This window comes from Vulpes lagopus, chromosome 6 (assembly GCF_018345385.1).
Source record: "Vulpes lagopus strain Blue_001 chromosome 6, ASM1834538v1, whole genome shotgun sequence".
Taxonomy (NCBI): domain Eukaryota; kingdom Metazoa; phylum Chordata; class Mammalia; order Carnivora; family Canidae; genus Vulpes; species Vulpes lagopus.
The window spans coordinates 8,661,363-8,732,489 of record NC_054829.1 but is presented as its reverse complement, the minus strand read 5'-3'; the positions used below and the strand labels follow the sequence as shown (position 1 = coordinate 8,732,489).

Here is a 71,127-nt window from a genome sequence, read left to right as displayed (position 1 = left end):
TTGCTCTTTTAAAAAAATAAAAACAGAACCAAAACCACCTCTCTCTTCTGTTATCCCTTTAAGGAAGTAAGCCCCTTACCAGACTTGCAAAGTGCTTCCATGTAGATTTATTTAATTACTGTAAAAAGCCTCTGAGGCAAGCCTATGGTCCCCGTTTTACAGATGAAAGAACTGAGACTTACATAAATCTCTTTCTCAAGGTCACACTGCAAGTCAAAGCCACTGAATCTCATGGCTTTTTTTTTTTTTTTAGATTTTATTTATTTATTCATGAGAGACATAGAGAGAGGTAGAGAGAGAAATAGGTTCCTTGTAGGGAGCCTGACGTGGGCCTTGATCCCAGGACCTCATAAGCCAAAGGCAGATGCTCAGCCACTGATTCAGGTGTCCCTGAATCTTATGGCTTTCTTGAGGTTACATTCTACAGAGCTGACAACATGATGGGAAAGAGAAATCATAAAGCCCCAAGATAAGCCCTGTGCAGACCCTTTCTCTCCTCCAGAACAAAGTGAGGTGAACCTGTCTTATTGGGTAACAGCAATATGAGTCAACAATTTCAATTTACTGAAGTTCAAAGGAAATGGCTAGCAGTGGCTCTCTGCTTTTTCAAGAAATAGTTCCATTAAAAGCATTTAACTTAATGCCACATGGCATACTAAAATACTCATTTTGCAAATTCCTTTATAATGGTTCGTCTTCACTGCTCCCATTTTAAAGAATTTTTTCTGCGAGTTATGTTAGCTTCTAATTAGCACCCTTTTGGAGTTTTACAACTTTGGATATTTCCCAGAAAGCCAAAAAGAAAGGGAAAGAAAGACTCAAGATATAATTTGGTACGTAACACAAATTCAGTTTTTATCCAACACACGTAAGTGCTTGGTTTGAGTGACTTGGCTTAGAAAGGCATTTATTTCAAAGCAAGGAGCATTTGTTGAGAGTCTGGCACTTGGCATGGGGAAGGGGCTGACAGAAAGATGGATGCCATGGTCCTTTGCTTCAAGGAGCTCGACATCTGCCAGGGACATGGGCCCAGCCACTGCTAACTTGACTGTGAGCCTCACCAAGCAGCTTCTCCAACAGTTCCCTCCCAGCCTCTTCTTAGACTCAAGTCCAAATTTTTTGCCCTATTTGTAACTGCCTTTTTGTGTGTGTCAAAGAGAAAAGATATCTCTTCCCTCTACCTGTCTTAATAATAAATCCCATCGCAATAATACTGTTATTTATAACAAAGGCAACAAACACTTGTATGGTGCTTTGAAATTTATAAAACACTTTCCCACTCAGTGTGCCTTAAAAACCACAGAATCAGAAGTACCTTAAGTCAGGCAATATTTTTCAGTTGAAAGTATTTATGTTCAATTTTCTATAACTAGCAAATCTGAGAGATTACCTTTTGCAAATATTGTAAAGAAAATCCCTAGCGGGCCATTTCCAGCTATGCCAAAATGCATGCTGACACCCTTCAAGTATTAAAAAGAGCAAGCAAAACATTTCAACTATTTTAACTATGTGAAACAAACCAGTGGGGAATGCACATGACTTTGCAGAAACAAAGAACATTATTCAGCAAAAAGGACATGCATTCTGCATAAGGCTATAAAATAATTTTTTTCTTAGAGCATATTTTTAGATCATTGAACTGCAAGAATGCTGATTTCCTTCTGAAACAAATTGATTATCAAGAATTACTGAAACTGTTAAAAAATAGCAACTAATCTAAATTCCTTGTCTGACAAGCATCAAGGAAAATTATGCACTCATAGCCACAAGAGGGATGTGCTAGATGATTCTCATATATATTGAAACTGTAAATCACATAAAAACTAATAATTTCACTCAGCTAAGTTTTTTCTTGGTACATCAGGCATTTTAATATCACTCCTTAATTCATGGATTCAAAAAACCATTGGCCAGTCAAGACGGAACTACAGAGGGGCCAGTACACGTGAGCCACTGTCCGTGGTTCTGAATCACCCATCTACTCACCTTAGGGTCTGGTTGGTTTCCCTCACCCTAGGAGAGCCAAATTCAGAGTCAGGATTTAGAACCTGTTCTCATTCTAAACTCTGTGACTAATTGCACAATATGGAGCACATGACTCCCTTGTTCTCTTTCAATCTTGATTTCTTCAGATGTAAAGTGAACAGTTTGAGCAAGAGGGTTCTAAGCACCAACATCCTGTCATTTGGTGACTTCAAATATTTTGTCAAATATTGCCGATATATTTGAACAAGCTGCAGGGCTCTTGATGATTCAGTAAAATGTTACTAAGGGTCATGTTTCACATTCCAAATACTATGCTAAGCACTAAATATACAAGGGTATATTAGTTAGAACCTTTTTTATTGAAGTAGAAATAAATTTTGATTGAAATAGAAATAAAACACACTGCCTTCTGGGAGGAGTGGGGCAACTTGTAGGATTACAGGAACAATCAGAATGAGGGTCTGTGACACTCTCAGTTCATCTTTCTTTATTCTTTTTGCCTTATTCCAAAATGAGTTCTTCTCTTCAGAATGTGTGTGGCAGATGGAGTCCAAGATGTCCGTCAGTTATCTCAGCTCCCAAGCCTTTATAACCTTGTGTAAACCCCCCTCTTCCTCTTGAAAGTGGGCAAGATTTGTGACTTGCTTCTAAATCAGCAGAAGATGGCAAAGGTGATGGGATGTCCCTTCTGTGTTACATTACATAAGACTGTAGCACCTTTCTTCCTAGCACATTTTCCCTTGCTGTATTGGATGACACCAAGGGACATGCTGGGAAGGCTCATGTGGCAAGGAATTGAAGGCAGCCTCCAGGCAATAACCAGGTGGGAACTGAAGGTGGCCTCTGCCCCACAATATCCAATGAAGACCCTCAGTCCTACTTGGCTACAATGATCTGGGTTCTGCACAATCATGTAAACATGGAAGAGGATCCTTCCCATTTGGACTTGGAGATGAGACTGGAGCATCAGCCGACACCTCAGTTATAGCTTTCAGGTGAGATCCTGCAAAGTAGTGCTCAGATTCATGACCCATAGGAATGGTGAGATAATGCATGTGTGTTGTTTTAAGCCACCAGGTTAGCCATTTTGTTATGCAATAGGCTAATAATACAAGGAGCATGACCCCTAAAATTCCTAGACCCATATCTCAAACTCTGGAACCTGGATGGATCTGAAGATCACTTTTTTTTCCTTTCATGTTCAAAAATCCTCTGATCGGCCCACCTTGTGTCAGGCTTCCATCTTTCTAATCACTGTGGCCAAGGAGATTGAAATAGGCAGAAAGATAGTAGCCACATTTTAAATAACTGAATTAGATAGATATTTTCCACAATAAAAGCAAGTGCAATGATGCATAGGCAGAACAGTAGTTATCCACAGCAAAAGGTGAACAAAGTAAACATGTTCTTTCCCCATAATCTAAAGGCAGGTGTAGATGAATAAATAGCCTATGCCCTTGCAATAATTTGTATGCTGCAGTAAAGGAAGTACAGGTCAAAAAGGGACCTTTAACACAGATGTTGAGAGTCAGGAAAGAATTTCCAGGGAAAGTAACACCTATGAAAGAATCTGAAAACAAGAATAGGAGTAATGCAAGTAATTAAAGGACAGGTAAAAATGTCTCAGGCACAAGGAGTATCATGTGGAAAAGCCCAGGAACTAGAGAAAGAGTGAAGTATTTGGTGGACTCCAAGTATTTTTAATGCACTCACATCATAGCATGGAGGGTGTGAGAAAAAAATGCCAAGAGGGAGGCTGAGGAAATTTGTCAGAATTGGCACATAATGGCTTTGTATTCATCAGGATTCTTATTGACAAACCATAGACTCCACTTGATTAGCTAAACCCACAGGATTAAGACACATGCAGTCAGAAACTATGCAGCTATGGCTAACAGTGAGCACATCAGAGCACCATGGTTGCCAATACCCACCACTAGGCAGCAACCATCCCAGACAGGACGCCCCAGATTCCTCCACTGTTGTGCCTGACAAAAACCATCTCCTGGGTTATGATTGATCTTGCTGCTTCGTAGAACATTTCCACATCCAATTCTCTGAGAAGGGATCAGATTGGAAGAACCAAGGTCACATGCTTAATTGCAAGGTGACTCGGAAATGTTGCTATTAATGTTATTTTTCACTCAGCCATGGGAATGTGGGAATCATGTGCAGGAACTATGAAAGTGTAGTCAGGTTTTTCAAAAGATATTAGATGTCCATGAATGACAGTGATTCAGGACAGGCCTCATGAGCCAATCAAGACATTTTGCCATTGTCCTGAGGCATGTCATTAAAGGGGTTTCCATAGGAGAATGACATGGTTGCTATTGTTTAGGAGGTTCACTTGGCCTATAGGGTGGAGGTTGGATTGGAGGCAGGGAGGCTAGGTGGGAGCCTGCTGTAGGCATTCAGGTGAGAAAGTCTGAGTGCCTGAACTGAAGTTAGTGCAATAGTAATGGAGAGAAGGACATCTTTGAGTGGATCCTAGAAGGCCAACAGAGAAGTACTTTCTCTTATGTAGATAAAAATACTCAATAAGTTACCTTGGCCCTCCTGGCCTCCATCTTAGCAACTCTTAGGGGATCTTCTTCTGTACATAGGGTCAAATTTGGATTTTTTAATGGGTAGATCAAATGAGTGAGGGTTTGAGGCAGAGAGGAAGGGAGAGAGAATCCCAAGCAAACTCCACACCCAATGGAGAGTCTACATAAGGCTCAGGCTCAATCTCATGACCCTGAGATCATGACCTGAGCTGAAATCAAGAGTTGGATGCTCAACTGACGAACCATCCAAGTGCCCCACAAATTTGGATTTTTAAAACATATTTTCCCAAAGAAACAATATTACAAGTGCCGAGCTATCTGGGAATTAAGCTATCATTTTTAACACTGCTTCTCTGAAAAATGGCTTCTAAATATCTATTCAGCATGGAATCTTTCTTCCAATGAAATCTAATTTAAGGTGGAGGACAGTAGCTATTCAGCTCTGTGGAAGGGGGCTTTGGGTTCAGAATTTTGCCCCACATGTGTCCCCAAAACATCAGCCCTGAGGAAACTCCACAGAACTCTGGGTTGCATGGTTCACATTTTAAGGCTATATGCACCTTAAGAGTCCACCAAACAACTTACACAGAAAAATGGTATGCATCAGAACACTATGTCTGCTGCTAGCAACTGTAGAGGAATTCACTGGTGGGGAGAAAGCATATGGAAAGGTGGAGCTTCCAGAGATGGTTTCTTGGAGGAAGATGTGGCTGGAACAGAACCTCCAAGGACAAGAAAGACCTGGTGAGGAGAAGAAAGGGACAAGAGAAAATTCTTGGAGACTGGATTCCAGTCTAGCAGCAACTATAACTGGATGGTTGGTGTGATGGGAGACACAAAAATGTCCCTGGTAAACTTGCCCCTGGTATTCACACCCTAGAATAATCTCCTCTTCTTCAGTGTGGGCAGGATCTCTGACCTGCCTTTAACCAGCAGAATACAGCAATAGGGTGTCACTTCTACAATTAGGTTACATAAATTGTGGCTTCCATCTTTCTGGCAGACTCTCTCTAATGCTTTCTCCACCTGTACATGTTGATGAAGCAAGTTGCAGTGTTGGAGAGGCCCCAGGGGCAAGAAACTGAGAGTGGTCTCTGGCCATTAGGCAGGTTGGAAGTGGGGCTTTCAGTCCAGCTTCCTTCAAGGAACTAAATTCTGCCAACAACAATGCGTGGAAATGCCTAGTGCAGATATTTCCCCAGCTGAGCCTTCAGATGAGTCCTCAGCCCTGGCTGATGCATCAACTGCAGCTTTGTGAGACACTATGATGCAGGGGGTCCACCTAAGTCATACCCATACTTCTGACCCACAATAACTATCAAGTAATAAATATGTGCTGTTTTAAGTCCTTGAGTGATATCATTTGTTATGAAGCAGTGGATAACTGATGGCCTGAGGTATGTTCTTGATATCTCTGACCCTTGGTTTTCTTCTCTTCAAGGGCAGATAATGCATGAACCACCTCTCAGGCTTGGTAGAAGGACTAAATAAGATGTGGCATGCCAGCATTCTGCAAGGCTCATGGTAGGTGTCCAGTAAACATCAACCATGCATAAAGGAGAAATAACCCCCAATACACTTTTCCAAGCTGTGTATATTTGTATTTGTCATGTAGCAGAAGAATCAATATGCATGGCCTTATGAACTGCTCCCAGAAATTTACCTCTAGAGTAAAGGCAAAAAAAGTAAAATAAAATAAAAAGTAAAAAAAAAAAAATCTCTAGATGCCTTAAACCCCTCCATTCCTTGGGTTGGCCTTGACTGGACATCTCAAAAACACTGCACCAAAAAAATTCCTGGTCTAGGACTATGGATGGATTTACAATACTTATTAACGAGTTTATCTTGTGTCAGGGGCAGTGGGGGTAGAAGGGCAACATTGTGCTAGTTTTCCGAGGCAGCCTTTTCCCAAGTTGCTGTAAAAAACATAAGTTTGCATTTTCTTTACCACTCCTCCCTCATACTTAACCCCCAGTGCAGGCTATAACCTTTGGCCATTAGTCATTCTCTAGTTGTAATACTTAAAATTAACAGGGTAAACATATACTCCGTACAGCTTTGCCAGAAAAGCTTGGCTGATCCGACAGATTTTAACTCCATAGGACAGATTTTGCTGTATTAGTGCTTTCTCTTTTTTGTCGCTCTGTCTTCCCCGGGAGGAGTATTAGCTCAAAGTCATCACGAAAGACTCATCACTGCCTGCTGCTTTCTGCATGACCACTTACATCTCTCTTCTCCTGTAACTTCTCCGCCCGTTTGAGTAAGCACATCCACACTCACGCACGCAGAGGATGCCACTCACTTCTAAGGTGGCAGCAGTGTGATTGGGGAATGGGGACATCGTAATCCTTTGTACTGACTACACTTCCATCTACCTTTTCCATCCTACCCAAGCCAGCGGCAGGGCTTGCTCTATTCACCTAAGAGCTGCTAGGAACCGCAGTTAGAGTGCTCCTTGAGAGGACCCGAGAAGACCGAAGTGGGTTGGAAGCTAACGGAGAGGTACCCTCTGGACTTATATATTCCATGATCTCTAAAACCGTAATAGATTACAATGATGTTTTAACAAGACTGGTCCTGATACCTAAACCTTAATGGCTTAGAGAAAACAAACAGGAGGTAGAAGAACGTTTCTTCCTTTGTTCCAAAGTGTGAGCAGTCACTAGGTGTTTTGAGTGGGTAAAGTGTGAAAATAACGGTAGTTTAAAATAATGACTGTTTAGAAGGCAACAAGGTAAGTCTTTCAGCCATTGCTTGTTACTCTGAAAGGGGAGAAACCAGTTCTTGAAAGTTCTGCATTTATGGTCTCTGATGTGATAGGACACGATGCATTTTCTAAGTTATAGCCTCTGGCTGGTCAGATAGAAATATATTTCATGGCTACGCTTAAATTAATGACTTCTAATAGTTTCAAATACTCATCAGCTAAGTTTAGATTTTTGGAGATGAAAAAGAGCCTTGGGGTTTTGGGGGATGCTGCTTCTTCATCTGTAAAATGGGGATAATGATAAGGACTTGCACTTTTTCTGTGAATTTTAGGTAGAATAACACACGTGAAAGTGCCTGGTACGGGGTAAGGTCCAATAAATGCTGGCAGGATTGATGGTGATGACTATAATGAAGGCATTATCACAGAGACATGTATATCCTTATATCCCTATTTAAAGTTTTCTTAACTCAATGAAACATCTTTGGAATGCAACATCCACATTACCTTTTCATAAGCAACCCAAAGCTTCTCCCTCTTTATTCATGTATTCACTTAGAGGACTCAAGTGCAAGGAAACCAGCTTTCTCAATCCGGACTTGATTCTATACAGAGTCTCAGGAGGCACATCAGGCTGTGGCTGATTTGTTGGAACAAATGAAAGTCTTAGCAAGGTCCTTGTTTGGAAAGACAGGGTAGTGAAACTTTTGTCTTCTTTCCAGTCAAAAGCCTCCTTCCTGACACATGATTGAAGTGACATTGTGACAGTCTGTTTAGCATTAGCAGATGACATAGTCAACTGGCTGTGCGTGATGGGGGCCAGGTTCAAGAAACAGTCTCTGATCATAGATTGGTGGCATGGCATGTTATCTCTTAATTACCGTGGCTTCCCTGTCATCGGAGATTATTTGTCAGTTTTGAGAGCAATTGACATCATAGATAGTTGAAACTAAGACAGAATGATTGACTTCCAAAGCCTCCACCATTTTAGTAATTTTAAGGAAATGTCTATTTTATGGGAAGTTCTCCTTGGCAGCACTGAATTACTATCTTAATATTAATCCTTGGAATAAGGTAACATGTACTCGAATGTACACCGAGTGATTAATTTAACAATACTTTCCAAGATTTACCTTGGGAGCTGAAACCAAGCATGCTGACACCAGTTAATTATCACTAAGGTATCTAGGAATCATTTCATTTGTAATGACTGGGGACTGGGCTATTATTCTTTTGCGTGGTGAGTTGTTAAAACACCCCCATCACCCCCCCACAAGAACTAACTCTCATTTAAGAATTCAACACTGTCCAAGCTATGGCTGAGAGAGAGTATTTAAAACTATTAGAAGTCGGGATCCCTGGGTGGCGCAGCGGTTTGGCGCCTGCCTTTGGCTCAGGGCGCGATCCTGGAGACCCGGGATCGAATCCCACGTCGGGCTCCCGGTGCATGGAGCCTGCTTCTCCCTCTGCCTGCGTCTCTGCCTCTCTCTCTCTCTCTGTGACTATCGTAAATAAATAATTAAAAAATAAATAAATAAAACTATTAGAAGTCATTAATTTAAGAGTAGCCATGAAATATATTTCTATCTGACCAGCCAGAGAAAAAGTAAACCACAGAGAAGGATCAGGTGTTCTGTGGTCTGGAAGAGAGGCTTAAATAGGAGGTGTCATTACAGACATTAGAGGATCTGTATCACACAACACAAATGGGAAGGGAAAACCATGGAGTAACCAGTCACCAGCTTCGGGGATCCCTCTGAGGGCATGGACCATTTAGGACATTTTGCATGATGCTGCTTCATCTCCCTGGCATTCTGTATGGTCTTCTTAAATTCTGCGTAAGCACAGAGCAACACCAAGATTTCCCCCTAGCTGGAGAGCTAGCATAACTTCGGTCAAAATAGGTTTTGAGCAAGATTAAGTGTCTGAGAAGGGATGTGTCAGGGTCTGAATAATATCCGAATGCTTCTCAGGAGAAAAGCTCTTAGGGGTGCCTGTCAGCTGGGGAATCCTGCCAACGGCAACCTGCAACCAAATACCTTGATTATCTGTCACCTGGAAACAAAAGCAGCAACAAGAAAAATAGGAAATGTAAAAATATAAAAAGAGCTTGTCGCTGCTGTCATTATCCTCTGATAGGGAAAAGGAAGACAGACTCAAAACAATGATGGCTTTAGGGAAAGCAGTGCCTGGAATCACCATGCTGTGAGCTGGGCCAGGCCACTTAGGATCAGGGACGCAGCTCTCTGTGCAGGTAGCAGCAAAGCATTTAATCGATTTGGCCTTGCTGGTGCTGTTCATAACGGGACATTCTCATTTTCTGGCTGGAAAATCTCTGCACGAACGCTGTAGATTACTGCATGGGAAAATTTCGCTTTGTTTCCATCAGGGTGTTTGCAAGACAATCTGGGCTGGGCTGGGGAAACTAAAACTGTTTGCATCCAGCCTGGCTGAGAAAAGAAGATTGGAGAAATGGCCACCGACTTTCATTTTTCTTTAAAGAAACCATTTTCCTTTTCCTTGCAATCCCCCTTGGAAAAAAAGCAAATTTCTGTTAATAGCGTTGAGCTGCAATGTTGCTCTGCTGGATAAATGCACCTGGCTGAGTCTCTCCCTGCCTTTGGGATCTACCAGATTCTCATCACATTCCGGCCGAGCTAGCTGGGGCTTAGGTGACTAGCTCTTCAAGGGCAGGTGCTCTGCCCGGTTCAAGGTCTGGCACTGAGTTTGCTGAATGACATCCCCAGAGACCCCAACAGAAGGCGAATGCAGCTAAGTTAGCTTATATGGTAGCTAACCCCTCCTAAACACGTGGTAATGTGTGAGCCTCGTGGCATATTGGTGGCCTGGAAACGATCCTCACAGTTATTCATCAATGAATTGCCACGTGAGTGCATCTTTCCCAGTGGGAGAAGCTTGGGTGTAAAAAGATCTCCAGCAGGTGTTCACCCTTGGGATCACCTGAATTTGCACTTCATCTGTCTCAGATGAAACAGGCAGAGAAAGCTATTGCTCTCTCATCATCAGTCGGTGATGAAAACCTTACCCCGTGTGGTCCTACTGAGGCTGCCTGATAGATGGATGACTCATCCAAGGTTGCAACTATTGGGATTGGCAGGTAACAAATAAGTCTGAATAATTAATTGAGTCATTTGAGTCATTAACTGCTGAACTCTTACCATCACAAAGGGACTTTAAAGGTCACTTGGGCACTTTGCAACATCACTCTTAACAGGACTTCAGCTTTTGCTTGAAGGCTACAAGAGATGGGGAGCTCACCACCTAATGAGGCAGCCCATTGGGTATTGGAGTTGCTCTCACATAGGGGTTGGCAAATTGTTCTGCACTAAACCCGCTTGGCTTACTTAGTAGGCCCTATAGTCTCTGTAGTAAATACTCGACTCCGTTCTTCTAGCTCATAGTCTCTGTAGTAAATACTCGACTCCGTTCTTCTAGCTCGAGAGCACCATAGACAACACGTGAGGAAATGGCCAGGAAATGTTCCGGCAAAACTTTGTTCACAGAAGTAGTGAGAGGGGCTGGATTTCACCCATCATTGCCCTGCTGTCATTCTCCTTCATCCCGAAAAAAGCCACTGTCTCCAAGGTGGTATAGATTGACCCTCTGGAGCCTAAAACTGACTCTCATGGGGGACGCCCTCAGCTTCTGGAAGTTGACGATGCCCTCTTTCCAAGTTATCTGTTTCCTTGTCTCCAGATGTTTCCTCTATTCTCAACTATCCTGGTCAAGTCTCTCACACCCTCTTGAGCTTAGTCGCTTGGATGATCTCAGTTTGATAACCACTTTAGTATGGGTGTCGCAAAGGAAGATTTCAGACCCCAAAGCCTCCTTTCCTACACAAAAACGGTTCTGGATCCTCCTCTGGTTCTTCTTACTTGTTCTTTCTGCTCCCTCCCAGGCCGTCCTGCGAGCAGAATGCAGAGGGTTCACCCTACTGCTCAGCCCAGGGTCCACAGCCTCACTGCATGAGCCCAGCAAGCCCCGCTTTAGGCCCCTTCCTGACCAGGAAGGCTGGAGATGCTAACACAGTCAGGCGACATGGACTGTGGGAGGCAGGGGTGTTGGGTGAACCCTAGGAAGTCAGATAGAATTATTAGGGGTTATCAGGACCGGACCACCCAGGGAGGAAGCCCCAGTTTCAAGTCGTGGGGTCACCCAGGTATCAGTGCTGAGGCTGAGGGACCATCTTGATGCAACTCCCTTGTACATGATGAGGGCCAGTGAAACAGGGGATGTGGAAGGTTCTGGAAAACCGCAAAGCACTGTAAATAACCAAGATGTCGTTAACAAGCAGAGGTATCCATTTTTATTTTATTTTATTTTATTTTATTTTATTTTATTTTATTTATTTATTTTATTTTATTTTATTTTATTTTATTTTATTTTATTTTATTTTATTTTATTTTATTTTATTTTATTTTATTTTATTTTTAAAGATATTTATTTCTTTGGGAGAGAGAGAGCCTGGGCAGCGGGGACTGTCAGAGTGAGAGAGAAGCAGACTCCTCGCTGAGCAGGGACGCCACCCCACCCCCACCCCCCAACGTGGGTCTAGATCCCAGGACCCTGAGATCATGACCTGAGCTGAAGGCAGACGCCTAATCCCCTGAGCTCCCCAGATGCCCTGATACTCATTTTTAAAGAGGAGTTATGTTTCGAACTTTTCCTGAACCTTTTTTTTTTTCCTGAACCATTTCTAAGGAATTCCTTCCTTCTTCCCTCCCAGACCCGGTTCCCGCGCTCCCACATCGATGCTTATCTGGCTGGACTACACATGGTTGCTCTCTACGAGTTACGGCTAGATTTGACATTTCTCAGCAGGCCTTAGTTTTTAGTATTTGGAGTGCCCCACAGTTGCCCTGCAGGTCCCTGCCAGGTTCCCATCCCTGTGCATGGAACATTCCCCGCTTTCTCAGTTCTCTCTCCCCTACCACTCCGTTTCACTTAGCTGACTCCCTCCCATCTCAGAAAATTCTCCACCAGGAAGTCCTCCCCAACCCCTGAAATACAGGGAAGGGCGCCTCTTACAACCACGCAGTCTGAAGGCCCCACAGCACTGACCCCAGGTCCTGCCACACATCCTGCTGACAGGTCTCTGTCCCCTTTAGACTGTCAGGTCTAACAGGAGGGCAGGGGCCTCAGCGTGTTCCTGGCTGAAGCCTGGAGGCTGCAGAGGGCGGGCTACATAGTAAGTGCTCAATACGCGTTTATCAAATGAATGAATGCACAAAGGAATGAATGAGTGGTAGGAAAAAACCTGAGTATGGGTGAACCAATCAGGCCTCCCACGCGTGCCATGTACCCAGTACAGGTGGCCAAGCCCTGTGTCACACACAGTGACCCTCATGGTAGACTCTGGCCCTACAATGGCCCTGCAAAGTGCTGAGGCTGGCAGGGATCATGACCCAATTGTCCCTAGGAGTGATAGGACACCAAGCATAGCTGGTTGTCTGGCGGCCTGCAGGCTGGGATCTGTCCTCTGGCTCCTTGTCTGCTGTGTCTCCCCACTTGCCACCCCAGGGATCCAGCCCAGTGGGTGGCCTTGCCTGCAGCTCCCCGGCACTTGCAGAGGCCATGGCCTCCTCTAGTTCCTGTCCAACCTCTTGTGTTCCTGTCCTGGGTCTCTCTCAGCCCCAGCCCAAGTGGGCTGCTGTTCACAACGCTGTGCTTCTCACACCTACAAGCCTCCTGATCCTGCTCTCTCCACTACCCAACACCTACTCATGCCTAGAGCCCCCCGCCCCCAATGAGAGGCCACCCGCTTGTGTGTAGCCAGCTGAGTCCCTGCAGGTAGATATAGTCACTTTTGTCTATGCCTCCAAACGTAGCACTCCGTCATACTCATGTGACCACGCTTCTCAGGGCTCCTGGGTGCCTCAGGCAGTTAAGCATCTGCCTTCAACTCCGTTCAGGATCTCAGGGTCCTGGGATCGAGCCCCCCGCCCCACATTGTGGCCTCTGCTCCCCAGGGTGTCTGCTTCTCCCTCTCCCCTACCTCCACTTGTGTTTTTTCTCACTATCTCTTTCTCTCTCAAATAAATAAAATCTTTAAAAAAAAAAAATATGGAGCTTATCACTTCAAAGCAGAATTGAGGGTCTAACGACAACGACAGTTACCTTTGTTGAGAGCTTAGTCTGTTCTAGGAACTACCCTGGGGGCTTGACACACACATCTCATTTGTAATCCTAAATGTCAAGTAGCCACTTTCTATATTTTTATTGTCCCCATTTTCCTTTAGCCTGGCAGATAAAATAAGGTAATGGCTAGGGACGTGGGCTTTGGGGTCAGGGAGACCAAGCTGGAACTCCCAAGTCCATTGTTTGCCATCTGTGTAACTCTAGGGAATTTATGTAAGCCTTTAAAGCTTCCCTCAAAGAAGGGAGAATGGACCTACCTGATATGCTTCAGTGAGGTTAAAATGAGCTTTTGTCAATAAAGCCGTTGGTGCCTGGAGCATCTGTACGGGTTCAGCGCTCCATAAATGCCCCGGGGAGGACCCAGGGGACAGAGGGCTCATTTGGCTCATCTTAGCATCCCTAGTGCCTAGCACTGTGCTGACTTCAGTGGATGCTGCTTACAAATCTGGGGAGATGTTCCTCCACTGCATTGCTGATGGACATCTCGGAAAGATGTGGCCCTAGGGATTTGTGGGCCTCCTTAAAATCAGCCTCTATGGAGAAAAACATGCACCACAAGGATTCAATGTTGCCCCTCCCCCACACCCCATACACAGCCCACAGAGAACCGAACGTGTTCACTTTGGCTACACCATCAGCTGGCGTTTCTCAAATCTTTGTGTCCTGTGCATGAGGTGCTCATGCCATCAAATCCCATTCCCCACAGGCTGTCTGCTTTCCGGAATAGTGGAGGCCCAGATACTGGTTGCACGTGGAATACAAGCTCTGAGGTCTCATTTGGCGTTGGGAGCACTGGGTTCTGTGACCCATTAGGTATCAGTTACACTGGCACGTTGGGAAGTGTGTGTGAGGAAGGAACCTGGTGCCACCATGGCACTGGGATACCGTCCTTCTAGAGTCCAGTGGGCCAGCTATCTGGCTGTCGTCAACCATAATAAAAATCTAATTGGGGATTTAGAGGTGTTGCTTCCAACTTCACTAGAAAATGTTGACTCTCACTCCTAACTCTGGGAAACAAACAAGGGGTGGTGGAAAGGGAGGTGGGCGAGGGGTGGGGGTGGCTGGGTGACGGGCATTGAGGGGGGCACTTGATGGGATGAGCACTGGGTGTTATGCTATATGTTGGCAAATTGAACTCCAATAAAAAATTTTAAAAAAAGAAGAAGAAAAAAAAAGAAAATGTTGAATCTCAACCATTGCACACGGCTCAGATGCAAAGTGGTTTTCTCAGGAGAGCGTTGCCTTTGACCCTGGTTTCTTAAGATACAGGCTTCTGTTTGGATGGGGTTGCAGGGTTTTTCAACATGAGTTACGGCATCTCAATGATGATGATCATGATGATGATGATGACGATGATCGGAGGAAGTATCCTGTCACTGGGCCATCAAAACCCACTCAGGCCTGATATTACCCGAAGCCCCTAAGGGAGGGATCTGCCCTGTGGAGATTCAGAGCTGGGGTATGGGTTGTTCTTGGGTAGGTAGGATCCCCCTCATCCTCTGTAGGGTCCATCTTCTGCTCCTTTACCCCCACATCCATATCAGACAGGAAGAAAGGACAGCAGGGTGGGGAACAGGCATGAGCTTGGTCCTGTGGATGAGGTGGCAAGTGGTTCCTATTCTGTAGCAGGAATGGGAGGAATTCTGAGGAGCAGAGAAGTGAATCTCCCTGCACCCAACTGTTGAAGAGGGGGCAGTGGGAGGGTATGAGAGTCTGGAAACCAGGAGGCCTACGTTTGGGCCCAGCTCTACTTGGAAGCATCCAGTGGACTTGGGCAAGTTACCTTGTAAAAGCAGCAGTCCCCGCCTGCTATGTCACAGCACCACATCCTGGGTGCTGGGGTGTACTTTCATGAGGTCCCATATGATCAAGAGATGGGCTGTACGTGCCTTACAGCAGACACATGTTCACATTCTTGGAGCACCTTAGATGCTAATACTTAGGTAGGAGTTTTGGGGACTCCCAGTTTATTTATTTTTGGTTTTTAAATTTTTATTTAAATTCAGTATTTTTATTTTAATTCAGTATTATTGGTTTCAGAAATAATTCAAGGATTCATCAATTGTATATAACACCCTTTGCTCATTCCGTCACGTGTCCTCCTTAATGTGCATCACTCAGTTACCCCCTCCCCTCACTCCCTTCCCCTCCAGCAACCCTCAGTTTGTTTCCTATGATTAAGGGTCTCTTATGGTTTGTCTCCCTCTCTGATTTTGTCTTGTTTAATTTTCCCTCCCTTCCCCTATGCTCCTCTGTTTTGTTTCTTAAATTCCACCTATGAGTGAGATCATACCATGGTTGTCTTTCTCTGATTGACTTAATACGCTTAGCATAATACCCTCTGGTTCCCTCCATGTCGTTGCAGGTGGCAAGATTTCATGTTTTGATGACTAATATTCCACTGTGTATATATATATATTCCACATCTTCTTTATCCATTTATCTGTTGACAGGCACCTGGACTCTTCCCATAGTTTGGCTCTTGTGGACATTGCTATAATAAATATTGGGGTGCAGGTGCTCCTTCAAATTGCATTTGTATCTTTGGGGCATGAAATGCAATTGCTAGGTCTAGGGTGGCTCTATTTTTAACTTTTTGAGGAAACCCCATACTGTTTTCCAGAGTGACTGCACCAGCTTGCATCCCCACCAGCACTGTAAGAGGAGGGTTCCCCTTTCTCGGCATCCTCTCCAATGTCCGTCCTTTCCTGACTTGTCAATTTTAGCCATTCTGAGGCGGGGTGTGAGGCAGTATCTCAGTGCAGTTCTGTAGTTCACTGACAAGCACTCCAGGTGAGTGAAGATGTTAAATAGCTTAAGGAGCATCCTACACACTGCAGACAATTCAAAGAGCCCATATGCAAACCCCAGTCTGGAAGGCCCCAAAGGCAGACCCGGGAAGGTACCCCAAGGCAGGGTATAGGGTCTCCAAGGCGGGCAAGGGCACACGGGAGGTGGGGGGGGGGAAGCATCACCAAGGGCCCAGGAGGGGACCTGGTGGTGGCGGTTTGATCGCCATGCAGATGCCCAACCTCCTGTTCTGGGAAGGTAGGAGGAGCTCAGGGCAGGGAGCTGAGCGACCTGTGCTTCCATGATAAAGGGACAGTCATCCGAGGAGCAGAATGTCCAGGAAGGAGGGAGGGAGACCAAGGAAGGAGGAGGCTCCTCCTTCACTCGCGTCCTCAGCTCCCCATGCACGCCACGTGGGTGGGAGCGTGTCACACACACCCACGCGCCCACAGCCACGCTCGCCGCTCTCCCGCCCCGGCCGGGCCCATCTCCGCGCGCCTCGGGGCGCTGGGCCTCAAGCCGCCACGCCGCCACCTGCTGCTGCTGCGTCCCCAGGGAAGGCGAAGGCGCATCTCCGCGCCTCCCGGGTCCGCGCCTGCCCCCTGCGCCCTGCGGCCCGGCTGAGGCCGCGTCTTCCCGGGGCCCCCTCCCCAGCGCGGGTGGGGAGGCGGAGGGAGGAGCTCCGGCCGCAGCCGCCCGCCTCCCCTCCCCTCCCCTCCCCTCCCCTCCCCTCGGCTGCCGCAGCCCGGCTCGTCGCGCGCGTCAGCGTGGGCTCCCCGGAGCGAGTCGCTAGGTAACGGGGCCGGCTCCGCAGACCCGCGGCCGGGGAAGCCCGCGCGCACTCAGCAGCGGCGCCGCGGGGCGCGGGAGGGGCGCACCGACCGCCTCCCCGCGGGGCTGCAGACCCCGACCCGCGCGCCGCCCCTCCAGGGCCCCCTCCCCCCAGCCGCGCGGGGCGCCGCCGCCCAGGTGCCCCCCCAGGCGCGGACCCCGCCGCCGGCGCCCCCCTCCTCCCCAGCCGGGGCGCACCGGGTGGGCGCCCCCCGCCGCGGTCCCCGGGCGCCGTGGCCGCCGGTAAGCTGGGCTGGGGGCCGCGGCGGGGAGGGGGCGCGGAGCCGGGCACCTGCCGGCCATGTGCTAAAGTTTCTGGGGCTCTGCGCCCCGCCGGGCGCGCAGCGGGGCGGTGGGTGGGGCGCGCGGTCCTGCGGGGCGCCGAGCCCCGGCCCCGGTGCAGCCCTGCGCGCTCTCACGCTCTCTTTCTCTCTTCCCCTCGGCGCTGCCCCCCCCAGGTCCTCGCGCCCAGCCCCTGCGCGGGGCATGAGGAGCCCCGGGGCGCCGCCCGGAGACGGAGAGGACCCGGCTGCGCGCACACCTCGCCAGCGGCGCACGGGGACATGAGCGGCGCGCGCGGGCTCCAGCGCCCGGCGGCCAGCCCCAGCCCGCGGCGGCCAGCGGGTCGGCGCTGCCCGGGAGAATGAGGCAGGAGCCCGCGGCAGCCTCCTCCTCCTCCTCCTCCTCCTGCTGCTGCTGCTGCTGCTGCTCTTCGCCTTCCTCCGGCTCCGGCGCCCCGGGCCCCGGCCGGGCTGTGGCTCTGCTGCGTGCCCCGCGCGCCCCCCGCCCGCCTCCGGATGCGCTGCTCGGTAAGCCAGGCCCTCCGCCTCGGGAACAAAGCCCCTCAGCCCGGCCCGGAGGCCTCCCCTGAGCCCCCTGTCCGGCCCCCACCGAGAGCCTGGGAGCCTGCGGGGCTTCCCGTTGAACCCCCTCCATTTCTTCTATCCCCAAAACCCTGCCTGGGAGGCTGAACCTCCAGGGCGCCCTCGAGACCCGGGGCTCTCCTGTGCCATCGGGGAGGCCGATGCGGGCTTGACACGCAGGCAGGAGACCTGTTTGGTCCAGGGAAGGATATATGCATCTTGGTTCAGACTCCCCTGGGGGGCGGGGTGGGGTGGGGGGGACACCTCATTTGTGGGGGAGACGACTCGTGTATAGTGGCTACGTAATGGGTGTCCGAGTTGTGCTGGGTAGCGTGCCTCCGAGACACCCAGGGAAGTCGGCTCCCCGCGTTCCGTGGCTCAGATTTGGAAACTGAGGCCCGGAGAGGTTGAATGACTCAATCAAGGTCACAAGGCCAGGAGGCGAGAGACCAGGATTGGAAATGAGGGAACTCTTTCTGCCAGCCTGACCCCTTTGAAGCAAGCACACTTGTCCCAGTTCTACTAACTGCCTCCTTCTGGAGTGGTTGCATGTGTGTGGAAGCACTTGTGCCCGTCAGTATCTGCTTGGGGGGAAATAAACTGCCCATAGCATGTATTTTTTTTTATCCCTTCCTCCATCACGTGGCTAACCCCTCGTGTGAACTATAAGCATAAGATTACTTCTCTTAGTTAAGGGGGGGGGGGCGGTGGATAACATGTTCCCTGGGTGCTCTCTTTCCTGTGATCCTGTTTCTCTCTGGCCTCTTCAAGGAGGCCAAGGGCAGGCTTTGGTTCCTCTCCTGAGTCCCTTCTAGGCTGTGCCTGCCGGCACATGCTCAGCCTCAGAAGCATGTCCTAAACCTTTCTGTGGGGTGAGGGCTAATCAAGGCTGCCTGCCCCTGATTGTGTAAGTCTTAGAGATGGTTACTTAACAAGCACTGGGGCTAATCCCAGATGGCCACCGTTCCAGAGCCGACCCCAGCCGAAATTCTCTCTCGGCTCACGCTTGCCAACCCTCTGTGGCAGCAGAACTTCACACTGGCCAGCCCAGAAGAAACGGGGAGGGGACTTGATGTAGACATGGGGCTTTCTGCCTGTACCCAGTTCTCTAGCTTGGAGCTTTTCAGTTTGCTTAAGTGCCTTTGGGCCGACACTGAAGGGGGGAAACCACCCAGAATTGTTTGGTCCAGGTCTGAGCGACTTGTTTAATCGATCACATGTCCAAGTGTTAGGCTTGGTGGTGGTGGTCTCCACGACAGGTACAGTGTTGGTATCAGTGCAGGGAAAGCCTGTAGCAGACCGGGGGCTCAGTTTCCCCATTCCCCAGAGTCGGACTGGATGACCTCTCAGTTCTTTTCCAACGAAACAGTCCTGCAAGCCGGAGGAGAGTGGGTTACTGGCCTGAACTGGGATGTGTGAGCTCATGAGACATAGACATTTGGACGAATAGCTCTGCACTGAATAAGCTGTTGATTTCCAAGAAGAGGACGTGGTCAAAGGGGGGAGCTGCAAGATTCAGGTTCCACTCAGAGGAAAGGAAGGCTGAGCGGTGCTCTGGTGGGTTATTTATTGGTCTAAAGCATGGTGGCTATAAAATGTCCCAAGGTGCCAGATTAGGGTTATGGGATAGGTTAGGCTTTTCATTGGGAGAAATGACATTGGCCTCTAGGAACTGATAAAATACAATGCATCAATTAGAAGTCCAGCTGGCTAGAAAGTGGCAAGCTGGTGAGCCTGCCTGTCCCTTCCAGCAAGAATCCATCTTAGTTGAATAGGTAAGGCCTTCTCAGCCTAAACAATTAGCCACGTAAATGAAGTGATTTTTAGAATCCCCCCACTCCATTGATTGCTGGTTATATTAGTGACAGGTGCAGCCCACCTCAGCAGGGACACAGTGGGACTGTGACAAAAAAGGTGGCCATAAGGATGTTTAGACTCTGCCTTGCTCTGTGCCTGTTGCAGCTACATCCATCAACTTGACCTATGGGCCCTTGATAGGGTTGTCATAGGTCTTTTAAAGATGTGGATTAATGAGCCTTTTAAAGTGTTACTGAATCCCAAGTGAAATGGGCATGTCTCACCTTTTTCTCAGAAACTAAGCTCCCAGTGGGTTTTGTGACTGCTTCAGATTCACAAAACGAGAGCAAAGCTTTTATTTTGACAAGCTCATAGGGTCTGCAAACAGCAAGTAATGCATCTAATATTGGGCTTAATCTCCCAGCATGGTGGGTGTTGTGTGTTTCAGCTCAGAGTAGCTGGCTGGGCAGGTTTGTATAAACACGAATGCAGAGAAACAGTCTTCGTTGAGTTACTTTTGGAAATGATTGTGTCATTATGAAAGAACAATTTTTATGTCGTAATTCACACTACTGACACCCAAGGCCAGGTTACACAGTAAAACGTTACTCCTGTTCCTGATAATTTTATTTTTAATTCATCACTTCTTTCCCATTTTTTTCCCATTTTTTTCCCCCAGCATGAAAATGTACCATCAAGAATAAATTCTCCCTTTTCAATTTTGGGTTTGCCTTAAACCCATCTCTTATTTTGGGAGATCTTTAAGGCTGAGCTCGTGCACACCATACATACAGAGGCTTCATGTGCAAATATATTTTGGGTGCCTCGGTTTCTTTTGGGATGACAGGATGGGTTTGTATCACAAAGGCATAACAATGAGGCATTCTCTTGTTGGCATCCCATCTCTGAATCGGGAGTCTAGGCCATGACGTCTTGCTCAGAGCTGACATACCATACCCAGCATCCTGAGAACCCAGAGGGTGCTGGGGGTTTGTGCAACGTTAAGGATGTATGAAGGTACCTATGGGACGTGCAGGTGAAAGGAACATCGCCAGAGGCCGGGGAATGTGAGATTTGTTCCTGGCTCTGTGACTTTGAACAAATGTTTCAGGTTCTCAGGACATCGTTTTACATACCTGCAGTGAGTGTGTACGTTTGCATGTGTCCATGTGCAAGTGTCTGTGTGTGTGTGCGCGCGTTAGTAAAAGGTGATCTCTCCAACTCTGAGCTTGAACAATCCTCGGATTGGGATGCAGCTGGTTATTAATAGCTCCGGAATGCTCCGTACTTTAAGGTTATGTAACGATTCCAATTAGACTTCCATACACACAGTAAGGAGAACTGGTCATGATAAAACATGCTCTTTATTACCCTAAGTGGGGACTCTGCCTTCAATGTGTGATGATGGGGCTTTCATGCTCAAGGCAATTAGGCCAGTGTCCCCAGCACCGTGGAGTCTGACACCCATCAGAGAGGGCTCCAGTGAGCTGTGACCCTCTCTAGGGTCCATGTGGCCGGAGCCGCAGGAGCCTGTATGTAATTTGGGTCATTGGGGTAGGAGGAACATGACGTTCTGTGTGTGTAACTTGAGGTCCCGGAGACTCTGAGGCTCTGCCTCCATCTCAGGCTGTTCCTGGAAGGTAAGGAGGGGAAGTATGTAATTACTGTTTGCAGTTGTTTTGAAAATGGAAAGTACTTTAATTAGAGCCTTGAACTCAGCCGAAGCTGAAAGATGGTGAGAAGTTCGTAGATTTGGCAGGGGTGTTTTTGCCGGGTTCTCTGTGCGGGCTTCCTGGTAACACTTGAAGTAGTCTGGTGTCTGAGGTCGGGCTCCTTAGCAGAGCCGCAGTCACCAGCAGGTACAGAGGGTGGGGAAGGAGATGACGGGGAAGGGAACCAGCAGTCCTCAAACACCCCATCTTCTCTGCAGAGGAGACGTCACCAACCTCCCGTTCTAGATGAGGAGCCCGGGGCTCGAGAGATCGTCCCCTGGAGTGTGTCGCTCAGACCCGCACAGTTAGTGAATTCCAGAACCACACAGGATTTCAAATTAAGCCACCCGCACCACCCCTTGTTTGCCACCATCACTGCAATGTGCCTGGCAACCAGATTGTGTCCTTTCATCCCAAATTTCTAAACAACACCATGGCACTGAGAAAGCATGCAAGAATTTGACGCGGGTGACCTCTGGGGGTGATTTGACTATTCAGAGAATTTTGAATTTGCTGGGATTTTTGTTAGGATTTTTGCTGGGATTTTAACTCCGTGCCAGATGTGTTAGATTGCGGAGGTGTTTAGAGATAAGCCAAGTGTTACCCAAAAAAGGGTTAGCGTTGGTAGTTCTTTGGGGGAAGCTAAAATAACTCCCCTAGGTCTTGTGTCACCCTGGGATTCTGTGGGAAGTGATCACACGCTGGCACGTAGGACATTTCGGAAGGCGTTGCTAGCCTGCACCTCTTAAAAGGGCCCCAGAATCAAAGTTATGTAAGAGGAGCTTTTCAAAGGAGTGTGACTGCTCCTCCAAGATGCCACACAGGTTAATCCTCCCTAAACAATGAGCCAGAAGGAAATAGGAGGAACATATACCAGAATTTCAAGGTTCGGCTGCAGCTTTTAAGAATTTCCAGGACTTGGAGGAAATGCAGGTTTTGAAGAACTTTTCAAGCCAGCAAATAGAGATGCCTTTGTCACAGGCTTTTCCAGCGGCCAGAAGTCCACACAGGTTTGTAGGGCTGCTGCTGGCCTTTGCCGATCGGCCTGCAGATCTGGATGAGTGGCATCTGTACCCAAACAGGAGGCACCAGACACAGGATTTCCAGGTCGTAAGGGAGTCACCGAAGTCACCTGTCCCTACATTCTAGTAACGATACTCAGGCTGGTTCTCTTTGTCCTCAGCTTAAAATCCTGCCAGCCCTGACGCTGGCCTTGCCCGCGTCATGTGAGTGACGTCTTGACAAACAAGACCCTCCCTCTGTCTCTCCTGGATTACGGAACTGCTTATCTGCCAAGAGCTTCCAAGTTTCCTGATAGTTGATTAACGAGATAAAGCAGGCAGAATGTGTTGGAAGACTCCATTGTGATTCATCTGTCGTCTGTAAGATACCAAAGCATCTTTGTGGCCAGCACAATTTTTTGATTCGATGAATTAGAAATAACATTGCATGGCCCCCAGGAGACCCATAGAGTCTGTACCTTTTGCCCCCAAACCTTGAGAGAACAGATGCCCAGGATTTTCAGCTCCGGGCCAGATTTCTAGTACATATATATGGCCGCTAAGTGGCAAAAAATGCAAAAGTAGCCATACAGAGGCATCGGGGGTAGGGCGAGAGAGAGGCCACCAAAGTCTGTGACTTGCGATCTGTGGTTACAATGAACAGTATTTAGGACGTGGTCATAGGGATGATTTAACGTCCATTTGCAGCTCCAAGAATCCAAGAATAAAATCACTAAAGAGTTTTAGATTTTTCTATGCCGTCTGTGTTGGTGGCTTATGATGAGCGCCGGTGACCAGGGCACTTTCCGTGGGGTTAAAGCCTACACTTTCACAGGCCCTCCTGGTAGGCGCAGAGCAGCATGGCTCAGAATTTGCGAGGCTACCTGCTACTGTGATCGAGCATTATTGAAGCCTGAACTGTGGGGTCCGTGGTGCTGTTTGGGGGTGGTCAGTGCTTTCCCACTTGGTTCAGGCTCTTGATAATCTGTGATGAGTTAATATGTGCCTCCCTTAGCATCCTGAAGCAGAAAAGCAAACAGGGCACGTCCAGGGCCTTGGTCACCCCAATTTCTCAGCCTGTGTCTGCTAATGTGGTCTGAGATCCTGGCCAACACCCGGCTTCATTCTGCCACAGGTCGACTCTTCTAGCTCATTATGGCCTCGATGTGACTCCCTCCTCCCCCCCGCCCCCGAAGGAGGCTCGATTTCCTTTTAATTCAGAAAGTAGATGATAACAGCCATCGGCATCTTCTTAACGATCAATATTGACGAGTCTTATATTTCTAAGTAAAATGAATGGGGCTTCAGAGCACAATGCCCAAGCTGAAGATGATTTATGAGTGTGCACAGCTCCGTTCACTTGCTGAGAGGGCGTTATCGAGTACTTCTAAAGACGTAAGCCTGGCTGTGAGATGTGAAGCCTGAGGGTAGGCATGGAAGTCTGCGCCCCGTATTCTCCACCCAGAAAGCTGGAGTGGAACAGTCCCCTCAGCTTCTAAAACAGAATGCTGAGACTGTCCTCAGGCAGTTTTACTGACAGTGTTGACATTGCCTCGGTCCTGAAATTCCCTGGAGATGCCCGTGCTGCTTCTGCATCAGGGCTGCGTGTCCACGGGCCTGCCCCACGACATCCCTGTGGACTCAGAAAGCTGCTCTGTCCATCTGCCCAGGCCTGGCACCGTCTCCTCTGGTCCAGTGTGCCTGTCTCTGCTTCTGCCTCAGCCCTGGGACCAGCCCCGTCATTCTGCCGCCTGACAGGTGTTGTCAACAGTTGATCACAAGTGTACTGAGCGCCAGCTCTAGGCCCTGCGGGGATGGGGGCTGCCGTGGGAGACAAGACAGCCGCAGTGTGTCCGTATGTCCATACACGGCTCCTATTCTCTGAGGCCTGGGATGCCACCGCCTGCCCTTCAGAAGTTTGCTCAAAATCTGGAACTCCTGGCTAGTGGGGTGGAGCAAGGAGGCTGGTGGGGGGAGGCTGGTGGGGAGAGCCTGGGGGGTAGTCAGGCGCCTGTGGGTCAGGCCTGCCTTCTCTTCGTCCCGCCTGGGTTCCTGACGACAAGCCTCTGCCGCACTCTGTTCCTGCCCTGGCTTCCCAGGCTGTCAGGTGCAAGGACTGGGCCTTGCAGGGTTTTTCCCAAGTGTGGTTTGCAGGACCAGTTCCATGAACACACCCAGGAGCTTAACTAAAGCACAGACGCCTGAGCCCTGTTGCAGACCCGTTAAATCAGACCCAGAGTCTGTATTTTTAACACCTTCCGTGTAATTCTTATCTCAGGCACAATGAAATTCCAGATCCGCTGGTTCTCACGGCTGGTTGATCACTAATGGCCCCTCCTGCTGCAAAATCTTCAGAATGTGACACTCCTCCCGTGCTGGCCACTCTCATCAGGTCCACCCAGGCCACCCTCCCCTCTCTAGCCACTCTTCCTGCTTCCCTCCTGCCCTCTATAGTTTGTTTTCCAGCGGGTCCCCAGAGGCTCACAACCCTCCTCTGTTCAGAGCTCCCCAGTGTTGCTGTCTCCCTGAGAGGGGTGGCTGAGGACTTGGGAAGACCCCATGCACTGCCCGAGGTGGTCTTGAGTCTGCCTATTTCTCCCGCCTCCAGCCCCTTGCTTCTGCCCTTCTAGCCACACTGGCTTCTGTGGCGTTCCTGAAACCACACAGCTGGCAGGCACTCACTCTGCGAGAGCCCGTGAGAACTGGGAACTGTTGAGGCTGGGTGCTCAGAGGGCAGGGAACACCCCCGAGGAGCAACTACTTTCTGACCCACCATTACTGTGAAAACCCATGCAGATGGATACGCTTGAGTGCACTGGGGCAGATCTCAAGTTTCCAGGCCTTCTACCAGAGTACAAGTTGTTTTAGGAGCAGCCCTTTAACTGGGCTCCATATTTTAGGGGTACCTCTTTACTGGATGGGATTATCAAAGTGGATATAGAAATCTCTTTCAGAAGAAGTTTCTAGAAATAGGCTGGATCTCCCCCTACCTTGGGCTGGACAGTTCCTTTAGCTGCCATTAATCTTAGTAGTCCTTCCATCCTGCCCCCCTTAACTCTGCAAATGCTCAGGGAGCACCACCTCTGTCCAGGCACTGTTCTAGGCTCCATGAAGCTCCAGAGAAATGGCAGCTCTAGAGGAGCAGTCTGCTTGGTTTTCTACTCTGACTCCTGCTTTGGCTTTCCTACAGATGGGAGCAGTGAGGCCTAGACATTATTCCTTGGGCCCTTATCTTCTCCCACTAGGGAGGAGGAGCTCCGGGCTATTCATCAGGAGTGGCTGTCCTGGGTTAAGCACAGCAAACCGCACTCAGAAATATTGATCGCATGGTGAGTGGGAGTGAGAGATGGACCATCTTGGAAGATTTGCCTCCAAGGCAAGCTGAGGGAATAACTGGGTAGAGATACAAAAGATATAAGGAGTCTTGTAGATGGGATATGTGGTCAATACAGGGCACTGGTTTGGGTCCCCTTGAAACCAGCCCGCCCAGCAGTATAGCAACACAGAAAAGGCCGTGAAAACTTCAGATCCTTCTTTCTGGGCCCTGCCCGATGCAGATGCTTCTCCTTGAATCTTACAGAAGGAGACACTTTCACTCTGAGCTTTGGTACTTTTTCAAATTCCTGCTGTGTTAGCATTGACCAAGCCTCCACTGAGAGTCCATCAGGCAGAGTAGTGTGGGGGATGACGGTGGACAAAGTGTTCCTTGTCTTTAACTGACTCTCAAGATAGCCGGGAGATGTGTTATGTAACTACCTGTAGCTCATTACAGTGGTTGGTATGAGCTAACAGGCAGAGGTGGGAATAGTGTGTTTGGATGCGGGACGTTGGGGCCATCTGACATCAGCCTTGAGAGACAAGTAGCAACTTGTCCAGCAGAGATGAGGGGGAAGGACATTCCAGAAGGGAAGGTATGAGCACATGTGCAGAGGCTGGGCCGCCAGGGATGGGTGAGCAAGGAGGTGGCGTGGGGCTATAGTGTCAGGCTACGGCAGCAAGTGCATCAGACTTGGCCTGTTGGGAGTGGGTCTTGAATGCTAGGAGGAGGAGTGTTCCATGTCCTCTAAGTGATGAGGAGCCATGGGAGGTGTTTGAGTGAGGGTGTGGGCTTTTGAAAAGCTAGCTGGTGATCCTGTTCCATGCTCCCTCTGTAACTTCTGTGTTATAGTGAACGTGTATGAAGTGTTCAGGGAGACACACTGTGTGGATGTAAGCATGATTGTCGGGGGGGGGGGCGGGGGGACCTCCAGGCCATTTAATTGTGCTCCACTTGTCTCTAGTTATTGAGCGATCCTCTGGGCTCTGCTGCCCAGACCCCAGCTCCACTGACCCTGCTGGGGCTGGGAGGCAAGGTGAGGGAGCCGCTGGCTCAGGCACTTGCTGCCCAGCCGTGGTGGACTCTGGCCAACAGGAAATGGAGTGGGCAGTGTCCCAGCCTGATGCACCGAGCTGTGGGTCTCCCCAGCGCCTCTGTGAACACATTCAGGCTGCTCCTGGCCTCCAAACAATGCTCCCAGGCCTACATCCACGGCTGAGAGATTCCAGGGAATGCATTCGCCGGCCAGCGTCCCTGAGCTTCCCCCTGCAGTGGGCTGAATGGGTGGGAAACAGAGTCAGTGCCAGGAGCCGAAGTGTGTGCCACTCGGTGCCCGTTTGCTTTGAGATCATCATGCTCAGCAGGGTGTTGACTTCTGCACACCTGGCGGGGCACATGACACACAAGGAAGGTTCCAGGGGTCACTGGTGTTTATCTCACCTCGGTCCTCCACCTCCACCTTCTCATTGTTAAGGGGGGAGGAGAGAGAGAAGAAAAAGAAGCATGTTCCACAGGCCAGTGGGTAAATTCTTAGCCGATTCTGGGGAGTTGGCCCTGGCTAAGAGCCTTTCCTTGGGACAGGCCGACTGCCAAATCATGCCAAGGGCAAAGCATTCTGGGGCAGTGTGAAGAGCTGCCGTGGACCTGAGAGTTCACTGCCCCAGAATGTGGGCCCCGGAAGGGAAGGCAGCTCCACCGTGTCATTGGCCCCATTTATAGGTCAGCAGACGAGGCCCAGAGAGGTGAGGCTGCTGGCCCAAGGTTGCACAGTGGGCTTGTAGCCGAGCAGGGCACCAAATCATTCCGGAGTCAGTCATGATCTTTGAGGCTGGCCAATGCCCAGCGTTGGCAGGTGTCCACGTGGCAGTGGACAGTTTGTACTCACACTGCCTTGCCGCCAACCAGGCAGGGAGGACGTGGCTTTCTCCTTGTTCCTCTGCCTTTCCTCTTGGAAGCCAGGGCCAGAGCCAGGGTCCTGGGTGACCTGTGTTGGAGGGGACTGGGCATGACACCTACATCTCTGGTCCCTTCTTCATGCCTTTGGGTTCTGAAGCCTGTGTGGATATTTAATGCAAGAAAAGAGCAATAAGGGAGGAAATTAGGACGGTTCTCAGGGTCTGGGCAGGGAAAGAAATGAGGCTGAGGTCCCTGGAGCTCTGGGTATCATGAAAAGCCCTGTCAGATGTCCCAGGAAAGCCTGTGACACTGGCTCTCAAAGCCCCATGGACGTTGCCAGATGTGGCACAAACTGCCCTGTGGCATCACCATCCGTGCCTCTTGTCTCCTTACAATCGTGTGTCCCCTGGATCCCCAGCATCAGGGACAGAGCTGGCCCAGTCCTGGCTGCTCCAGGCACCTTAGTGGCTAGTGAGGGGTGCTGTGTGGGGAGGGGCTTGTTCGACCCTGACCCAGCCGAGCATCGGGAGCACCCTGGCTCTCCTGGCTGCTTCTGGCCTTATCAGGCGGGTTCTCCCGGTGGTGATGGCAGTCCTGCAGGCTGCCTCCAACACAGTAAAACCTTCAAGGCTTTATTAGGTAGATCTGTAAGCGTAGTTCCCGTTCATAAACTGTCACAGCCCAGCCTGCCGAATGTGGAGGCATAGTTTGCAAACTTCCCCAGGTTTATCACCCCCAGACTTAGTATAACGTGCATTAGGTGAATAATCTCTGGAGGTCCACACGGTGCTGCAACTTGGGACAAAGGTAACCTGCCCGCTGGCACGTGTCGTAGGTGTCACCACTTTAATGACTTTTGATAAAAGGGGGGAGCAGAGCCATACATGGTGGCAGGTGTGTGGCCGCCTCGCAGGTAGGCAGGGGCTGCCGCTGCTGAAGACACTCTGAGCACCTGACCTCAGTGTCTCCTGTTTTTCTGGTCAAGGACCTGGCACCTCCCAGGTTGACTGTTCTTCAGTGACATTGTGATGACGGTCACAGCCACTTCCAGGAGCATGCACTTTTTATTTGAAGCTGTTCTCAGGGTCAGACCGTGGAGCATCTAACTCACCGTGTGATTCTTGGGCGGTTTGCAGTTGTCCATTTCCGCGGGTCTTTCTGAGCCCCGTTCTCTCCTAACGGACGATGGCCATGATGAGTGAGTGATAATCGGAGCTTTTATGTACCAGCGCTTCCTCTGGGTGGAGACTCTGTGCTGAGTGAGGGCTTTCCCGGGACAGCTTCATGTGATCTGAGCAACAGCTGGATAAAGCAGGTGCTTTTATGGTTTCCATTTTACAGACAAGCAAACTGAGGTTTAGGGAGTATTTTTTGCTGCCTATAAAATATTCCAGAGAGTGGCCTCAAACACTAGTCATTCATCATTTATTATGCTTGTTACTAGGCTTATTATTAAGTCCAGGGGCTGCCTGGGCTTGGGTAGGGAGTTCTTGTGGAAGTCGTCACGTGACATTGCATTCAGACTGTGCCTGGGGTTGGAATCTTCTGGAAGGCTTCCTCGCTCACATATCTGCCTCACCTCCATCCCAGACTGGGGGCATGGGGAGGCTCCTCCAACCCTGTGTGGCCTCTCTGTGGGGTTTTTCCAGCACAGCTGGCCAGGCCAGCCCGACTTCCAGTACACCTGCTCCAGGAAAGAGGGAGCTGGGCGTCTGTACCTCCTTCTCCGGCCCTGCCTCAGGAACCACACACCGTCCCTTCTGGCATATGTTGCTCCTTAGAAGCAAGTTCTGGAGGCCCTCACTTTGGGGGGTTGGGCAGTTGGACTCCGTCTTTTGATGGGGGAGGGCCGGGGTATTTGCAGCACATGCTGAGCCCGCACAGAGCGCGTTGGTGGCTTGCACAGCGTAGGCGATGGCTGTAGAGTGGGCTGTGGCTCTGGCGGTCGGTGCACATCCTGTCACCCTCAGACATTTATAAACAGCTTGAGCACTTTGCCCCCCCCCCACACACACACCTTTCCTGTTCACCTGCCAGGCATCCCCCCCAAAGAAGTGAGTAAAGCCGTGTAAGAGCACAGGCTCTGCTCCTTTGGCTCAAAGAGGCATTGGTGGTACAGACCCCACGTAGCCAGCTCCCCACCTCCCCCCTTCTCTTCCCCCCTTTCCTCCCCTGCCCTCCCCTCCCCTCCGCTTCCTTTTCCTTCACCAAGGCCATGACCTCACTTTCTGGGGCCTTAGGCACTCTCGTCTCCATGGGCCCCTTCTTCCTTAAGAAAGTATTAAAAATCACCTGACGATTAAGCTGATATAAAGATGAATATTTTAATGGTATATGTTAAAGTATTTCCTTATAACTAAAATTACTTTTCTTCTTCTGATTTTAAAAGAAATGGAAGCATCTTCTTCATGGGCCCTGGGTGCTGTGCTTATGACCCCTCGCGGAGATGGCGGGGCTGCTCGCACCTCCTCTCCATACCCCCCCTCTCTCCCCTGCCCGCACTCCCCTCGCCCTCCTTCTTCCTCCTGCCCTGTGTCCTCCCCTCCTCTCCTTGCCTGCCCTCCCCACCTTGCACTACAATCTTTATTTTGGTCCCCATGTCACAGGCCACCCCCCTCTCCTGGACTGTGAACCCCAGACTCTTTTCTGTGTCCCTTGGGCTGGTCTCCAGACTGGGCACAGGGTGTCCCCACTGCCCCTGGGCCTCTTCTTGCCTGGCCCTGCCCTGGGGGTGGACCCTCTTTATGGGGAGGGACTTCAGCAGAGGCCTCCCTGCTGTAAGCCCATGAGCGGTCACCACTGTCTGGTTTCTGGCTTGTCTCTGAAAGTTGAGCCTGGGGGAGCTCCTCACTCTTTTCCCCGCAAGCTCAAGAGAGGAGGCTTCCCCCCCGGGGCTGCTGCCAGCACGTGGTGGGGCAAGAATCAGAATGCCACTGTCCAGCTTGCACATCATCCTCTCATCCATCTAGAAGCTTCGTTGAGCACCTATGCCAGCAAGACTTACCAGGTCTCTGTCCTCGTGGAACTAGAGGTGTACGAAGACAGAACAATCAACACATGAATTTTATAAGCAATGGGAGATTTTTGAGCCACGAAGTCTGGCTTGGCCAAGAAGAGATGGTCACAGGAGCATCTGCAGCAGCAGCCAGGACACCTTCCTTCACATCCACCTGCAGGGTCCCGTCTCACCACCTGGCCCTGGCCACGCTACCTTCACCCTCAATGCTGGCCATCTCTTCCTGCACTTCTGAGCATATAGCCAACTAATGCTCACCCCAAAACGGCAGCCTCAGCCCTACTGCGGACTGACCTCCCAACACACGTCCTCTGCTGAGGGCCTAGGTTCCCAGGAGGGATGCTGAGCGGAGTAGGGCTGGAGTGGGGGGCCCCTTTGGTCTAAACAGCTGTGGCCGGGTGGGTGGGGTCATGTGGTGGGTGAGCTGCCTGTCCTCAGAGGCCGTGGGGACGGTTGCTCAGGGACAGGGTGCTGGGGTGTAGAGAAAGAAGCAGAGCCTTCACTGCACCGCGCCTCCAAACTGGCTCACCTTAGGGTTACAGTGGCCAGCCTTTTGATGTGCAGAGGTGAGGAAATTTATTTAATCTAAGAATTGCATGAAATTGCGAAACTTTAATTTGTCCTGCGTTACCCCCATGGTACGGTAAATAATAAGAAAAATGAGGGGTTGGGGAGGGAGGTGCCCGGCAGGCTCCAGCCATAGAGCATGTGACTCTTGATTTTGACTTTGTGCGTTGGAGGCTTGCGTTGGGTGTGGAGACTACTTAAAAATAAAATCCTGTAAGAGAAAAAAAGGAAGACCTTAACGTCAGAATTTTCAAAATAAGCTTTTCAGAAAGGTTTTACTTATTTGAGAAGATTTTATTTATATATTTGAGAGAGAGAGAGAGAGAGACCAAGCAGGGGGAAGAGACAGAGGGAGAACCAGACTCCCCACTGAGCAGAGAGCCCGACGTGGGTCTCCATCCTTGACCCTGAGATCATGACTTGAGCCTAAATCAGCCTCTTACCTGCCTGAGCCGCCCAGGCATCACCCCCCCCCCAAATTAGTTGTTTTTAATTAATTCATTTAATTAAGTTTAATTAATTAAACAATGTGTGTTGTTCGTAGCTTTTTCATTTTGCCAAATGCAATTAAGACTTTGGTGGGAGACCTCATTCAGTCTAGGGATGCACACTGGGGGCCCATGGGCATTAAGGAGTCCGCAGAGGTGACCTAGTGGCAGCGCCATGCACACTGAGCAGCAGGACGGGCTGACACGTGCCAGCACCGGGCTCCCAGCCTGGCATGTACCATGCAGTCCTGAGCCTCCTACAGGCCACTCTTCCTGTTTGTACCTTTGCAAGCTGGAGATGATGTGGCTCAGGGAGGCCACCTGCCTTGTCCAAGTGCATAGGCAGCGAGAGCAGGAATGAGACCTGATTCCAGGTTGTTGACTGCTCTAAAGTGTCTTCTCAGATGAAGGAAGTGAGTGGGGTCCCATCATCTACAGTAGAGGCAAGCTGTGTTGTGGGGGTGCTCACAGCAAAAGTCACCAGCTGTTTGGAGTCTATGAAGAGCAAGGGGTCCCAGGAAATTTCCCTGAAGAGGTGTTGGCTTGGGCGGGCCTGGAATAGGACGGAGGCATCCAGGCCAGGGATGGACATAGAAGCATGGATGCAGGTCTGAGTGAGTGTGGAGAGCCCAGGCCAAACTTTCCTATTGGGGCCAAGCAAGGTTGGGGTAGAGGGAAGCATCATGATCCCATCGGGATTTAGAAAGACAGCCCTACTGCAGTATGGAGGTTGAACCAACATTTGCAGATGAGAAATCTGTGCTGGCAAACACTTAAAAGAGCAAAAGTTTGGCATATGCAGATATTGTCAGATTGATTGATTTCTGAAAACACATTCCCATTTGGAAGTGACACCAAGGTCTCACCTTCTCTGGCTCTCTGTTGAGCTGGGGTGGAGCCCTGGCTGTGGCCACCTTCCCAGCTTCTAAAGACGCGGCAGGGGTGGCCATGACAATGCCCTAGACTTTGGAATGTAGATTCCTTTTTCAGAGAAAATACTGGCCTTTAATTTTTTTTAAAGATTTTATTTATTTATTAGAGTGAGGATGAAAGAACAGGCAGAGGGAAAGGTTGATGCAGACTCCCTGATGAGCAGGGAGCCTGACACGGGCTTGATCCTAAGACCCCGAGACCATGACCTGAGTCAAAAGCAGACACTTGGCCTACTGAGCCACCCAGCTGCCCCAAACGCTGGCTTTTATAGTTAACTTCCACCCTCTTCCATGGGGTCCCCTAACTCAAATAACCAGCTTTATGTATGAAGCCCTGTCATGGGCACAGTCGAGTTTGTGACACTGGGCAATGTGGGGCAGGGCTTGATGGGCTGAAATGACAGATGAGAAAAAAAGCTCAGGCCACCTTTGGGGGGAGCCCAGGGTCACACAGGTGGAGCAGGAAAGCGGACCAGCAGACCAGCATCTCTCTGCTGCCAAGTGTTAATCCCCCAGGACTTCATACCCTATTATCATGCAGGACATGTGCGTGTGGGAGGGTTTTTCCAATCTTGGCTCCCTGTTGTCATGTGTCCTTGCTGAGTGCTTACTTCCGTAGGCTGCATAACCGCGCTGCTAGCTGGGTGGCTTAAAACAACTGAAATGTCTTCTCCTGCTGTTCGTGAGGCCAGAAATCCGAAATCAAGGTGCTGGCAGGGCCGTGCCCTTCCTAAAGGTTCTAGGGCGCTCCTGGTCCATGCCGCTTCCTGGTTTGGGGATGCCACCAGCAATTCCTTGGTGCCCCCGGCCTTGTGGCTGCATCTCTGCAATGTACACGTTCCATTCTCCCCATGGCTGTGTACAAACCTCCCTCTCCTTTCTCTTGTAAAAGACCCCACTCGTTGGATTTAGGGCGCATCCTAATCCAATACGATCTCATTTTCACTTGATTACATCTGCAAAGGCTGGATCTCCTTATAAGGTCACAGGTAGCAGCAGTTAGGACTTGAACTCATCTCTTGAGGAGACACAGTTGAGCCCCCGACACCGAGAGGCTTCCAGGGGCAGGTCCCTGGTGGACCATATTCTTCACCGGAAGGTTCCGTGAGTAGTTGGTGCTGCTGGCCCAAGGGATCTCGCCTGTCTCCTGCTCAGGTTAGCTTGGCACATGCCCCCAGTGGGCTCTTGTGTCCTCTGGCTCCTCTGCCAGGATGGGCGTGAAGTCAGCTGCTGCCGGAGCTCAGGGGGACAGGTTGTGCTGCTTTGGCGTCTGTTTGGGATGCTGCCAATGCCTGGATGCAGCGAGTAGGTGGTGGCTCGGGCACATGGTGTGTTCCGAGGAGCAAGGCCACCCCCGGCCGGTGTAGCATCCTTCGTCCAGGCTCCTGACAGCACCTGGCACACCAGCCTGTCAAGTACCGTTCCGACCTCTGGGCGCCCAGAGACAGCTGTGTCTGGGAAGGTGGCTCCCAGCTTAGACATTTGAGCCAGTCTGGTTCCCCCCCAGAGCGCAGACCTCTCTAGGGCAAGGACGTCTGGCCATCTCTGCCTTCGCTCTAGCCCAGTTCGGCACGCGTGGGAGCTGCCCCGTGTTTTCAGAATCAGGCCCCATGTGGCTGTACTTGGAGACTGAGATTCCCCTGGGCGAGCCTCAGTGCACGTGGCAGGGCTGCTGTGCGACTCGATGAGACCGTGTATATCCATTAAAACCATGCACTTGAGAGATGCCAGCTCTGGTTACGATGGTACGATGGTTGAAGGAAGAAGCGTCAGGGCGTGATGGAGGAACAGAGCAGAGTCAAAGACGGTATCTGGCTACTTGGCCGCAGGGATGGGTGGCCGCCCCGTAGGATGGCCCAGGGGGCGTCAGCTCACGTAGCAGAGGGCGCTGGGTTTGGACAGGGAAGGTGGTGCCCCGTGGAAACCTGTTGGCCATTGCAAGTGAGTGCATGACCTGCTAAGTCTGCAGTGGGAAAAATGTTCTCACCGCAGGAGCCCAGAGAGCCAGAGACAGGGCCCGCTCGAGAGTCTTGTTACGATGCCTTCTGCCAAGGGCTGGAGGAGACCAAGGCCAGTGCAGGGGGTGGAGGCTGCGTGGGAGCTTGGGCAGGGACAGTCTGTCCTGTGGGCAGCACCAAAGCCGCCCTGGGAAGTTTGGATTTGGGGGCATGGGGATTTGGGGTCACAGGAGACACAGGAGTCTGGAGCACCCTGGATGGGCATAGGGTCAGCAGACCTGAAGATTCCATCTGCCTGCCCCCCCTTTTTATTTTATTTTATTTTTTAAATTTTTTTTAAAGATTTATTTATTTGTTCATGAGAGACACACAGAGGCAGAGACACAGGCAGAGGAGAAGCAGGCTCCCTGTGGGGAGCCCGATGCAGGACTCGATCCCAGGACCCTGGGATCATACCCTCAGCTGAAGGCAGACGCTCAGCCACTGAGCCACCCAGGCTCCCCTCTCTAGTCCTTTAAGGAGATTTTTGCTGCCAAGAAGAATTGGAAGTTCTTAGTTCCCTAAGTGGGCCTTCAGGGAGGGGGCCATCCCCCACGAACTCCCTATAGCTCTCAGGGTGCAGGTCTGCTCTCATCCCACGTGGGGCCTTCATTTCTCAAGCTCTGAGGGCAGAAATTGCTTTGGAAAGGCCACGATACTCACCACACACATGCCCCCCCGGGGCCCCCCGGCTGCCAGCAGAGTGTCTGGTGCATAGTAGGTGTGTAGTTAAGATTAGAAGACCCTCTTCTTGCCTGAGGCATCATGCTCAAGTGCTGGGATTCTGGGAGCATCTGAAAAATGCAAATTCTCCCCAACACCACACTGCACATTATGGTTCAGCTGGTGTCAGCTGGGACCTGGGCACCAGTACTTCTAAAAGCTCCACAATGACACCACACCCAGGGTAAGGACTGCTACCGGGGCTGGCCTTGTCGGCTTCACCACTGGGTATATGTCCCGTCTTGCTGGGCCTGGCTCATTATCCAAAAAAAAAATGGCCCAAGGAGCAGCCTTGTGGGCCTGATGCCATGTGGTGGGTCGAGCACAGTGCCTGGCACACAGATGCCCCATGTGCCAGGCTCATTTTGACCTATGTTGAGGGTGTTTGAGGGCAGTGGGTCTCCTTTTGGTAAAACCAGTGCCATCTTTGTCATTGTGTCCTCTGCTTGGGAATAAGGTTCCTGTTAAGGAGCCCCATCTGAATAAGGGGTCGGGGCCCCTAAGTGAATGAGACGCATTAGACCAAGTCCTGCCCCGCTGGGCCCAGGGCGGCAGAAGGGCAGCACCCCAGCACCATGAGGCATGGGTGCGAGGCAGAGAGGACAGGGCCTGTGGGCCACTGGCAGCAGTCGTGCTCATCGAAACATTCTTTTTTTCTTGGCGTAAACGGTTCCCAGTCGACCAAGAGAGGAGATTTGGAATCAAGCCAGTGACCTTCTGCAGGTGCTGAGCTGTGGATCTCTGGACTATTCGGTTTTTACATTAAAGAAAAAAATATCCCTAAGGCCGTGCCTGAAAGAACAAGCCTCTCACAACTGACCTGCTTCTCTTTGCACCATTGCAGAGCTTCGAGACATCCTCAGAGACGAGCTTCCTGCCCCCTCAGCGAGCCTCAGCTGGCATTGGCATTGCGGCCAGGTATAGATGTAGTTAGGGCATAGGGCAGCCAGAGGACCCAGACTCCGGGGTATCCTCTCCTTCAGAAGGGGTGCTCTCGGAGTGGGGTGCGGGTGGCGTCCCCGTTAGGTGGGCTGTTCAACCACATGCAGCTCTGCCGAGGGCCTCCTCTCTGCTGGCACTGGGTTGGAGCTGAGGCCCAGAGATGGATCCGTCAGGCTGTCCCCGCTCTTGGGAGTCAGGTCAGACAGCAGCGTCTCTAAAGATTTGTGACAAATGCTGACAGCCAGGTAAGTGCAAGGAGCGCAGAAAGCAGGCGATGGTCAGACAAGGCCTCCTGGGGAGGGGACCTTGGAGCTGGGTCTTGAGGCGTAGCAATCAGCCACTTGAAAGAGCATGGTCCAGGCATGAAGAACAGCTGTGTCTTTTTTTTTTTTTTTAAGATTTTATTTATTCATGAGAGACACAGAGAGACAGAGGCAGAGACACAGGCAGAGGGAGAAGCAGGGTCCATGCAGGGACCCCAGTGCGGGACTCGATCCTAGGACTCCAGGATCACACCCTGGGCTGAAGGCATGCGCTCAACCACTGAGCCACCCAGGGATCCCCACAGCTGTGTCTTTTTAAAATTTTTTATTTAAATTTAGTTAATTAACATATAATGTTTTACTGGTTTCAGAGGTAGAGGCCAGTGATTTATCCGTAGTATATAACAACACCCAGTGCTCATCACCTCACGTTTCCTGCTTAATGCCCATGACCCAGTTACCCCATCCCTCCAGCCCCTCCCCTCCAGCGACCCTCTGTTTCCTATGATTTTGTTTCCTATGATTAAGGGTCTCTTTATCTCCTTCTGGCTCATCTCCTCTGAGTTCATCTTGTTTTATATTCCCCTCCTTTCCCCTATGATCCTCTTTTGTCTCTAAATTTCACGCAGGAGTGAAATATAATTGTCTTTTCTCTGCTTGACTTAATTCCCTTAGCATCATGTCCTCTAGTTCCATCCATGTCATTGCAAATGGCAAAATTTCTGTTGTTGTTGTTTTTTTTTTTTTTTTTTTGATGGCTGAGTAGTAGTCCCTTGTATATATACATGCCACACCTTTATCCACAACAGCCCTGTGTCTTAACTGGGAAGGGCATGCCAGGGAAGACACGCTGGGATTTAGCACCGGCCTGCAGGAGGCGGGACACTAAGCCTAGGGCTAGAGAGACAGAGTCACTTGCAGCTTTGCTTTGGTGGGAGGAGCACTGGGACCGCCAGTCTCGCTCCATGTCCAGAGAGTTTAGTTCCAGCAAAGTGCACACGTGTGCCCATGTGTGTGCATGCGTGCATGTAGGGATTGGGGTGGGGAGCTGTCGTAGGATGACGCCAGCCAGGCAGTTGGATGGTCAAGTCACCAAGACAGTGTGCTTCATGGGGTGGTTCGACATGTATCACAATACTAGGTCCCAAGTCTCAGGTCCCGGCCCCAGGGTCATGGTTCCCTAAACCTCACATTTCTTTAAAGTGAGGACATTGGTAAATTTCTGCATCTACCAATGATTGAGAATCCTTACGAGGGACTGTCAGGGCTTTGTACACCTAGCATGGTACCTGTTCCCAGAGAGATGCTTCGTAAAGTATTTGCTAAGTGAATTAATGAATCCTTGAGAAGGACAGAGCTCCGTGAGGTTAAGAAATGTTCCTAAGGTCACACAGCCAGTAAGTGGCAGAGACGGTATTCAGCTGTCATTTCTCTGGCTCCACACCTGTGCGGATCCTGCTACACACCCAGCTGCTTCCCTTGCCAACCTGAACAGTGCTGTGGCCAGCAGTGGGAGAAAGGGCGCTCTGAGAGGCTGGTGTCCTGGAGAGAGGGCACTGGATGAGCCAGGCACAGGGCCTCTTCATGGGGAAACTAAGGCAGAAGCCCAGCAATAGACATCAGGCTGCTCCAGCTAATAGGGGAAGCATCAGGCCTTACTCTGGGCCTGCCCCAGATGGAATCTTAGGCAGCAGGATTCATTGTAGCCCCACCTTCTGGCACAAGGTGCCCCCTACCCTCTTTGGCTCAGAATAAAGCTGGGACTTTAGGGACCGGTCTGGGGTGGGCCAGAGTCAAGCCAGGAGCTGCATCACATCCTCTGGCCTCCGTTCTGAGCCTCCGTTTCTCTTTCCGTGGAAGCAGAGAGAAAGCCTCTGCATGCATCGTTTGCTTTCCTGGGCATTATAATGTGGGCGGTGGAGTAGCAGTTTGAACTTGCTTGCAAGTCGTTTTTAAAAAGTACCCGGGCTCCCCAAAAGGTAGAGACTTGTTTTCTATTTGTAAATGATAATAATGATGTAAATAATAATAATAATATTCTGTTGTGTGGATATAATGCAGCAGTAGAGGGATCTACAGTTTGCAAAGACTGGGGGCATGCGAAGAGCAGAGTGTCCTCCCAGGCTCTCCGTGGGAAGCCTTCCTCACCGAAGTCCCCCCCCCCCAAAGACACACACCTGCTCATTTTTTGGGCCACCTGTTAACCCAGTGCAAATTGCCTTGCTCAGTTTAGCTGTCCCTAAAATAGTTGTCATACTTTACGTCCAGATTCGGGTTCACTTTTGCATAGGTTTCTTCAAAGTGCTCTGTGTGGCAGATCTTTTTACTGAACACTTAAAGTTTTTTTTTAGTCAGTATTTGCATATCGTGAGGCAGGGGTAGGCACAATAAAATATCTGCTGTATTTCGAGTCCTGCGGATATTACTCCTCTAAATTCATGTAATCCGCAACGTGTTCCTTTTTCAGTTTTCGCATGAGCCACGATTCCCACCCAAGTAGTGAATTTGTCACCTTCAGGTAGCTGTGGCTGATCTAAAGTGAAAAAGGAAGACATGACTCCTCCTCTGCCTGTTTTTATTTTTATTAAAGTACTTTTAGCAGTTAATTTTTTTCTTAAGGATTTTTGTATTTATTATTTTAGAGAGAGAGTGTGTGTGTGTGTGTGCACACACACCTGGTGGGAAGAAGCAGAGAGAGAGGGAGAGTCTCAAGCAGACTCCCCACGGAGCACAGAGCCCGATGTCGGGCTCAATTCCACAACCCTGAGATCATGACCTGAGCAGAAATCAAGTCAGATGCTTAACCGACTGGTTACCCTGGTGTCTCTACTTTTTAATCTTTAAATAAATGTTCTTCTCCATCACCTTTTCATGGTGCTTCTGTCTCCTCATTTTCTAGGAAGAGGTGATTAGTGCCCATTTTTCCTGCCTTTCCTCTTGCCTTTGGTATCACACACCTTCAGCATTAGAGTTGATGTTACATTGGAGCTGCTTATATTTACATCTTGTCATGTACTTTCTACCATATGCTTTGTCCAGAGCTTGATTCTAGGAATCAAAACTGGTAGGTGACATTGATCTAATTACTGCTGTATCAGAAGTGTCTAATGCTGCGTGAAACAGTATGCTGGGGATTACACTTCCTTCTGTAGGCATCAGCTTCTCAGCTCCTGAATTGCTCAAGGCAGAATGTCCCGGAACAGAGTCAAATGCATTCTAGTTGCTTGCATGCCATCTGTTGCTTAAAATCATGCCATTGATTAGTTTTGTTTCTGTTTAGATCATGAGTTGATTAAGTGGGATTGTGTGTGTGTGTGTGTGTGTGTGTGTGTGTGTGTGTGTTTCCTGGAATTTTTAATTGCCTTTGTTTTTTTCTTCTTGCTTTATCTATCTTTATCATATTCTCCTTTTTTTTCATACTACCTGTTCTCTTGAGCTCCTCCTTGGGGTGTGTGTGTGTGTGTGTGTGTGTGGTTTTGGTTTTGATTTGTTGTCCTCTCAAGACTGTCTTTGTTCCTGTACCAAGTTGTACACCTCTTCTACACACCTATTCTGCAGAGGCCATCCTGGGCTCATCCTTTATTGTTTCCCTGGGTTGGAGCTTCGTAAGAAAGGATACATGGATAGTAAGCTGTCAGAAAATGTGTGTGTGTATTCTTATCCTTACACTGAAGGTAGATTTCCAGGTTCAAAATCTAATCTACTTTTCCTTCAAAATTTTGAAGACTTTGGAACTTTCCGTGTTGCTGAGAAGTCTGATTCTAGGTCCATTGTAGATGTTCTGTTTCCTGTTTTCCTTTTCTGGCAGATTTTAGGAATTCTTCTTAATCTTTGGCCTTCTTCTATTACATGAAGATACCCTTTAGGGGAGTCTTCATCCACTCTTCTGGATACTTAGTGTAATTAATTTGAAGATGAGTCGTCATGAAAATCTGCATTTTTTCCTATTGTGCATTTCTGAACCTCTTATTTGTTGGGTCTTATACCTTCCAGAGTGGGCCTATTTACTTCTACATTTTTCTCCTATCTTCTCATTTCACTGCTGTTTTGCTGTTTATTCTAGATTTTGTCGACTGTCTTCCAGTCCACCTTTTTTGTTTACCTTCAAAAAACATTTTGGCACTAGTATTTTTAAGATTTTATTTATTCATTCATGAGAGACACAGAGAGAGACAGACACATAGGCAGAGGGAGAAGCAGGCTCCCTTTGGGGAGCCTGATGTGGGTCTCGATCCCAGGAGTCACACCCTGCGCCGAAGGCAGACGCTTAACCACCAAGCCACCCAGGCACCCCGGCACTAGTATTTTTCATTTCTAAGAGGTTTTTCTTATTCTCTGGTTGCTCCTTTTCCTAGAATCTCATTTGGTTTTATAGCTGTTAACGTACCAAGTAGTGAAATAGTGGTGTTTTTGTATGCTTGCTTTTCAGCCATGAATTATTTCCCTCTTCTCTAAGGTCAGTTTTGTGTTTGTTTATTTCGATCTTTCCCTTTGTTACTTGCTTCCTTGTGTGCCTGCTCATCCAGAGTGAAGAGAGGCTCTTGAGTTTCTTCATTGGCCAATAAATAGTCAGACTCCGAAGGACTGAATCATTGACCAAGGTTACACAGTAGAAATGGTGCAGCTGGTCAACCCCAATCTGGGTTTCTGACCTGCTTCTTTTTTCCTGACAGTTCTGCTTCTCAGTAGCCCTGGGATACTTTCTTCTCAAACATGGCTAACACTTCCCACCAATACACTGAGTGCCCCTGGGGGCAGGCCTGCATCTTTAATGCCGAAGTGCCCTTCTCTGGCATCCATTCATCCTGGAGGTTTCTGGGACACTCTTTGTCAATTTTTCTATTCTGCTACCTCTGACCTGTGCTTCACAGACCATATAGCCTGATTTTGAGGTTTAGAAAAACAGCAAATTTAGGGCATCCATCCCCATGCTTTATACCTAGTAGGCCCTCGGTGTCTGTGTTCTGCCTGAAAGACTTAACTGGTTTTAGGTAGACTGTAGGCCCAGATTCATCTGCTTTACTGACTATATGAAGACTGGAATGTTCTTTTTTTAAAAAAATATTTTCTTTATTATATTCATGAGACACACATACAGAGAAGCAGAGACATAGGCACAGGGAGAAGCAGGCTCGATGTGGAACTTGATTTCAGGACCCCAGGATCACACCCTGAACCAAAGGCAAATGCTCAACTGCTGAGTCACCCAGGTGTCCCAAGACTGAAACGTTCAGCAAATAGTAGGCTGTGGGATAAGTGTGACACCGGTGTGTCAGTACGAGGACAAGCAATCTGATCCACAAAACCCCAGAAACAACAATTTCAAGTGAAAAATGGCAACTATGTTAAGTTTTTTAACCACCCTCCTCTTACCAAATACAGGTTTTCTTTTTAATTTTTTAAAGGGTCAAAATAATATATTCATTAGAGCAAGCAAAGTGACTATCAGACACAACCCCAAGAGATACTGATTCTGACACAAAGAAGTTTATTTCTGATGCATAAATAGTCTTGGTGAGTGTCCCTGGTTGGTAGACAACTTCCTGCATGCACAGAGGTGCAGGGACCTGGCTTCCCACCTTTGGCTTCATCGTGCTGTGGACCCTCTGGCAAGAGAGAGACTTGGCCACTTGCCCACCCAAAGCATTTTGCTCACATTCTTCTCTCAAGACCAGTCATGCAGCCACATCTAACTGTAGGACTAATGGGAAATATAGCCTGGCTGTGTACCAGGGAAAGCTGGGGTGTGGATTTGGTGGGACAGGTAGCAGTCTCTACCCGAGAGGGTGTTTTAAGCCATCCTGGTAGGTCTGTCACAGTCCCAGCCAGCCAGCCAGCTAGCATGTATGGTGTACCTGTGGCATGCCAGCCTCTGTGCCATGTGCTGGGATACAGAAAGGAGTGAGACCCAGGTCTCTTTCTCCAGCGTGCAACAGGAGAGGTGGAGGGTGGTCAGAGAGTGTCGCCAAGATGCAGTGTGCTCTGTGCAGTACCAGGTGAGACCCACTGGCTCAGAGTCTCTGCAAAGGAGGAAGAGATATTTCTGTTGGCAGATCCCAGGTGGCTCCAATAGATGCCTGGCTTTCTGATCCCCTCGTACACTCGCATAGATTTCCCAACGTAGGCTATTGAATGATGGGATGTAGGAGTAGGGAGCAACCCCAGAGATTGTCATTCTGTCCACTCGAGTCCAATTTAAAGGTGGGGACGAGACAGTGAGTCCCACAAAGGGGGAGGGATCTGCCTGAAGTCACACAGCTGGCCAGTGAGCAGACCAGGTGCTTTCCCTGCCCCATGTAGGCACAGATCCTTGGTTCCCACCTTTTCTCTAATTTCCTCTTGGCCTAGTTTCAGAATCCTCATCCACTTGTCTCCACTGCCCCCATGGGAGGTATGCTGGAGTCCCATCTGAGTTCATGGTTGTCAGGGGGTGTGCAGCCCCATCCTGAGATGGTTGCTTTTCCCCTGCCCAGTGTCCTTACCAAGGGCTCACCCCAGGAAAGACGTGGGCTCGTCCCATGCAGGACAGGAGAGCCTCCAGGTGGGGGATGTTATGTGGGGAGCCCAGTGTGCTCACTGGTTGCCTGTGGGGCAACATCCCCACGGAAGAGTCCTGGATCCTGGAGCGGGGGCGGGGGGGGGGGGCGGCGCTTCCACCTTGGATACAGAATTTGAGCAGGTTTCTGACTCCAGACAGATGCAAAACAGAAAAACATGGAATAAACATTAATGTAGGTACTCTAGCTCATTTACCTTCGTCTTCTGCCCCTGAGAACTTCCTCCTTTGAACATCCCGGCTTGCAAGGAGGACATCGTAAAATCACTTAAAGGTGTTAACAGCAGTCCTCCAGCTTCGGGAAGCTCCTCAGATCCCACAGGATCTGAGACTGAGACATTCGCTGGGAGCTGTTATTTGTCCTTGGTTTTTCTCATTTGCTCAGCTAACGTATCGGAAATCTTCCTGCAAGCACAGGACTGCTCAGGGCCAGGGGTGTGGAGGACGCAGAAGCACTTAAGACCTAGTTTCTGCTCTCAGCTGAGTCTTAGCCTCTGTGAGCAGCAAGCGTTGTGTTTCTGGGTGTCACCTCGGAGGGGGCAGGCCATGGACCTGGGGCGGGGTGGGGAGGGCAGAGGCTGGGAAGCAGGGGACTTGCCACTATAAGGCAAATGGGTTTCTTGTCTGGTGCAGGGCACAGTCCCTGCTTTAGGCACAGGGCTGTTTCAGGGAGTAAATGAGCCAGCCAGGACAGGTGGTGAGGGGCATAGTGCCAAGGACGCAGTACGCACTTAATCCATGGGGGCTGTTACCATGTAGGACAAGGTGGCTAAGGATCCAGGCGCAGTGAGTAGTTTGGAGGGAGAGTGGTCTTGGCCTGCACTGTTGGCATGGATAGTAGCAAAAGGGAAAGACGGTGCTTGCCCTTTGAGTCCACCTGGCCCAAATTCCCATTTTATGGACGGGCAAACAGAGGCTCATGGAGGGAAAGTACGGCCCGATTAGACAGGAATGAGGACATGTGCTAAAAAAGTGCCTTGTGATTCTTTCTTTCTGGCCTTCTTTATCTGTCTTTGAAGAGCGAATTTTTCCCTTTTTCTTTATGTCAGTGATCACTTAGTGATTCTCTCTTCTGTTCTCTGCCATAATGTTTGAGACGGTAAGAGGTGGTTCAAGAAATTGCTCCAAAAAGCAAGTGTTTAGCACACAAATAAGCAAGCACTCTTTGGCTGGGCTGAGAACTTGCCCGGTGCTGGCGCTGACCAGAGAGCCTGCTTTGCAGGAGGCAGGGATCAGAGCAGCCTCCGGGGTGCCCCAGGGGCAGAAATCTGGGCAGCCAGGCGGCAGGAGTGTCACAGGGATGGGCTGAGCACCAGGCCCCAAGCAGATGGTAGTGGAGACCTCGAAAGAGCCAATGGGCTTGGATGGAGTCAGAAAAAGTAATGTCACAAATGTAGGATGTAGGGGTTAATCCAATCGATTTGGGTCCGTGACTACCCGAGGGTTGATACCTCTGGCTCCTGGCTGTGCCATCGTGAACAAATCACTTACCCTCAGGGATCCACAGCTTCCTCTTCTGGAAAATGGGCACTTAGGCATTCCCTCAAAAACAACTTACTGTCTCTGTAATGTGCTTGGCGTGGAGTCTCCCACGGAAGACAGGATTGCTGTCATGGGCTTATCTTCAAAGTGGGAAGGGGTGGTGAAAAAAATAATATACCTTTGAGTTGTGATCAGCACCTTGGTGAAAATAAAGTAGGACATGTGGATGAAGAGTGAGAAAAGGGGGACCTTTATCCATAGGGTGACCAGCAAGGCTTTTCTGATGATACGACACTATAGGAGCAAAGCCTGAATGCTACGAGAGAGCAAGTCAGCACAAAAGTTGGAGCAACGCGCATTCTGATAGAGGGGGCAGCAAGTGCAAAGGCCCTGGGGTGATATCTTCAAAAAAGATAGAGGGTGCTGGTATAGTTGGTAGGAGAGTAACTGAGAAAGGAGGTAGGAACGTGGGTAGGTAGGCAGAAGCTGTATCCTGTATATTTCTTCAGTGATGACACCTTCTAGCAAAATCCATTTAAAACGATTTTTCCCTGTTAGTTTTGGACAAACATCGGATCGAAATTGTAACCCTGACTTTTCCCTGCACGTCAGTAGCAGTTTTCTTCAAAAATGCTATCGCTCAGACGGATGGGGTTTCCAGCCTGGACACAAGCAGACTTGGAGAGATCCGTATGCAGAGATGAGGCTTTTGGATATCAGGAGAAAGGGGAAAGCCACCCAGCTGTCTGGTTGTATGGGGGAAAAAAATCACATTAAAATGCAAATGCTCCTGAGCAAGTGAAATGTTGATGGGTACAGGCCTCCAAAGAAAAATATTCATGAAATACAGACTGTTGATCTACAGCTAGCCAGCTGAGCCATTTGCTCAGCAAGACATGAGCGCTAAGAAATCTCAATTACAGGAGCTGTTCTGAAACCCTGGGATCTCCCTAGGGGTGTTTGGAAATGGGGACGCACAAGTACCGGGGAATCATGGGGTGGGCTTTTTGGAGGGACTTTCTGGCTACCTCCCTTCCCTATTCGAGATGGACCTCTCACCGTGGAGCTTAGGGGGAGGAACAAAAATAAAAACTGATGAATCCATACTGCTAAGGGGGAAGGTCCACCATCCTTCATACTTGTTCACTTCTGTTTGTGATCTGATCAAGATCTCCAAGTTGGATTTCCTTAAAAAAGGATGATCCTTCCCTTGTGGGACTTTGGAAGAAAAGAAAAAAAAAAGGAACATACATTTTTCTTTCGTAAATATGTTTTTTTGTTTGTTTGCTTTTTTGCCACTTTGAGCCTTAAAGAGTGAAGATGGAGAGAGAGGGAGAAACGTGCCCAGGCACCATGAATGTCTTATTTGGTCCATACTGCAGCTGCCAAGTGGGTGTTATCACATCCTGCAGACAAGGAAACAGGCTCAGGGATGGAGAAGGGAAGTTTGTGTCCACTTGCCGGCAAGCTATATACTGGGGCCCCTGGGAGTGTGGGCCCAATTCAGATGTGTGGGTTCGAACCCCAGTTCTCTGGGATCTGCCAGGGAAGGTCCCTCCGCCTTGCCGACCCCACTTTGCTCATTTATGGATGTGATGGTAGCACCATCCGCCCTTCATTCGTTGTGAGGATTAAAATCCTCAGTGCTCAGAACACCATCTGACCCCATGAAGTGTCCAGGGACTTTAGGGGCTCCTCGGACTGCCTTCACCGTATCCCAGATCGCTGGGCGAGCAGGAAGAGAGGGATGGTGGCACAGCCAAGCGGGATTGTCCATGTGATGGATGACCAGACCCAAAATCCAGAGACCTTGACTGATTTTCGGGATCTGTGAATACTCGGAACTGGGGTGCAGTGACCACCCGCCCAGCACCCATACATACACACACAGTGACACATGGGGACAGAAGCACAGGGACAGCCAGCTCGATCCGTCGTCTGCCTCACACGGGGCTCATCCGACTCCTCAGGGAACCACGATCCCCATTGTACAAATGAGAACGTTCATAATCTTCGCTCTTCCCCTAATAGGCTCTGTTTGCCTGTTTCTCTATCAGATTCTTCTGCAAGAGGTTCTGCTTGAAGAAGAAAAAGCCTTTCCTTCAGGAGATCTCCAGCAAAAGCCTCTGCAGCCAGGGTCGTGTTTACCTATTGCTATTTTAACAAACCAGCCTTAAACTTAGTGGTTTGAGGCAAAAGTTGTCATTATCTCTCTCTGGTTCTGTGGCTGGATGGGCTTAGCTGGGCGGCCCTGACCTGGGGCCATCCTGCCCGGGAGGCGGCTGCTGGCCGGGACTGGAGCTCTGAGGGCTCCCTGCTGGGACATCTGGTGCCCGTGCTGGCTGGACTCTGTCCCCCTTCCTCTCCAGGAGGCCAGCTCAGGCTTCTTTGAAGCAGGTGGTCCCAGGGTAGTTAGACTTCTTACATGGCACCTGGCACCCCATCCCGGGGTGGAGAGCTCCAAGAGACAGGAGGTGAAAGTTGTCAGTCTCCTAGGGCTGGACCCAGCAACCACCCAGGGCCACTGCCACTGTGTGCTGTCACCCAGAGGGAGGGGACGCAGATGCTTGCTTTTGATGGGACCAAGTGTCAGAAGATGTGTTGTCCTCGGTGATCACCACAGCTGGAGAGGAGGGTTGGGCAGGCTCTGTGGGGTCTGAATGCGTTTGGCAGCATATTCCTGTGTAACCTAGGTTCTGCTCCATCCCTTAGAGGCTCTCAGGTCTGGAGCCATACCTGACGTACCTGGAGACAGGCCGCATGGCCTAGGTGATTGGCTTAGACTTGGACCTGCCTCTTTTGGAAGGCGGGACAAAGTCTGGCACAGACAGAGGCCAGACAAGCAGTTGATGCTTAGGATCTGCGGGGCACCGGGCAGTGGGGGACATGCCAAAAGATAGGCTGAGCTAAGGCGCAGGTTTCTGGGGTAGGAACTCACAGCCTGCACAGCCGGAAGCCTGGTCCTAGGAAGAAAGCCACAGATGTCTGCTGACAAAGCCTGGGTATTAGCCCCGAAACACAGAATCTGAGGTGACTGGAACCCAGGACCCTTGAGACTCAGCTCCTGAGAGACGGTGGCCTCAGGATTGATTGCTTCTGAGAACCAGGGTGGACAGGGTCTGCAGAGGGGTCCAGGAATTGGAGAGAACCCCACAGGGTCTAACTATAGACCCCTCCCCCTCAGGACTCCAGTCTTGGCTCACGACATTGGACAGAATGTTCCAGAAGTTCCCTTCAGTTCCAGAGATCTCTGTAGCCAAGCATTGACCTGAAGCCTGTGACCAAACACCTCTGGAGGCTTTAAGACCCTTGAGCATCTGTCCCCCTGCCAGCCCTACAAAGGATTCACACTGAAGTAGATCCTAAGTAGGGCCTGGGGGGTTGGCGTGTTTATGAAACACACCTTATATCTTTTTTTCCCTGAACAAACACACCAATTTAGACTTGAAAGTTGCAGAAATAGTCCAGAAGGTTCCCCTCACCCAGCTTGTCTGCAAGTCCTCAGCTTGGATGACCAGACTGTGGTCAGTAAACCCAGAAAGGGAGCCCCGTCTGGCATGACAGACTCAACCACATGCCTTGCTCATACAGGTTTCCACTCATGTCCCTTTCCTCCCCAGGACCCCATCGGGCCCCACAATGTGTCACCCAGGTCTCCTGGCTCCCTCCTGCCTGAAAGGGCTGCTTGTTCTTTCCTGGCCTCTCACGCCCCCGGTGCTGCTGGAAAGTGCTCATCTGTTATTTCATATCGACTGTCCCTCAGTTTGGGTTTGTCTGACGTTTCGCCAGGAGTAGCCCAAGGGTGTGCATTTTTGGCAAGAACCCCACAGAGGTGACGTTGTGTCCCGCTCACGCCTCCTGTTGGGGAGTCCTGGTGTCCATGTCCTGTTGCTGGTGATGTTGACCCTTCCCTGGCCATCATTGCATCTGCCAGGCTCCTCCACCATGAAGTTCCCATCTTTCCTCAGTGGTTACAAATTCTTGGGGGAAGAAGGTACTTTTGTAAATCCTGTTTCTCCTTAAACCTCCACCCATTCATTTTAGCGTCTGTTGGTGGGTCTTGCTTCCTACTCTTGTTGCCGTGGCGTTTGCCTGATGGTGATTTTTGTATTTCCTGCTTTCCTTCCACACTTACTGCTTAGAATTCTGCTGGAAGAAAGAACTAGCCCTTCTCCCCCATATATGTGTTTATGATGACCTATGTGGATCAGGATAGACTCCTGGGTATTTACTTTTTTCTATGAATTACAATCTGATACAATGGTTATTTATGTTCTGGCTCAGATTATTCCAGGCTTGGCCTAGTATTAGATTCTCTTTCAGTTTAGTGCTTGTGAATGTGGCCAGCCCATGTCTCCTTGTCTTTTCGGAGGATACTTCCTTGCTTTCTCAAATCACAAGGTGTCCAAGGCTCATCTGTATTTTCCCTTCCCCCAGACCCCAATCAGCCACTCCTCTAAGGAGCCCTGGGTCCTGTCGCTGGAGCATGGTGCATAGAAACCAAGGTCTGGGAACTGGTGTGCTCATTGCTCCTGGGGCATCACTGCTCTCAGGCCCCTTCAGGGGACAGAGCTGGGATGACATGGGTGTGTACTAACACATCATGTGTGTCTCTATGTCTTCCTACCTGAACGTACATTGAAAACCACGAGTCTGGGCTGAGATCTCAAATTCCAGTCCAACAGCAGGAGCTCCAGGTTTGCCTTCCCCCCTTTCTGTATTTACAACTTCCTTCTCCAACAGGGAGAGACCAGCCCTCAGTAGCTAAAGTATATTCACTTAATTCAAATACGCGTGAGTTCACCCACACATTGCTGGCCTACACCACTGTGACAAATGCTTTCCCTGCTGGTGAGAGCATCTCTGTTCAGTGTTTTGTCTTTGGCCTTCCACTGTTGGGTCAGGGTTCTATTTCCAAAGTCTCTTAGTTGAGTGTTTTTCTTTCCCACACCTTTCTGTGTGGATACACTGTGTATTTGTAATGGTTTGGTCCATTTGTTGGTGTTTATACTTCACTTGGGGTTTCCCCTCACCTTTGATTCGTTATCGTCATTTTGCATGTGGGGGTGTATGAAGATCACATGAACATTCTATTGCTTTTTAAAAAAAAAAAAAGATTTTTATTTATTCATGAGAGACACACTGAGAGAGGCAGAGACATAGGCAGAGGGAGAAGCAGGTTTTCCATGGGGAGCCTGATGCTGGACGGGATCCCAGGATCCCAGGGTCATGACCTGAGTCAAAGGCAGATACTCAACAAGGTACCTGAACATTATATTGCTTCTAGTCAGATCTGTACTGAAAACTATGAGAAGCAGCACTCCCTCCGTCCCTTCCATCCTAATCCTGTCCCCTCCTCTGTCCAAGTCTTTATCACTCACCTCCTCTAGGGAGCCAGTCCATCCCATAACTAATTGACTCTTGCTGTACAAAGAGCAGGTTATAGATTTTTGTCTCCCTTCCTTACGTGGATGGAAGCATACCGTAAATATTCTTCACTCTTTGCTTTTCTGATGGGGTAAATAGTATGTCATGGAACTTTCTTCAAGTCTGTTCACATCATGCCTGCCTTCTTTACAGCTACAGAGTGCTCCATTGTGTGCAAGCACCAAAGTTTATTAGGGCACCCCCCGCCCAATGTCTAGGCATTTAGCTTGCTTGCCATTTTCTTGTGTTTACAGATGATGTGTCAGTGAATAAACTTGCGAGTATGTTGTTGTAGAGCTGGGGGTTATCTTCGTGGCAGAGTCCGGGGGGAGTTGGGGTTGCTATGGTGGTGGGCCAACGCATATGTAATTTTGTTAGGTATTGCCTTTGTTAGGTATTGGGCAATACCTAACTAACTTTTTGCTCAACTGTTGGAAAAATATTTGTTTCTTGTTGAAAGTCAACAATTTGTGTCCATCTTGAGGCAATTACAGATGTGGACTGATGGTGGGTGGGGATCATGGGTTTCAGTGACACCTCTCACAGGGGGCCAAATAAGAACCCAAATCTAGCTTTTCAGAGCCCCAGGCTCCTTCCGTACTTCCTGCTTGTCCTGGGAGTTGGGGGTGGAGTCTACAGGCAAGTGGGGTGCATGGCCACGTGGGTGCGTGGCAAGTGGGTGTGACATTACTGGTGGGCCTGGAGGACCAGACCACAGGCCCGAGTCTCGTTTTCATTGCTTGGTTTAAGCAGCCTTGCCACAGAGCTACCTCATGACTCGTGCTCCTTAGGGAAATCTAGGCTAATAAAATTAAGTTTTCCAAGAACTAAAAAAATGTGTTCGCATCTGAGCAAGGGAAATACTGATTAATTTACCCTTAAGTGTTAGTATAGGGCGCTGTTTATTCTCTTTGTATCAATGTTTAAACTTTTTTTACTCCACACTCAGTGAACTGGGCTTCCTTTCTGCCAGACTTCAAGTCTCCCAAGGCCCTTGTACCTTACCATCTGGTCCCTGCTCTCATTGGTCACATGGACAAACTGAGTCTAGAGAGATTTACCCAGGCTCTTTCGCAGGTAGGAGCAGAGCAGGAAGGTGGCCCCCCCTCTGTCCAGGGCTCTGAGTGTGACATTTGCGTGTGCAGGAGAAGGAAGAGGCTGGTAGCTGCTGGGGCAGGAGCGGTGCCTCTGAGCTGACCTCACGGCCGATGACCCCTTGTTTCCCCCACCTTGCCTCCCCACTCACCCCTACCCATTCACTAGCCCAACCTGCCCATCCTGGCTGACCCCTGCTTGGAGAGTCAGGAAAGAGGGCATACACATTCAATGAAGGTTCCCCTCACTGCTCGTCTTTCCAGTGGGGTCCTTCCAGGTGGGCTGGACTGTTCCTACCATGCACTTTGCTGCCCTCCCCTGACCTGGAAACTGGGCTCCATCCCCAGACTCACTTGTGGCCTGACTTTTCATTTTTTCACTTACCCAGTACACAGAGCACCATTGGTACTCCAGGCACAGGGGCAGGGGCAGGGGCAGGGGGACATGGAGATGAGTCCGACCCAGGCCTGTCCCTCCTTGAGGAGCTCAGTATGGAAGGCTCCAGATAAAGGGATAGTTACAGAATCAGGCAGGAGATGCTCAGATGCAGCCTGCAGGCAGTTTCCTGACATCAAAAGGGGGGTCCCTGGAGATGCTGTCAACTGAGCTGGGCCTGGAAGGATGAGCGGCGGTTGTTGTCCCAGCCAAGAAGGGAGCGTGAGCAAAGGCACTGCGGCAGAAGCTCAGTGGGGGCGGGAGGTGGGAGGGTGGTTGGATGGGGTGTGGGGGACCCTCGAGGGCAGGCAGCCATGAGTGTTAGGGCCACATGTAGCTGGAGAAGCAGCTATGGTCCTCCACACGACAGAGGCCTCGCCTGCCCAGGCAGATCCAGCATCATCTCAGCAATTCACGACAGATTGCACTCAACTTGTCGATAAGAAGAATCATGAACTTCTGTTGAGCAAATTAAGTGCTTTACCAATGTCCTTTCTCTTCAGTGATGCTTTGAGACTCGTAGGAGTAAAACCTGGTCCCCAAGGCTATCCTGGCTGCCACCCCCTTGAGTAGCCAGCCCGTGGCACCCAGGCTATTCTGTGACCACCCAGGCTGGGCACGGGCACATGCAGAGGAATTTGTCCTCTGGAGACCAGCCCAGCACCAGCAAAGGACCTCCCCCCAGGTGCAGGGTACCTGTCCCTTGCAGGAAGGCTCCCAGCAGATTTCTGGGGGCCCCAGAAGGCATTCCCTTTCTGTGGAATGGGGGCAGAGCTGGAGACCACCCAAGCCCAAATGTCCCTCTGGGAGAGCAGGTCACTAATGTTGACTTAGTGTGGCCTGAGTTCAGGAGCTAAATGGGCTCTTTACATTTAGGATGAGGTATCTGAGGCATCCAGAAGAGTACTCACGTGTACCTGTACCATTGAGGAGAGAAACACGAAATGAGCTTCGTGGACGTGTGTCGCGCCTACTGGATAAATTCTAAAAGTCTTTTTTGTTTTTAAAGATTTTATTTACTTATTCTTGAGAGACACAGAGAGAGAGGCAGAGACACAGGCAGAGGGAGAAGCAGGCTCCCTGCAGGGAGCCCAAGCGGGACTTGATCCCAGGACCCCGGGATCACGATCCCACAACCCTGAGATCACGACTTGAGCCAAAAATCAAAAGCCAGACGCTTAACCCAACTGCGCCACCCAGAAGCCCCCAGACTGGCATTATATTGAAAAATAAGTTTCTACTAGAATTTGGTGAAACCAAAGCTGGCTCCTTTCTGCCTGGAGGACAGGCAGTTACGGATGGGCCGTTGGAAGCTTCTCACCGTGGCAGCGCCCCTTTGCCAGCTCGCATTCCCACTTCTCGAGCAGTGAGAGGTGACACACACACATGTCCCCTAGCATGCTGGCAGTGGACGCTTTGTTCTCGTCCCTGAGGTGGTGAGGTTTTCCAAGGATTATAGGGGAGAGGAAGTACATAAAACTAGGAAGATTTCCTATGTTCTGCTTTGAACATATAGGATAATACCATTAACTGCTTTCTAGAAGATTTCTGGATTTTCGCCCCCAGGCATCTTCTCCTGTACAAGTGAGGCTTTAACAACATTATTTCCAACCCTAAGTGGACCCAAACATTAGCCTGTGTTTTTTTTTCCCCTTCTCAGAGTGTGGGCATCCTCCTCTGTGCCACTCGGGCTTTGTCACCATCACGTTTAACTGCTGTGCCGTGTTCAGTAGGTGAAAATCCCATGATTTTTTCGCCTTCTGTTTCCTATTGACCATTGAGTTGTTGAAGACCAATGAGCTTGTTGAAGGAAGCTCTTTGACTCTTATTAAGTATGGTTTTGGGAAGTTGGTGTGGAGAAGTAGCAAGGAGGGGACCCCGCAGGCCAGTAGAGGACGGAGATGGTGCCAGGACCCTGCGTGGATTCCTGAAACAGGACATCCCTTGGCCATGTCCTTCCCTGCCCAGGGGACCTAGAAGGCCTAGCTGGACTTCACAGCATCTCATCGAGAAGATAGAGGCATGAGGGCAGGAGGAGAAGACAGACAACAGAGTGATGGCATCAGGAACTTGCTAACTAACAAGTTAGTGTTAAGTGGACACCTGATCAGAAATCTGGAGGGAGTCCTCTAGACGCCAGAGGAAGGCCATGCACACCCAGTTTGTAGATTATCTGAAGGGAAGGGACTGTGGGAAGGCAGGTTCATCTAGAGCCAAGATGATCTCCAAGGGCTCCAAGGGAGCTCTGGAGGGTTCAGTCGGTTAAGTATCTGCCTTCGGCTCGGGTCACAATCCTGGGATCTCATGATCCCCGGGTCCTGGCATCAAGCCCCACGTTGGGCTCCCTGCTCAGCGCGGAGTCTGCTTTTCCCTCTGCCACTCCCTCTGCTTTTGCTCTCTCTTGCTTGCTCTCTCAAGTAGATAAATAAAATCTTAAAAAAAAAAAAAAAAAACTGTGGCACAGTGGGCAGAAGTCAGCCAGCAGAAGTGCAACACATTCCAGATAGCCCTGTTTCGGGGTTTGAAACACATTCACTTTCCTCCGACAGGAAGCGTCATGAATCCACAGCACCACGTGGCGGCCCCAAAGCTGACGTGGCTCTTGGCAGGATCAATGGGCGTGCTGCTTCAGAATGAGGGAGGGGGTGGCCTGTCCCCTTCGGGATGGGGAAGCCTTTCGTGGAGTAGCATTTTCTTTACACATGCTGGGATTTTTAGGAGAGGCCTTTCCAGGATGGGGATCATGATTGGGAAGGGCCCCAGGGACAGGGGCCTAACGGAGTGCTTGGCTGGCAAAAAGCAGCTGGGTAGTTTACAGCCATTATCTCTAATCCTGCAAGCTAATGATTCCTTCCACTTTATAGATGAGGAGACCGGGTCTCAGGCTTCCCTGGTCCCACAGCTGGGGAGCCCCGGAGCCAGGATTGGATCCCTGATGTATTTGAGGCCAGAGTCGTCATTTGTCTCACTGCATGTGTTTTTCAAAACCTGAGTGTTGCTCAGCAGAAGACAATGAGGGTGTGTTTTTGTTGAGCACCCAGGTAGACCCCGGGGCTCAGTGGGTGCAGGCTGCAGTGTTTTAAAGCAGAACTGTCGGTGGGTAGAATGAGCCATCCTGACAGCGCTAAGTCCCGGAGCAGCAGGAGGGATTAGGAGGCATTTAGTGGAGCTTGTCTCGGGGGGGATGCAAAGGTCAAATGAGGAAGCAAGCAAAATACATCCTGATGTGTCTTCTGTGCCAGTAAAAAAAAAAAAAAAAAAAAAGTTCCTTGGTTGTAAGTGGCAGATACCGATGCGAAACAGGTTCTGACTGCCTTCAGAGAAACCACGCTGTTTTTCAGGGTAGTTGTAGAAGGTTCTTCGTGGGATCAAAGGGATGGTGAACAGCATCTGAGAAAGGACAGAAGTCAGGTTGGCTCCAGGCACCCAGGTGGCAGCGGCCCACGGAGGCTCATTCTGGAGCCGTGGCACGATGACCTGACATTTACAGCCACTCCACCCTTAGCGCCCTACCCCAGGTTGGGCTCCACGGGCGTCTGATGGGCTCAGCCTGGGTGGAGACAATATCAAAAGAAGGGCATGGGAGCAGCTGGGTGACTCAGTGGTTGAGCATCTGCCTTTGGCTCAGGTTGTGATCCCGGGGTCCTGGGATTGAGTCCCACATAGGGCTCCCTACAGGGAGCCTCCTTATCCCTCTGTCTGTGTCTCTGCCTCTGTGTCTCTCATGATTAAATAAATAAGGTCTTAAGAAGGAAGGAAGAAGAAGGAAGAAGGAAAGAAGAAAGAAAGAAAGAAAGAAAGAAAGAAAGAAAGAAAGAAAGAAAGAAAGAAAGAAAGAAAGAACACAGGGCTGCAGTGCCTGCTGGCCCTGACCTACTACTGTGACTTCCAGGGGCCACACTGAGCCCTTGACTTCTGTCCAGGCTCTCCCCCCCTCCCCCCCGCCCCAGGCCGCACCCAGCGCTGTGTACTTTGTGGCTTCTTTTCCCCAAGGCCTTATGTCCCAATTAGGCAAACTTCGACAACCCCTCAGGTGTGTTATTCAGAAGCAGACCCGCGTGCTGGAAACCGTGCTCAAAAAGCTGTCTGTGCACTGGGTGTTATTCTGTATGTTGGTAAATTGAACACCAATAAAAAATAAATTTATTATATAAAAAAAAAAAGCTGTCTGTCACCTCTGCAGTGAGGACGGCCCCCTTCCTGGTTACAGAAAGCAGCGCTGCTTCTGGTCCTTAGCACGGCATTCAGTGCCGCCAGTCTTTAGGCTCCTGTAGTTGTGATTAATTATTTGTTTTTATCACTATTGTTTTATTATCAATCATTCTGCTGTAATACTTAATTTGTTAAGTGATTTATTAATTGTTAGTTAACAGAAGCACCTTTTTAAAATGTAATGTATAAGGAACAACATACATGTGTCCACTATCCAGCTTAAGAACTGTTTCCAGTAGTTCTGGGGTTCCGTGAGCACCCCTCCCTGGCCTCATCCGCTGTCACCCTCCACCCAGTAGTGCTGGCTGCCCTGCCTTTGTGTTTATGATTCTCTTGCCTTTTCTTATAATTTTATCACATTTATATCTCTGGACACCACATTGTTGGACTTTCCATGTTTCTGAACTTCCTACAAAGGGAAACCCCCTTCGTGTGGACTTTGGCGGCGTGCCTTCTTGTGCAGTGCTGCCTTAACGATCCATGCGTGCATCTTCTGGCTTGTTTGCTGCTGTATGTTACTTCCATGAATGAAATAGAACAGTAGGTCCAGACCACTGGGGATGGACATTTGTGTCGTCTCCAGCATGTTGCTCACTCTGTCCATGAATGTTCTGGGCTGCATAACCTGGTACGTGGCTGCAGGTGTATTCAGGGCGAGTACCCAGAGGTGGGATGGCGGGTCACCGGGGTCTGCGTATATTCAGCTTTGCAAGGTGATGTCATCCTGTTTTCCAGAGTCACAGCAACCAGCCTGTATTCCTGCTTCAGAGTCTCAAGTTGTCAGCATTGGGTGGTTTGTGAGATCTTTTAGGTCTTGCCAATCTAATGGCTGTTGGGTGGTAGTTTATTGTATTCCAATTTGTATTTCTCTGATTACTGAAGTTTATCTTCTTTATGGTTAATCACTCTTTTGAGAAATTCCTGAACATGGTTTTGCCCAATTTTCTACAGGAAGTGTGTTATTTCCTCACTGACTTGACTCTAAAATGAGCTATATGATATATATATATAGTATATATACATATATATATATAGTATATATGATATATATAGGATACATGTATATTCCAGTTTGTGATTTAACTCTTCACTTTTTATTTTATTTTATTATTTTTTAAAAGATTTTTTTTTATTTATTCATGAGACACAGAGAGAGAAAGAGGTAGAGACATAGGCAGAGGGAGAAGCGGGTCCCTGTGGGGAGCCCTATACGGGACTCTATCCCAGGACCCAGGACCATGACCTGAGCCAAAGGCAGATGCTCAACCATTGAGGCACCCAGGTGCCCCTAACTGTTCACTTTTTAGTGGTATTTTTTGATAAACATGAAATTTAATGTTATTGACTTTCTGAATATTTTCTCTGATAGTTTGAGCCTTTATGTCTTACTATGATAACCTCTATCACAGCATCATAAAGATAACCACTTATATTGTCTTCTAAAAGTTCATAAGTTTTCCCTTTCACAGTTGTCTGTAATCCATCGGGAATGGATGAACCACTAGTTCAGGATTCCATTTTTCCCCCTTCTTGATACTTAGTTATTCCAGCACTGTTTATCCAAAGGCCCACTTCCTCCCACTGATCAGTGCTGTCCATGCATGTGAAGTTCTGTTTCTGTTCTTTTTGCCCATTTGTCTCAGATTTCATTAGAGCAGCATCATAATTCTTGATGCCTTTTGAGGCACATCCCCCCACCTTATGCTTCTTTAGTCCTTCTGCACTTTGAAGTTCATTTTAGAATCACCAAAAACCTTGAAGAAACCGACTGGAACTGCAATGGATCTGCAGATCAGACTGGGAAGAACTGGTGCTTTTAGGCTATGGTATCTTACACTTCATGAAGATGGTATATCTCTCCCCACACACCTTTTTTAAAGATTCTATTTTTAAGTAATCTCTACACTCAGCATGGGGCTCGAAATCACAACCCCAGGATCAAGAGTTTCATGCTCCACCAACTGAGCCAGCCCGGCACCCATCTCCCTTTTTATGTTGGTCTGATTTTATGTCTGTTAGTAAAGTTTTCTGATATTCTTTATAAAGATTTTACACATTTTTGTTAGATTTATTTCTAGATATTTTGTCTTTCAGATACTATTGCAAAAATGCTGGCATTTTAAAATAGACTTTTCTGGGGTGCCTGGTTGGCTCAGTCAGTTGGGCATCTAACTCTTTATTTCAGCTCAGGTTGTGATCTCAGGGTCATAAGATCAAGCCCCACCTCAGGCTCTGTGCTCAGCGGGAAGTCTGCTTGAGATTCTCTCCCTCTCCCTCTGCCTCTCCTGCTTACGTGCACCTGTATGTGTGTGAGTGCTCTCTCTCTCTCTCTCTCTCTCTCTCTCTCTCTCTAATACATAAATAAATCTTTAGAAGAATAAAATAAAATAGGCTTTTGAGATATCTTTACATTTTCAGTAAATTATCTTAAATAAATCATCATTAAGATATAGTCTGCAAACCACAAAATTCACCTGTTTAAAGTACGTGATTTAGTGGTTTTAGTATCTACACAGAGTTGTGCAACCATCACCAAAATCTGTCTTAGAACATTTGTATCACCCCCTCAAAGAAGTGCCTTTCCCATCAGCAGTCACTTCCCATTCCCCTTCTACCCAGTCCCTGGCAGGAGGGAGGAAGTGATGGAGGGAGGGAGGGAGTGACAGAGGGAGGGAGGGAGTGAAGGTATCCTGAGCAGCAAGCTTCATGTCACTCACTGCTCAGAACCAGCCTTTACTTTCTTTCTTTCTTTGATTTTGTTTCCCCTCCCACATCTATTGCTGCTGTGGCTTCCAAGCTCACCTCCTGCTCTCTATCCTCACACTCCGGCCAGACAACTTTTTCCAAAGAAAAGAATGTTCCAGACACTTGGGAACGCAGCTATGCTGCTAGCATGGTTCCTACAGGGAGCTTCAGGCTGATGAATCAAGCACTGTAGAGACAGGCCTTGGGGTATAAGTTCCGTGGGGCAGAGAAGGCCTCTCTCCTGGGCCCTTGGTCTGCTGCAGAGGCCTCAGAAAGTAAACACAGCCGACCTGATTATTCCCCTCCACTTCCTCCTGAGTCAGAGCTATCTCGGGTTAACTCAGGGAAGAGGCTAAATTAAGCCTTGAAACCAAGCTGCCTCGGTGACAGGCACTTTGTTTTGCTTGAGTGACTGTGATGATGGGCCTTTGCTTTTAAGGGCAGCGCTAATTGCGTCTCTTTAGACCAACCGTGGTGATCCATTCCCTGCCCTGCAGAGACCGGGAGATGCCAGGTCCCTCCGCAGTACCCACTCATTCATTCCCCACACTTCTCCCAGCGCCTGCCCCGTCCGTGCCAGGCATCGTGCTTGGAGGTGGACACTCAGCAGCTTGCCCTCTCGGGGCTCGAAGTCTAGCCAAAGAGACAACAAGGAACAAGACCACCCACAAAGAGATAACTGGTACTTGGATAAGATGTCTGTCCAGAGCAGAGAAAAGCAGTGGATTTCATTTTTTATTTTTTTATTTTTGTAGAATTTAGTGTTTAATAAAGGACAAACTCCAATACAAGGATGCTGCTTATGCGATCAGCCTGCACTTCAGCAGAATTGTGAAAAATAAATTTCATACGATATTACCGAATGATGGGATTGCAGATTATGATGTTTAACAAAAATATTGCGAGCTCAGAAGTGCAATGCTAGAAAAGCTTGAGTCCACGTAAGGCGTTTTTTACATCTCCAAAGGCCAAAAGGTTCAGCTGAACCCATCACTTGATTTAGAGGTGAGACAACGAGGCCAGCAGTTGACATAACTTGTCCTGAGTCAGAGACAGTGTGGGGAACCAAGTCTTCAGGGCTTCTCTTCCGGGACAACAGGGTGTCCCCCAAAGTACTTGTACTTTCTCGTGGCTTCATGCAGGGGCTGGGCCATGGAGTCAGCAGGGGAAAAGAGGTGATGTCTCTGGCACTCACAAACAAGCAAGCAGACATGGCCCCTCTGAGAAACTATTTAACACTAATAAACAGGTTCACGTGTGCACCCCATATGCCCCAGCAGTTCCTCCTCTGAGGGTAGGTAACCAATGCAAAATCACACACATAGAAGCTTTATGTCTAAAGAAAAAAATTGCAAACAAACATTGAACTCTAGAAAAAATTGCAAACAAACATTGAACTCTAGAAAAAAAAATTGCAAACAAACATTGGTGTATGCATGCTGCAGTATTTAAGGGGAAGTGTAATAATACTTGCAATTTACTTTGAAAGACACCCAAAAAGGGAGATGGATAGATATTTGATGAAGAAGCATCGTAACGTGTTAACGGTGGAATTTAGATGGTGTGTGTGCGTACCGGTGCTCACTGTACATTTTTTTTTTCTTGCTGTATGTTGAAAAATTTTATATAAAACATGGGGGAAAGTGCAAAGCAGACATGTACAAGAATGTTCAGAGCAGCATAATGGCTTCAAACTGGAAGCAACCCAAATGTCCATCAGCTGTACGTAGAGATCTACATTGTGGGTCTCGTTTGTATAATGGGATGCTGTTCTTAATAAGAATAAATGAGCCGCAGCTACACAACAACACAGGCGAATTTCACCAATGTTACCACTGAGGGGGGAAAACCAGACAGACTCAAAAGAGGACGTGTATGATTGTATTTGTATTCCATTTGTAAAATCTACGAACATGTGGAACTCACCTCAGGTGTAGAAGCCAGGATAACGGTTCGGGGGTCAGGGTGTGGGAGGAAGGATAGTAAGTGAAGGAGGGCCTCCTGGGGCTCTGGAAGGTTCTGTTTCTTGATCCTGATGCTGGCTAAGCATGCGAACATTTATGAAGCTGTACATTTAAGGTCTGTGCACTTTTCTGTATGTGTATCATGCATAGTTAAAAACTGTACTAGGAAAAAGAAAGCCAAATAGATCCACCTGGAAGCTTTGCCTAGCCGAGCTACAGGGTAAGATCCCGCTTGGAGCCTGTGTAGTATATCAAAGCTGTGAATGAAATGAAATTTTGAAAAAAAAAAAAGAAATGAAATTTTGCTTTATGACACTCATTCATTCCTTTGTGCATGGATTCATGCTGCATTAATTCCCCTAGTTTCCAGTGATTGTCTCTGTTTCCTTTGCACACACGTCTGCTTGCATATACTGTGTTGCAAATCTAGACTTGATCGCACGACCTGACCCGGCCCTTTCAGGGGTTTATGCGCCCAGAGGAATGGGCATACAGACATTTCACTTTGCAGCCACCCCTCCCACCTTCCTGGGTTCCTGTTTGGGAGCCTTTCTGGATATCGGCCCCAATCAGTTCTCCAGAGAAAAAGACACAGTAAGAAAGATGATAGATTGATGATAGACGGGTATAGATAAAAAGAGATTTATTCTAAGGAATTGGCTTATGTGATTATGGAGGCTGGCAAGTCTTAAGATCTGCAGGGTGAGTCAGCAACCAGGAGACTCAGGAGAGCCCATGGGTTAAGTTTCAGTACAAAGGCAAGCAAGCTCAAGACCCAGGAAGAACCAGTGTTACGGTTTGAATTCAAAGGCCCGGTAAGGCTGATGTCCCAGCTCAAAGACAATCAAGCAGGAGAAATTCCTCCTACTGGGTCCTTTTGTTCTATTTAGGTCTTCAACTGATTAGATGAGGCCCACCCACTTTAAGAAGAGCCAGTTACTTTACACATTCTCTACCAATTCAAATGTTAATCTCATCCAGGAACATTTCAAGAGACACCCAGAATACTGTTTGACAAATGTCAGGGCTCCCCGTGACCCAGTCAAGTTGACGCACAAAATTAACCATCACAACCTCAGAGCATGAAACACTTTCTGGCTCTAAAGGAGGAAGTGCAGAAGGCTCCAGCTGCCCACCAGGTCACCTGGATGACCATGTTTATTATCTTAAAGAATAAAAGGAAATGATTTTAGTTACTGCAAAATTCACCGTGCAAAAAAATCTGAAACCTATGAACACAGTGTAGAGGATAATGATGAAAAATGAGCACCCGCGTGTTCCCCACCCAGCTTAACCAATGGGAAATGGCCAGTGTGTTGAAGGCTTTTGGTGCTCCCTCCAAATGGCCTCCCACTTTGTCCTTCCCTATGAGACACCTGTTTTCTGATTTTAACCATTAATCATTCCCTTGCTTCCCATAAAATCTAAATATTATGTCTCTAAACAGCATATTGCTTGGTTTTGTCTGTCTTAAGTCATTGTGAATGGACTCCTGCTGCCCAAAGCCTTCTGCGTTTTTTTCTTTCACTCTGCATTACATGTTGGGGCTTCATCATGTTGTCCCATGTACCCTCAGTCCCTTCATTTCATTGCTGTATAAGAGCCCATCACGTCGAGCCGCGTCTAGCGCTCGTGCCCATCTGTTCTACACTTGGTGCACCTTCGGGTAGCTTCTAGTTCTCTGCTGCCACAAAGCTTGTAGGCATATCCCATCCACCTCCCCAGGTGCACAGATGCAGAGATTTCTCTACGGTAGACACCTGGGAGAACAGGTGCCCCTCCCAGTTGTACTATATGTGTCTCTTTGCTTTCCTAGGTAATGCCAAGGAACTTTCCAGAATATACCCAGTTATGCTCCTGCTAGAGGCTAGGCGGGTTTCTTATGGTAGCCCTTTCATCCCCTTGCTGCCCTCTCTGGTCCCAGTAAATCACCTTCCCCAGGTCCCGGCCCCCCCTGCCCACCCTGCAACCAGTACGTCTGTAGTGTGTAGTGTCTAGTGTACCTTTTTTGTACATATGCAGGCCAGCACATTTCTTGGGTGTGATCTAGTACGTGATGTGTGTAAAACACCCACTGCCTATATTTTAGTTCGACTGCTAGGCAGGGCTCTGGGTTTCTACTTCAAGGAAATGAGGATAGAACAAGCTCAGAAGAGTCAATGCCCCCGCTCCCCGTCCTTCTGGACCCCTGGGCTGACCTCTTCCTGCCAGTGTCAAGACAGTTGTCCTTGAAAATGATAAGCCACACACTCTGCTCTTTCTCCGCGGCCCCAAGCAGTGTGTCCCCAAGATTGGCCCCGCGGATGATTTTTCGCTCCCACACATGCTCTAGTGCCCAGGCATGAAATCGCCTCCCACACCGGGTCTGCCCTGCTATGGAGAGGATGCTAGTAAATGATAATCTCTTGTGCTGCCTCTTTTCTATTACAGGTTAGCCTGGGGCGGAAGATAAAGACATTTGCCACCAAGATGGTAATCACGAGTGGAAATGAGGAGGACAGAGAGGGCCAGGAGAGAGAGAGTAAGGAAGAGAGTGTCTTGGCGATGCTGGGGATTATCGGGACCATTCTGAACCTGATTGTTATCATATTTGTATACATATACACCACTCTGTGAATGGCCCAGAGGGTGCTTGGAGGCCTCGGGGTGGCCGCAAGATGGGAGTCCTGTGTGTCGACAGATCCGTGATCGGACGCTGCGCAAACAAGCAGGCTTGACCTACACACGCTGCTCAAGCAAATGCACCTTCGAACTTTATAAAAGGTCACAAATACAAACCAATCCTGCTGCAAGGAGCAGACACTAAAGCACAATGAATCCAACAAAACTCATTCACACGACAAGGAACTCAGCGTCTTTGGCCCGGAGCCCGAGAGAACACTTGGAAGACCAGCCTTTGACGCCATCGGTGAGCAGATGGGTGCAGAAACTCATGATCGCAGATCTCTGATGGATGTCACGCCTTGGGAGAGAGGAGCAGGGCGGCGCGGCTCGTGGGTGCGTCTCCCAGGACATGCGCTTCACCGTCACTCAACGAGCCGTTCAGGATGCGAAACCACAGGGGCAGCCCTTTGACAGACATCCCATCCATCAAAAGTGTCTAACTATTTGATACTGGGGAGATAACTTATTTTTCTTTTTTCATTGGCTTGACGTGTGTACCTGTTCATATCAAGGTTTATAAATCTATATTTTTAATAAATGTGCTCTATTTTTTAGCATGAACCAAATATTTGGAGAGGCACTCCTGGAGTCCTAGAGCTTTCCTTGGTTTTATCTGCTTCGTCCCATAGACTACAGGTGTTCTGTGGTATAACCATCCTAGTCCTGCTTCCAACATCTTGAGTCTTTTACCTTCTCTCTCTCTCCTCTCTTTCTCCTTCTTTCTCTCTCTCTCCCTTTCTCTCTCTCGGGCCTGGAGGACATTTTCCCATAATACCAGCCATGGTCCTGGTCGATGCATGTTTCCAGATTGTCCGTTGAGCGGCTTTTTGTTGTTTATATGGGAGATCTAAACCGATCGTGGGCATGTGGACCTCAGTTGCACCCATATCCTTATTGAGAATTTTGCATGAACAAGGGCCGAGTGATAGATCAGCTTCTCAGAAATGTAAAAAGGACAATCGGAAGGAGAGAGGGCAGCTGTATTGACAGGTCAACTCTGGGACGGAATAGTCAGCTTATACTTGTTGGCAGCATTATAATTTCGTTCTTGTGACCATTCGTTGACCAAATTCTTATTTTAATGGCCACATACCGTGCAAGATGGGGGGAACGGGTAAAGGCCAGTACGAGTGCATAATTCCCCCCTTAGCGCACTGCCTGGGACCTTTTACAATGTAGGTGGGGTGTAAGTAGCACGTGGGCTCCCCACCATGAGAGCTCACGTGGGTGTTTCAGGCTGCAAGGACCCCCTTGTGACAGGTGACTTTTTAAGGACACAAGAGGGGGACAGAACGATCGCCCCCAAAAGATTGCTGTGCTTATTTTAAAATCTTCTGGTTTACACCCACATGGAGCTACGTCCTCCCTGGTAGGGATGGGTGAATATAGACAAATCTGCCCTGTTCTCGCAGCTCCCTGAGACGGGCCTTTGCCTGGCTGTGGCAGCGTGTCCTGATGAAGAGGGTCGCAGTTCCTTTTGCCAGTGCCAGACTTTTCCGTGGATGAAAAAAGCAGCAGCTTGCCTCGCTGGGTTCAAATGATGCCCAGGAGGTCTCTACCGCCAGATCTCTCCCTCCCCTTGTTGTGGCATCTGAAATTCCACCATTAGAGAGTCATTTCTTGTGCTCTTCTAAGGGACCAGGTTCTTTTATAAAGCAAATGCCCCTGAGCACCTGGCTCTGACATTATTCGTCAGGTGTCTTCTCTTCCCTACCAGAAGGAAGCAGACCTGCATTTAGGGCACGCTGTGTGCCGGGCGCTGTGCCAAACACTTTGTATTCCTTAGGTCATTGAATTCCCCCTGTGACCCTATGAGGTGTGGGGTGGGTCTTTTCCCAGGATTGTAGAAGAAAGGGGGGCTCAGATCATGTGGCTGAAACCCCCGATCTGACTGATTCCTTAACCCAGAGAGGAAATACACAGGAGGGGAAGGCGCAGGAAAGGGCCCTCGGGGTCAGGTCACAAATCTGATGGCTTTGCTAAGGGCCAGCTCTGTACACCTCCCTCCCTCTCCTCCATAAAAATAAATAACCCTTAGGAACGCCTTGGACAGAATATCCTACAAATAAGGACGAGGGACAAGAGGCTGGTTAGAAATAAAATGGGATGTCGGGGGAGGGAGCTATCTACCGGGTTCTTTGTGATTCTAGAAAGACTGTATGAAAATTCTGAACAGTGAACAGAGTGAACAATAAAGGTGCAATGGATTAAAAAAAAAACCTCTCCATGTCTTTTTTTAAAAAAACTTCACTGTCATTCCTTTGGCTGTTCTTACCTTTTATTTAAAGAACACGCACACACACACACACACACACACACACACACACACAAACCCAAATGCAACTCTTTTCAACAGAGACAGTTTTGTTTGGGCCGCAGAAGCCCCAGTGATTTTTCAAGTATGCTAATTCAAAATGTATTGAGGGGAAAAACGGCCGTTCCAACCCTCTGAGCCGCCTCCCTCCCATTGGTTCTTCTAGATTATTTTAATCCACAGCCTGCAAATAAAGCGCCCAGCCTGTTGGGTGTGTGCCGGGCGAGGGGCCGCACTCTCCTGCGTCTCTGGCACGCCCGGTCTCAGTCCTCCTCTCACTTGGCAGGACCCAAGCACACAGGCTGCTTACACTCGCAGCTTCCCTGAGGATCTGGAGGCGTCTTCAGGGAATCCGGAAGAGACTGCCAATGGCCCTGGGTCTTCAGTCCTAAGTGCTCCGAGCCCAGCTTTGGGACGCGAAGCGCTAAGCACAACCACACCAGGGATTTGTGCTCTCCCCAGCACTTTGCCCCCATCCTGCAGGAACACCTCACAGCGATCCCCATGAGATGTGTGGGCTTATCCCCGTTTTACGAGGTGAAGGAAAAGGCTCTCTAGAAGGCTGATTTGTCCAAGTTTGCACAGTTAGGAAGCAGCAGAATCAGGCCTTTGGCTCTGCACCACTTGCCATGAGCACCTCGCATGGCCCGGGCTGCGGGGCTGGGCGCCGCTGGAGTCTGGCTGGTCCGGGCTCAGAGCACACTGATCCCCGATCCCCCATCTCCTGCAGCTGGTCCCCCGGGCAGCGTGGCAGAATTGATGCATCTCATTTCTACCCCCAGGAAAAAAACTCAGAAGGCCCAGTCCTGGCAGCAGAGGAGGTCTGGAGCTGCAGAGTGCTTGCCTGGGGCCCAAATCCCACTTTAGGCTCTTAGGAGTGGGCAGTCCACGCCAGCTCTGCTGGCCCTGGTGTTCCTCACAGGGGCGATAACGGTCCCCAGAGTCCGTCAGGTGGATATGTTTACGTCATTTAACTGATGCAGGAAGTGTGATGGGCAAGGTGAGTCTACTGGGCAGAGGCCCAGGGGCTGACTGTGAGCTCGCACAACAAGGTGCTGGACCTAAGTTCTAGGGATGGCTGCCCGAGAATGGCATTGAGACCCCCAAAGAAAGAGCCCCGAGGAGCCTGAGGCTCAGTGGAGGGGACAGGATGCCTCAAACACCTTCAAATTCACTGTGAGGGACCCAGACTCCGTGAAGGCAGAGGGAGGGGCTTGGGGTCCCTCGGATTCTATGGGATGGGGGGGGGGGTGCAGGACAAAGAGACCCTTTCCCTAGGATTTTTTTTTCTTTTTCTTTTTTTTAACCCATAAGCCACTGAAACCCAGACTAGATCAAGTCCCTTAGTCACATAACTCGAGAGTCCAGAGATGTCAAGGGAAGTCTGGTGAAAGAGAAATCTCTATAAAGAGATATTTTTTTTTCTTTTAAAAAGAGCTTCCTGGATATTGGCTGGAACCCAAGGCTTTTTCCCAGTGCATGTTCTGTGATTTCTATGCAAAGCGAGTGGCTTCTCAGCAAATCCTGAGCTCCATGCCCACCTTGTCCTCTGGAATGTACCATCCCAACCCCAGAAAGCACAGCTCTGGGGGTGCTCTCCTGAAGGGAGGGCTGAGCCTCTTTATGCTCTAACAGAAAAGACCTTTCATTATTACTTGTCTTCTCATGAGTCACAAATGCATGGTCACAGTTGAAAAGAATTGACACTTAAAAAAAAAATTCTTGGGGATCCCTGGGTGGCTCAGCAGTTTGGCACCTGCCTTTGGCCCAGGGCGCGATCCTGGAGTCCCGGGATGGAGTCCTGCATAGGGTTCCCGGCATGGAGCCTGCTTCTCACTCCTCCTGTGTCTCTGCCTCTCTCTCTCTCTCTCTCTCTCTATCTCTCATGAAAAAAAAAAATATTTGCATTTTTCTAAATTAAAATAATCTCCAGATATTGCCACCCAGAATCAAGTTGAGTTTTACTGCATACATATAGACCAGGTGGCCCGCACAGCTGTTTGGTGAGACCATTTTCCTTGCAATATTAAAATGCTGTTGCCTTTCGGCAAGGCACACTGTTTAGGACATCACCCCGACACTCCCTGTTATAAAGGACAGCTTCCCTTGTTTCTCTTACTTGCTGGGTCCAGAGGCATTCTAGATGCCCATCCTCAGCAGCCATCCAGACTCTTCCTCGTGAGTAGGTTGGATGTTGTAATTTCCACAAATGGAGCCACGCTGTGAACACGGCTCCCAGATACTTTGTCATTAAGGATCAAGACTGTCCTCGCATATGAGTGAATCTTGGGATTCTGTTGTTGAGAGGTGCCCTCACCGATGTCCCGGTTTTCTTGCTGTTGGATTTTTAGGTTGTTGACAGTATTTACTATGAACCACTCAGCTTTCTCTTTAAAGCATCCCAAGCGTTCTGGGAAGACCCCTTCGAGAGGCGTCGGTGGCTTCCTTCACGACAGCTTCAAGGACACTATCTGAAGAAGTCACTCTCCCAAACTAAAGTGGCAATGGGGATCCTCCGGATGCTCAGGCAACGTGTACCCACTCTGGTCCCAGCTCCAGAGTGGACCCTCACCGAGTCTTTAGAGACTTCCAGGTGGTCAGGCATGTTTGCAGGTGGTGTTGCAGTTGGAACCCCTGGTGATGAGCTTGGCCAGGACCCCAGGACGCAGGTGGTTGTGCTGGTCTTAGATGGACCTCACCATCTCTTCAGCTGGGTTTCCTCATCTGTCAAAAGCTGACGGTGACACCCAGATCCCAAGTCATTGGAAAGTCAAATGAGACAATGCAGAGAGAGCTCCCAGCAGAATGCCTGGGAGAGCAGATGTGCTGTCTTGACGCCACTGTATACATTGAGGGAGAGCAAGTCATAGGAAGTCTTTCAGTTAAAGTGTCAATCTCTCACTGTTTCCCTCCCCTCTCCTGCCTTCCTCTCTCCCTATTTCTTTTTCTCCCTCTTTTGCTCCCTCTCTCCCACCCTCCCTCTCCTCTTAGCACCTGGGCCTCAGCCCACTTTCCTGTGAACATTGCCATCAGCCATGCGTGGCCTTGGGGCTCTCTCTTCCCATCAGCTGCCTGCAGAGGATCAGAAAGCCCACTGGCGGCCTTGTTTCCTTGTTCTCTGCAGAAACAACCCCATCGATGTGTAAGCACCTTCCTGAGAGCTACTTAGGGCGCCCAGACTGGCTTCCATAATATCACACATTGGGAAGAGAAAGTTCCAGAGGCCTAATTCCTGATTCTCACTTTGATAGTGCTCTCTAGAAGACCTCCCTAAAGGCAGAATTTCTGTGATGAGACTCCCCAGAAAGACCCCCTTGTGAGTTGGGGCATGGTCTGACTTCACTACATAATGATTCTTCCCTTTCATGGGAAGCAGATGGAAGGAACAGACCACTGATATTTTCCATTGTTCGTAAACACATTACACAAAATTGTACACACTTCTGGAAGAAAAAGGGCTACATATTGCTGTGAGAAGCAAGATCACAAAACTTATCTGTAAATTTTTCCCTACAATAGTCTTTGTTAAGGGGCATGTTTGCTAGACAATAATGGGGGAATTCAGCAGAATTAAGAGTCAGATTCAGTGCTTCCACAGCAGAGTAATCGAGGGTCAGCGCACCTCCCTGCCTGGGATAACAGCCTGCTGGGTACGTAGGCTTGGCCTTAAAGCCTGGACCTTCAACTCTGTTGCCTGTCCTTGTCACTGAGAGGACAACACAACTCAATGTCCTGTTCAGACAGTAGAGGCATCCCACCTCCCAGCCAAGGGCAGGAAGCAGTAGGATAACAGCTGAACAGTCCTAAGCATTACAATTAGTTAAAAAAAAAAAAAAAAAAAAAAAAAAAGGAAAACGTCTCTAACTAGTCTTTGTCTTATTGGGACTAAGGAATCAAAGTTAGAACAAACAGAGAGGTGGGTCAGCCTTAATTCTGATAAGATCCAAAGACCACTCCTCAAATCCTCCCTACCTGTAAGACACCATCTTCCTTTTCATCAGGAAGGGGTCACTCCTGTCATGAAAGGCCGAAGGCACAGAACGACGGTGATCCATTGGTGTGGACCAGCTACAAATTCAAGCTTCTGAGGTGCCTGTACATCACTTAATTTGTGGGACCTCCAGCCCAGGAAAGGTCAACTTCAGGCACTTCCTCACAAACCTGCGTATTCTAGAAGAAACTTGTAGGTTCCACTGGAGTCCATACATGGTTAGCTTACCTAACCCCTCGGTCAGCTCCCAAAGAGACTCATGTCTCTCCCTTAGAGAGAGACTCATGTCTCCCTTAGAACAGGAGTCAGGAGACACCTCACAGCACCGTTGTCCTTCCTGTGGTTATCGCCCTCCCCCTCTTCTTGCCATCTGAGCCCTCTATTGTCCCAGCCTGTGAAGTCATGATCTGACCTAGGCTGGCTATGTTTTCGCTTTGGTCACTTTGTGCTTCGTTCTGAGGAGTTTATGTTCATGTTTTTAGCTCTGAAGACTCTGCTGTAGAACTTGGGATTCTGAAGTTCTAAGATTGCTTCACTATTAAAGAGATGTGTGAACTCAGCTTCAGTGGAGCGCTCTGGGTTGGTGTTGGCTGGGCCACCAGAACTGGGCAACAGTTCTTTTCTATCCCACCTCCCTCTGGAAAACTCAGCGGGTAAGTACATTGGCTTGGGTATTTAAGCAACAAATGTGTGCAGAAATCCCATCAACTCACTCCTCACCAGTGAGTATCCCCTAGCTTTTTCTGAGAGCCAGGAAGTCATCCAGAAATGAAGCTGGGGTACAGGACCTGACAAATAGGTGTTCCAGTCCCAAATCTGCTACTGATCAATCATAGATCTTAGGCTGGAAACTTGATGTTTTAGAACTTCGATTTTCTTGACATGAATTTAATAAATCTGCTCCCTCAGTGTAATTGTGTAGATTACATTTCTATGTAATATCATTCGGGGAACTAAACAATGTAAGCTTCTATGAGCTATTAACAACAATTAAAAAGTATGTGTATTTAAAACTTTTTTTCTACTAAGGAATGATGGTAAGGATACAAAAATCAGATTCAGTAATGTTTCAAAATCCTTTTTTTTATTTTTATTTTATTTTTTTAAAGATTTATTTATTTGCTTGCTTATTTATTTATTTATTTATTTATTTATTTTAGACATAAAAAGAGAGAGAGGCAGAGACACAGGAGGAGGGAGAAGCAGGCTCCATGCTGGGAGCCCGACATGAGACTCGATCCCGGGACCCCAGGATCGCACCCTGAGCCAAAGGCAGGCTCTAAACCGCTGAGCCACCCAGGGATCCCCTGAATCCTTTTTTTAAAAATAAAGATTTTATTTATTTATCCATGAGAGACAGAGAGAGAGAGAAAGAGAGAGAGGCAGAGACACAGGCAGAGGGAGAAGCAGGCTCAATGCAGGGAGCCGGACCTGGGACTCAATCCCAGGTCTCCAGGATCACGCCCTTGGGCTGAAGGCGGCGCTAAACCGCTGAGCCACCCGGGCTGCCCTCAAAATCCTTTTATGGACAAAATTAACTATGTAGCTTCACCTGGGATGATGGCAAAGGTCTATTTAATTGAAGAAATTAAATATGAGGGATTTGGAAGTAGCTACATATTGAAGTGTGAGCACAATGAACTCTTCATAAGGAATCTGAGATTTTAGCTCTGTCTTCTACTCACACACACACACAAAAAAATGAGCACA

At 49.1% G+C, this 71,127-nt stretch overlaps 1 protein-coding gene across 1 annotated transcript; it reads left to right on the top strand.

Annotated features, from left to right (window-relative positions):
* The first annotated feature begins 16,415 nt into the window (after positions 1–16,415).
* LOC121493366 (translation initiation factor IF-2-like) lies at positions 16,416–65,331 on the top strand. The gene is made up of 5 exons (XM_041759163.1): positions 16,416–16,446; positions 16,744–16,847; positions 16,933–17,262; positions 17,478–17,828; positions 62,879–65,331. The coding sequence occupies exons 1-4, from the start codon at positions 16,416–16,418 to the stop codon at positions 17,664–17,666; spliced, it is 654 nt and encodes a 217-aa protein (XP_041615097.1). The 3' UTR covers positions 17,667–17,828; positions 62,879–65,331.
* Positions 65,332–71,127: the final 5,796 nt, after the last annotated feature.

Excerpts from the sequence above, each read along its gene's own strand:
- LOC121493366 (XM_041759163.1), top strand. The coding sequence starts at position 16,416 with ATGCAGATGCCCAACCTCCTGTTCTGGGAAG. Across the intron at positions 16,447-16,743 it reads CAACCTCCTGTTCTGGGAAG|GGAAGGCGAAGGCGCATCTC; the intron begins GTAGGAGGAGCT and ends CTGCGTCCCCAG. Across the intron at positions 16,848-16,932 it reads GGGCCCCCTCCCCAGCGCGG|CCCGGCTCGTCGCGCGCGTC; the intron begins GTGGGGAGGCGG and ends CGGCTGCCGCAG.